General features: G+C 33.2%; 7 protein-coding genes across 10 annotated transcripts in view; 4 read left to right on the forward strand and 3 right to left on the reverse strand.

The window, feature by feature from the left end:
- The first annotated feature begins 2,330 nt into the window (after positions 1-2,330).
- LOC128188127 (ADP-ribosylation factor-like protein 2-binding protein) lies at positions 2,331-6,525 on the forward strand. Of its 2 annotated transcripts, none has more exons than XM_052858981.1 (7): positions 2,331-2,389; positions 3,342-3,396; positions 3,510-3,571; positions 3,747-3,853; positions 4,295-4,380; positions 4,500-4,596; positions 5,167-6,525. In XM_052858981.1, the coding sequence occupies exons 1-7, from the start codon at positions 2,353-2,355 to the stop codon at positions 5,329-5,331; spliced, it is 609 nt and encodes a 202-aa protein (XP_052714941.1). In that variant the 5' UTR covers positions 2,331-2,352; the 3' UTR covers positions 5,332-6,525. The 2 variants fall into 2 exon arrangements, with proteins under 2 accessions (XP_052714941.1, XP_052714942.1); XM_052858982.1 differs by lacking the exon at positions 2,331-2,389 and adding an exon at positions 2,725-2,883.
- A 138-nt stretch (positions 6,526-6,663) lies between these two features.
- Positions 6,664-11,238, reverse strand: LOC128188128 (gamma-glutamylcyclotransferase-like). Its single transcript, XM_052858983.1, has 4 exons — positions 11,161-11,238; positions 9,970-10,083; positions 8,088-8,233; positions 6,664-6,981 (listed from the first exon to the last, which is right to left on the reverse strand). Exons 2-4 carry the CDS (start codon positions 10,075-10,077, stop codon positions 6,705-6,707), a joined length of 531 nt encoding a protein of 176 aa, XP_052714943.1. The 5' UTR covers positions 10,078-10,083; positions 11,161-11,238; the 3' UTR covers positions 6,664-6,704.
- Positions 10,592-22,808, forward strand: LOC128188129 (beta-1-syntrophin-like). The gene is made up of 13 exons (XM_052858984.1): positions 10,592-11,072; positions 12,506-12,888; positions 13,159-13,301; positions 14,153-14,349; positions 14,775-14,983; positions 15,465-15,497; positions 18,648-18,730; positions 20,414-20,552; positions 20,928-21,091; positions 21,246-21,335; positions 21,482-21,594; positions 21,831-21,899; positions 22,339-22,808. Exons 1-13 carry the CDS (start codon positions 10,619-10,621, stop codon positions 22,470-22,472), a joined length of 2,211 nt encoding a protein of 736 aa, XP_052714944.1. The 5' UTR covers positions 10,592-10,618; the 3' UTR covers positions 22,473-22,808.
- Positions 22,809-24,822: 2,014 nt separating this feature from the next.
- Positions 24,823-37,929, reverse strand: LOC128188229 (RCC1 and BTB domain-containing protein 1-like). Of its 2 annotated transcripts, none has more exons than XM_052859156.1 (15): positions 37,834-37,929; positions 33,382-33,585; positions 33,128-33,235; positions 32,716-32,882; positions 32,349-32,439; positions 32,134-32,201; positions 31,605-31,712; positions 31,107-31,249; positions 30,808-30,998; positions 30,326-30,381; positions 28,797-28,867; positions 28,521-28,574; positions 28,000-28,097; positions 27,114-27,244; positions 24,823-25,852 (listed from the first exon to the last, which is right to left on the reverse strand). In XM_052859156.1, exons 2-15 carry the CDS (start codon positions 33,548-33,550, stop codon positions 25,712-25,714), a joined length of 1,596 nt encoding a protein of 531 aa, XP_052715116.1. In that variant the 5' UTR covers positions 33,551-33,585; positions 37,834-37,929; the 3' UTR covers positions 24,823-25,711. The 2 variants fall into 2 exon arrangements, with proteins under 2 accessions (XP_052715116.1, XP_052715115.1); XM_052859155.1 differs by lacking the exon at positions 37,834-37,929 and adding an exon at positions 37,671-37,810.
- Positions 37,930-37,998: 69 nt separating this feature from the next.
- LOC128188232 (uncharacterized) lies at positions 37,999-40,740 on the forward strand. Its single transcript, XM_052859159.1, has 3 exons — positions 37,999-38,108; positions 39,194-39,568; positions 40,315-40,740. Exons 1-3 carry the CDS (start codon positions 38,090-38,092, stop codon positions 40,461-40,463), a joined length of 543 nt encoding a protein of 180 aa, XP_052715119.1. The 5' UTR covers positions 37,999-38,089; the 3' UTR covers positions 40,464-40,740.
- A 4,192-nt stretch (positions 40,741-44,932) lies between these two features.
- On the forward strand, positions 44,933-59,831 carry LOC128188230 (CKLF-like MARVEL transmembrane domain-containing protein 4). Of its 2 annotated transcripts, none has more exons than XM_052859157.1 (5): positions 44,933-45,017; positions 48,078-48,215; positions 49,874-50,041; positions 50,784-50,888; positions 57,904-59,831. In XM_052859157.1, exons 2-5 carry the CDS (start codon positions 48,099-48,101, stop codon positions 58,063-58,065), a joined length of 552 nt encoding a protein of 183 aa, XP_052715117.1. In that variant the 5' UTR covers positions 44,933-45,017; positions 48,078-48,098; the 3' UTR covers positions 58,066-59,831. The 2 variants fall into 2 exon arrangements, with proteins under 2 accessions (XP_052715117.1, XP_052715118.1); XM_052859158.1 differs by lacking the exon at positions 44,933-45,017 and adding an exon at positions 45,322-45,488.
- Positions 59,832-64,800: 4,969 nt separating this feature from the next.
- The window catches only part of LOC128188228 (kelch-like protein 24), a 7,485-nt gene continuing 452 nt past the window's right edge, over positions 64,801-71,833 (reverse strand). The window contains exons 2-3 of the mRNA XM_052859154.1: positions 71,437-71,532; positions 64,801-67,304 (exon numbers count right to left, since the gene is read on the reverse strand). Coding sequence (XP_052715114.1) covers positions 65,445-67,304; positions 71,437-71,463 — 1,887 coding nt within the window. The 5' untranslated portion in view covers positions 71,464-71,532 and the 3' untranslated portion in view covers positions 64,801-65,444. The remainder of the gene's footprint in view (positions 67,305-71,436; positions 71,533-71,833) is intronic.

The raw sequence follows: 71,833 nt of genomic DNA on the forward strand, positions 1-71,833 counted from the left end.
TTATGTAACCAAACGGTTTCCTGTGTAAATAACAGTACAAACAGTAGTAATATCTTTAAAGTATCTTATTCGCGTAGCAAATTCTAACAATAACTATTCAATGGTAGGATAATTTGAGGCGATGTGGGCAAAAATTGACATGTCGGATTTATTTTTCTTTTACATATTTATATATATTTCTTCCAAATAACAAAATATCAATTTTCAGAAAAATTAAACCACAGGAAAATTTTATATTTTTATCTCATTGTTTTGTACTACCTTAATACTAATAAAACTTCAGACTCCTGTTCACGAAAGCACATTACTTTTTGGGAGTTGATTTTAATCAACTATCCTATGCAGTTACTCTGACAAACCGAAAGTGAAACAGTGTTTGGACCAAAGCACAAATCATTGCCGCTGACAAGACTTAGTTCTTGAAAATAATTAATGAATTCGAAATAATGTACGCTAAAGCTTTTTTTTTCAAGGAAACTTATTTATAAATACCTTGAAAATAGCCAGATTTTAAATGGTACGAACAATTTACGGCTGTCTTCGTAAATCTCCGACATGCAGAGAGTCTATCTTGCTTGTCGGAGATAAACGGTTAGTTGAACGAGACGACAGTTCAATATTGCTCGGTTCCCTAAAGGACAATTAAGAGCGTACAAGGCCTGACAACCCCCCCCCCCCCCCGTGTCAAGGATTTTGAAATGGCATATAAACATACATATAAAAAAAACTTTACATTTGAAACTGTGCATCAGTACATGTGCATGTATAATATAGAACTGTATTCTCTGACAAAGAAATAACATACAATAATACATGTACTTGGTACTTATCTCCTTTGTTTTATTTGATGCTTTCTAAGCATTACAGCATGATTTCCTATCTGTGCTAGCGCTATTTTTATCCGACATTGTATGTACAGAACATGAACATTACGTAATTGCTGTCATTATATAAATGGTATTAGATATTTTTCTCATAATCAATAAAAAAGCAAAACACGTTTTACTTAAAGGCAAATGAATTAAAAATAAAACGCCGTCTACACGATTCGAACACCCTCTCCATGGAGAAGGATGGACTACGAGCCTCCTCCTATCACAGTGAGCTACTTTGACACATTAGAGTACGGGTGAAAAAAATTAATTTTTTTGACAATAATTAATAAAGTAAAACGTTTTTGGTGAAAATCACAAATTTGACCCATTATGGGTCAAGACTCCATTTTAATAAATTAATAATAAAAATCAAAATAAACTTATTCTTAAATAAAAGTACTTTAAGATGGAGTCAGGACCCATTCATACCTAATTTTGCAATTAAGAACAGTGAATGACCCAATGTTTAGGCAAAAAACGATGTGCAGCCTATATAATTAATTTGGAAACCATTACCTGTCGTGTTTATAGAATGAAAGCACAATATTGACTTCCATCGTGCAAAATTTATAATGAAAACAATCCATACAAGTAAAAAAATTAATATTCTAACTTGAATTGAAATTCTTATGTCTTCATTGCTCCGAGTGGGGGATACACAACGCCTTGTACGTCTCTGTTCACTTCCAGAAATATATCTATCACTGATACATAGTTTGATTGAATTAAATTAATTCTATCTTTAAATATTTCTTAACATGAATCATATGGGGTTTTATCAACATTCTTGTGTCGAAAAAATCCGAAAATTCATATTATAAAAATGTGCGTAATTCTAATACAGATTAGAAACTACCTGCACTTGTCATGCAAAATAACATATCATTGAATCTTAAATAAATAAAATCAACTCCCGTCAGTTCTTCGGTACTTTGATTTTATACAAGTTTAATAATGAACAAGGCGCCTGGCTTCTCTTTGAAACCATCTTATCAAATTATATAAAGTCTGTTACTATAAATTTACGCCAACACTCATACAGTTTTGATTTGATTAGAACATATTTTATTATATGCAAATATACATTTACATAAAAGGATTAGGCAGCAGGCAATTAATGCCTATGTAAGCCTTCTCCATAAGGTGCAAGGTAATACATATAAAGAATTGTATGATGAAATATGATGAAGCATAAAGATATATGCATAAAAATATATATTCAGATGGACAAAAAAAGGGGGTGGCAAAAACCAGTCATCAATTAAATATCCTATATTAAATGATAAAATATTTTTCTCGAAACAAATACTTTCTTAAAATTTACATATGAAAAATCTAAATCTGAAGTGGTTGTCGCAATTATGCAATTTCACCCACTTTGCACCCACGTACCCACCCCCACCCCACGGGTAATATCCGGATTCGATCGAAACTGAATTGATTATTATTATTTAATCGTATCCGGTGGAATGCCAGCATGGCGTCCAACTCCAATACAGAAGAAGGGAAACCGGGTATGTGTTATGTTTATTTACAGTAAAAATTTAGTTTTAGTTTCACTTGTAAGAAAATGTCCTTAATATATATGATATTCATTTATTTGATAATCCACGGGTGATATAAAAACGCAGATTATATTTAATGATTGAAGAAATAATTAAATATTCTTTGTTTTCGTAAATTTACTAAATTATTTGTTCTTTTCATTTAAAATCCTATTGATGTTATGTAATGTTGTGTAATTAAATTTTAAAAAAATAACGGCATGTTGTGAATTTGACACCAATCTCTACTTATCACGGTTGGGGTTGTAAACACAGCGAGCGCGCGTGAAACACCACCAGGTAAAGGAAAATAATTATAGCATGAACTTGTTCGAACACGAGATCGATCAGAGTTTTAAAAACAAGTTCAGTCGCGAAGGTCAACATTAGGTAGAATTGGTCAAACAGGTTGTCTAGTTTACTTGGATTAATACTTTCAATCATTAAAATGAGTGTCTGTGTTTGTAAGTATATTCAAGTATTTTTATTGAATGTGAAAATATAAATAGTAAATTTTGTCTTTCTGTAAAATATGATAGATATATTCTGTCAATCTGTGTATCAAAGATGAACCCAGAGAGCAAGCTACAATGTAAGAATCTGTGTGTTAAAAAGGTTTAAGCTGTCATGTTCATTCCAATTTAGTTTCAATTGAATTAGGTTATCTGATTTATGTTAGAAGATTATGTCAAGATTTTGTTTTATAAACATTATCTATAGATATTTTTTTGTATTTTTAAATGGAGGGAACTCTTGGGGTGGTTGCATGAGACTTCTGTATTATGTGCTATTCTTAAGATAATAAAATAGGTTTGTTTTGGAAATTGACTGGGAAGGTCAGTTTGCTTTCTGTCCACTTTCATCAGGTATTTAAAAAATTATATACTTACTACTATTTTTGTAAAATTTACTATCATTTTAGATGGAATAGAACCTATGGAGTTTGCCTTCCCAGAAGAAGACTTAGCCATTTCAAGGTATAATGTCATGACATGTAAAACAACCATATCATTAATGTTTGAACAAAAAAAGATATGTTTTATCCAAAATAAACGCTTTTACTATTGTATATAATTTTTTCTTTCCATAGTTCAAATGCCATAGATACAAAATTTGATGAGGCTGTAGGCCATATAGAAGACATTATAATGGGTAGGTATCTTCCATTAACTGTCAATAACTGATGTATTGAATAATTGGATTTTGGAAATGTTCAATGCAGTAAGGTTAAAGGTTAAATTTCTTGTTTTCTTTACCTTACTTTTAACTTAATAAAATGATTTAATTAATTGAGAAAAAAATAAGTTTTGTCATTTTTTCTTTGTAGAGGATGAATTCCAGACTTTACAGAATGATTTTATGGAAAAATATTACCTTGAATTTGAGGACACTGAAGAAAACAAATTCTGTTACACAGATATACACAGGGAATATGTAAGTTTTCCTTGCTACATTTGTATACTGGTATTCAGAACATCTCCTATTTTTCTTTTTTAAAACTCAGTCAAAAGATTAACGCAGCAATAGCAAATGTCATTAAAAAAATTTGATGCTTCCAATTTTTAATGGTGTAGTTTTCTATAGAAAAAGGTCACATTTTAGTTTTTGATATTGTGATATAGCAGAAAAATAATAAATTTGTCACTAAAATAACATATTCTTAATGCTGATTTTACAGTACTATTATTTATTAGACAATTTTCTGACTACAGTTGAATATTAATCTCACTTCAGGCATGTTTCAATTCAATGTGTGAAATGAAATTTCTATGTAGAAAAATTTTAGATGATAATGAAATACATGTACTTGTCATAAAGTCTGTACTAATTTAGGTTAATATTGTTTGTCTAATTATGTCTGTTTTTAATCAACAGATAGAACTTATAGAAAAATACCTTGAAGAAGAATTATCCAAGAGGATAGAAAATTTTTCCATGGGGGAGTTTACCAAAACAATCATGTATGTTTTATATTAAGTTGGCATCTACTTTTATATTTCCATCGCATATCCTATACCACTAAGATCCCGATGTTAAAGACAGAGCATTTGAAATTTCACTGAAACAATTGATTTTTTAGGGAACGCAAAAATGAACTTGAAGGTGAAATCTTCGAGATGCTTCTGACCTTCAGCGACTTTATGTCTTTCAAAGAAATGTTCCTGGATTACAGAGCTGTAAGTCTTGTATTACCTCATATCAGATATATTAAATAATATTTAATAAATATATAAACAGTATATAAACAGCGAGGTTTAAAAAAAAAACAGTATGACATACAAAAAAGCACCGTTTGGCAGTGTTTAATCTTTCTAAATTTAGGAAAAATTCTAAATTATTTTGCAGAATTGATAATGTGTTTGACGGGCTTATAATAATTTTGATGTGAAGAGGTGAATTACCGTACTCATCTGAAGATTATTTCCAGTAGATAATTTTGCCTATTATGAATTTTGAAGCAGACACGTAGCATCAAAAGAAGCTTATTTTTCCCACAGCAAACATTTTTCTTAAATTTATATAGAAAATTGAATTTAGGAGGAGTTGGCCAAGTTACTTTGGACCCCCCCCCTCCCAACTTTTAAAAATGATGCTATGTGCCTATGAAGTGGCTTAATCTGCTCATTTTTCTGGTACAAATTGTCTCCTGCCTTCCCTTATTGAATGTGCTCTGTAGATTGATGTTTACTTACATAACGTAGTACATAGTGTTATAAACAATTGAAAATATTCCTTTGATTTTACAGGAGAAAGAGGGGCGCAATGTTGATTTGAGTATGGGAATCACTGTTACTTCCATGCACGGTGGTCCCGATTTTGAGGATGATGATGACCACGATATGAACGATCATGACATGCACTTTGGTGGAGGATTGTCGTTAACTGGACATTCATTTGGACAACAACACTGATACCTAGAAGCCTTTAGTCCTTTTATTTCAAATCTTTTTTTAGTGAAGTTGCTTTATGTACAAATGTAATATAATGTCAAGTATCTTCAGTTTACCGTCCAAGTACACATTTTTACCTCTACCTCCGTCCCAAATTTTGAATCTTGTACTTTTTAACTCTCTTGCCTTTTTTTTTTTACTACTGGCTTGATAATGAAGTTTTCCTCCAAATGTAATGGACATTTTAACATGAATTTGCATTTGACTTTGCATGTACATATGGTAATGCAGAATGTACTCGGTACATGTACATTTCAGTCAGGTGTTTAGTATGCATAGTATGGTGGAACTGCAGAATATAATCTAAGCACTACATGATTCTGTACACATAGTCAGGTTAATTCAAAATAACATATTTGATTGTGTTCTGAGTATAAATATCATGTTTTTGTATACAAGTTAGTACAATGGTATAGGCACATATGCAACACTAGTAAATGTATCAAGTCAATTCATTATTCATGATTTACCATTACTTTTATTTCTCTATTTATTATAAGTCCATCCACAGGTTTTTGAAGACATTGAAAATGTGTTTAGAAGGAATGTCCTGTGTTATTTCGTGGGCGTAATTGTAATTTACATATATGTAACATTCCTATTGAGGCTATTGTAAAATGTACATGCTGTAAGTGTATTACTGTTTGAAGGATGTGATGTTTCAATGGACTGATTTAAAGTGCTCTGTATCAATTGTTTTTTTTTATATGAAAGTAAAGAAATAAGAATTGAGGTTCTTTCCCCAAAAATACCAAGTTTGCTTCATGATCTGCTATATTAATTTTTTTATGTCAGGCTCAAGTATTTTTACTACAAAGTACATTTCGTAATGATCACAACTTTAATGTTATTCCATAACACGGTAGTAGCTATATATAACACATAATATAAAAGTTTGTTGTCTCTTTCTGTTTAATTTATCAATATTGCTGCTTGTGAAAGAGGATGAGAGAATATATAATGGTTGTCATTTTATGTTATGTTGTGTGAGATGACTTTATATGAGAGGGTGCATTGAATAATATGAGTGGTTTGAAAATGAGTTGGTGAAAATTATTATTTGTCTTGTGTGGTCACTGTTTATCTCTTTTAAGCAAAAAAGATTATTATTTATTGGAACAGTTTTGATATTAAAAACAAAAAATCACAAATGAATGATCTTTCCATCTTCTATTTCATTTTATTTACAACCTGTTCATATAAAAAAGAAATTCTTATACATGTACAATGTTGTATTCATACAACCAAGAGTTAAATTAATTAGATAGTAATCATCCACAAATAAAAATCGTATGTTCTGCTTTTGATTATAAAATAATACATCGCATGTAGTATTAGGAACCAGAGTTGAGAGTGTCCATGACTGAATTATACACGGGGATCTCCCCAGAATACCCGTTGTCTTCCACATTCTGTAGATATTCTATGTAGGTTGGGGGTACGCTGTTCTGTTGGGCACCCTTCACTAGCACGTCCTTGTAGTGGGGGGAGGGGCGGTTGTCATACCTGTCCGTGATGTGCGCCTCCTGCATCATGTAAGTGCGACAATTGTGGTTTTGGTTATCAGGTGTGATGACATCCACAAAAATGGGATCATAAACGCCTTCTTGTCTGTAAATATGATACACAGAAATGTGCTTTGTAAACTCTTCATTAAAGGGGCATGGTCACAATTTTGGTCAAATTCTATTTTTCTGTTTTTAACCGGGTTTTCCAACGGAAAAATCCGGTTATTAAAATGGCGGGCGGGCTGCTGCCAAAGGGGTACCTCATTGTACGGATAACTCCTACAGTTTTCAAGATAGCAAGTTGTTCTTCTGCAGATCAATTGTACATATATCAGAGGTGTGCATATTGCTAGGATTTTGATTTCTTATAATTTTTTTTTACAAATGCCAGCTTTTGAGCTAAGTCAATTTTTTGCAAAATATTGTATATAGGGTACTCCATTTTACTGGATACGGTACAATGTAGGTAGTGTTTATCAATTCAGGGTTGACATGGATTATGGATACAGTTCACATAAGAGAAAAACCGGTTTGCTGTCACATTGACAGCTTTTCTGACACTTGTCATTATTAACAATGTTTTTGAAGTGCATTTCTAATGATCAAGTGACATTTGAGAGTCAGTCGTAGAGTTATTAGCAAGATACAGGGCTCACAATTCTTTGTCATGTAAACAAGGCTCGTGCCCTCTCTTTGTTTACGTAGGTTCAATATAACAGTAAAAAATCTTTTTCGAGCTGACTTGTCTATCTTCTTATTCATTTTAAGCATAAGAAAACAGTTCCTAATGTTAAACACGTTCATTTCAGGTTAAAACTGGAATTTTCACTTCAATATTCAAAATGTAAACAAAAGCTTTAGCAAAGAATTGTAAGCTCTGCATCGTCGGAACCCACGGGTTTTCTGTCCAACCCGTGGGTTCTGACGATGTAAGCTCTGTTACTCGCTTATAACTTAAGGAATGACACTCAAATTTTAGTTGCCTATTAAAAATGCCTCACTGAAGCATTAAAATCGAAAAAAAATTGACCACAATCGTGACCATGTCCCTTTAAGAGTCATGTCAGAATGCCATTGACTTTATGTAGAAAAGCATGTTCAAGGGAGGGCTCTAAACTACATACAAACAAAACAAAAAACGTTCCTTGATTTGCAAAATTTTATTAGTCCCAGCCAATCAGATTGTGAAAGAGAACGATGTATATATACCTATCAAGGCTTTCTTTATCTGTCTCATTCAGCTTCCATACTACTCCCCAGACCACTCCTCCAGAGTGGGGTTCTATGGTAGCGGCGCCACCCCTCCAGCGAGATCTGCTGGGGTCAGACGGCGATTTGAAATTTAGTCTGTAGTTCTGTTCCATTGGGAAGAAAAAAATATAAATAGGAGCAAAGAAAGTATATCAATTATCCAGTAAAATTTTTCTTGGACTTTTTGATCACGTGTGTCGGATTTAACATAATAACGTGCTTGTACCACTATGCATTTAATGACTGAAAGAAAATGTTTCAAGCAACAAAACATAACACGCGCTCCCCCATTTTTTGACAATGCTACACATAATGAATGGCAATGTAAAAAATCATCAGCTAAAATGCAAATCTATTCCTTTTGTCTAGCAACTAAAAATCTTCAGAGTTCAAAAGGGCCTTAATTCCCGAAAATATAATGGAATCGAAATTTCCTGGTAATATGTACATCTACACATTGTGTTCTAAATATCTACACAGTTTTAAAAAATTTCGTGCATCTGTTCAGTAGGACTTGCGTGATTCTGAACATGCAGTGCATACCATGCAGGCCAGTTCAATTGCACAGAATGCTTAACCACTATAGTTCTAAGCGAAATTTTGGTTGATTCATTTATACGCAAGTTTGAAAACAATTAGTACCATTAAAGGGGCATGGTCACGATTTTGGTCAAATTTTATTTTTCTGTTTTTATTATTTACAATGCTTTATGAATGCATTTTTAATGATCAAATGAAATTTGGGTGCCCGTCGATTAGTTTTAAGCAAGATACAGGGCTCACTATTCTTCGTTATGTAAACAAGGCTCGTGCCCTGTTTTTGTTTACATATGTTCAATATACCAATAAAAATCTTTTTCAAGATGATTTGTCTGTATTCTTATTCATTTTAAGCATAAATAAACAGTTCCTAACGATTAACACAATCATTTTAGGTGTAAAACTGGAATTTTCACTTCAACGTTCAAAATGTAAACAAAAGCTTTGTTTACATAGCGAGGAATTGTAAGCCCTGTAGCTCGCTTATAACTCAACAAATGACACTCAAATTTTGGTTGCCCATTAAAAAATGCCTTACTGAAGCATTATAAACATTAAAATCGAAAAAATAATTATTGACCAAAATCGTGACCATGCCCCTTTAAATACCTCATGCAATTTACTACTACTATTCTTCTCAAAAATAAATTACTTTATATGATATGATTATATAAACCATGTAAATATGTCCAACACATTCAATTATGTAGATCAAACATCATCTTCGCTAGCTAAGTGTACGATTCGTTTTTCTCGGACACTTGGCTAGTGAAGATGATCAAACCTCGGGTGAGCATTTTGGCCTATGGGCTTGTTTTGTATTCATCCAAAGCGCTAAAATTTCAAAAAACCTTAATTATATTACAGAGATGCAAGTTGTAGTCTAATTTTTGTGTCGGTGGAACAAGAATTTATAAGACCTTGGCTAGCTCAGACCAGCGGTAGAGTGCTTTGGTGGCTATACAACCATAAAAATCGATATTTAAAATATATGCAAAGCCCCCCCCCCCCTTTTTTTTTTTGCAAAGTTAGACATAACCATTAGACACATAGCATCAGGGAGCGCCCCCCCCCCCCACTTTTTTCTTGCAGCAAGGATAGGTATACCCCCCCCACGGATTAGGATTTTCATAATTTTTAGCTTTTGGAATTATGGAATTAATTTTTTTTGGCTTGTTAAGATTTCTGATGATAAATCTAGCCCCCCCCCCCCCCCCACTTTCAATTTGCTTCCGACTCCACTGCTATGTATGTAGTATTATCAACAGCTTCAGTGAAAGTATTCATTAATGAGCTTTACCTGCAGTTTTCCAATGGCTTGGAATTGAGCAGAAGGGTTTTGCAAAGTCAGTCTTTGGCGTAAAAGGTTGCTTCCATAAGCAAAGTACATAAAGTATCTACCCTCCATATCTGTCTGACAATGTAAATTTAAAAAAAAAGATAAGTATAAAACGTGATAATACATAAGATTACTATTTGTTTTTGCAACATTACGTTTCCGTTATATGTACTTTCGTAGCCAACATGAACAACCAAAGAAAGTATTAGTATCAAATGACACAAAAATGTTTACAAATAAAGAGAGTTTGTCTATTGTCATATATAGTTTATGAACCGTTAACGCTTCATTAGATTAACTATAGTTTTCATCCGTAAAACAATATTCAACGGTTATAAACTATAGTTTACGAATGCTAATCTAAGATCGCTTGCAATAAATAAAATAGATTTTGCTGATAAATATATTATCACTTTTATGAGAAACAAGATTGAAAAAAATAATCAATATTTTAAAACTTAATTCTTTGTTAAGGGACATAGTTTACATATATAGTAAATCAATATTTAAGGCGAAAATGTAATAGTGTCCATATTATTTTTAGAACATTCTAAAGTTCCCGCGCAACTGTCTTGATGTCATGTGATACTTTCATCAGTCACGTGATACGATGGTTGTCAAAATGGCGACATTTTCGCCTAGGTCGGGATCTTTTGAAGTATATATACGCCAACAATGGTGTAAGGTGTTTGTAACTTTGAATGAGGATAATGTAACCTTAGCACTTGATGAAAGTTTGAATAATTCACTCCCCCTTAATATCAGCACGGAAAGCACGACCTCTAAACAAGACCAGCTACCCGAATCCATTGCTGGACAAAAACGACTTGTGAGAGTGATAAAAGAAGAGCAAAATGGACTGGGAATCAGCATTAAAGGGGGGAAAGAAAACAAAATGCCAATACTCATTAGTAAAATATTTAAAGGAATGGCTGCTGATAAAACAGAGAAGTTGTATGTCGGCGATGCCATTTTATCTGTTAATGGAGAAGATCTAAGAGAAGCAACTCATGACGAGGCGGTTAGAGCCCTTAAAAAGGCCAAGAAAATCGTAGAACTAGAGGGTAGGTTTAGCTGACTAGAGTTATCAATAAATCTATACAGTTCTATATAAATGCATGCATATATTATGTGAATGTTTTGAAAACATACCTCTTACGTTCACATGCTAGGCACGGAGGCCGTTATGTCTGGTGTGGATCAAACAATTTTAAGGTGAAAATATAGGACATGTAAATGAATGGTAGCTGCAGCACTGTAGCTCTACTGGAAATTTGGCTTGGCAGACTTTAGAACTACATACAGTTCCAGCCATACAAAAACAATGTTTATTTATTGGGCACAAAAAGTTGTGCAGGGTTTTGGACTTATTAAATTGATTTAGAGAAATTTCATACCAATATATGAGAGATTTTACTTCTGATTACCACTTTACTTGCCTCAAACATTTTCTTAAACAACTGACCCTAGTAAGTGAAGTAATTTTTGTTAAAGAACTATATATGGTTTGAGCCTAAAATGGCCCCCTAAAATGAACATTGTCATTTTACTGTAATTCTTTGTTTTATTTGTACAAATATACATTTGAAGTTTTTTCATAATTTTCATTTTGATTTAAGTGCCCACAATTTAAAAACATGACATCATATAGTTTACCTTTTCCCGCCATTTTCTCATTTTTAGCATAAAACGGCTTGTTTTGAGGCAGTTTTTCTTTAAGGAAACATTGAGCGACTACTTGAACAAACAAAATATTTTCACCAAAGATGTATCTTTCCAATACTTATAAGTGACAAAAAGTTTGTTCTTGTTCAAAGAGTCGCTCTATATTTCCCATTCGAAAAAAGATAAGAAAAATGTCAATTTTTGGTTAATTTTGATTGAATTATGAAAATAGCGTCACTTCTGACGTCATATACTGCCAGTGAGGGCATATAAATCAAATAAATGGGTGAAAAACATATTTCATGTACCGTAAACTCTTTTATTAAATAACACAAGAAGTTATGTACCTGAATCATTTTAAAAATAGCGAATTTTAGGGGCCAAATTTGACTAATATCATATATTAATAGTTCTTTACATCTGGATCAAAAGTCACCATTTTTACCACATCCAGTTACGTAAATTGTTTCAGGAATTTATTGTATTAAAATTTTCACAGAATGAATTCCTAAATTAGGATAATAAGTTGGAAACCCAGCGCAACCTTTTGTGCCCAATAAATATAAAGTTTTTAACTTTTTTTTGTATGGATGGAACTGTAGCTCTATGTTCTATATTAATCCATTAAATTTGCCGTAGAGCTACATGTCTTAAGCTTAATGAGTGGTAGCTTAAGAATATATATTTTTGACATGGCCTTTGGGGGAAGTTTTAAAAGTTCATATTAATTAATCAGGCATTCAGATATTATGATTAAAATCATAATCCAAGAAACAGCATACAAAATAGGTACGTTTTTGTTTTATAAAGATTTACTTTAATTACCTTTCAGTGAAATACATCACAGATTTTAGTCCCTGTTTCCGCAAGATATCAGCATTAAATGAGTTAGGATGGGGAAGCCAGGAGGCCCAAAGGGACGCCGCCAGGGCAAACTGGACAGAGACCAAGACAATACCACTCAAACTGTGCTACCTGTGTAGGAATCTCAGCATGTCAGATCCGGAGAAACGGACCGTAGAGTTACACTCGCCTGACGGAAAATCCACCTGCATCATACGTTTTCCGGATGCAGCTGTAGCTAGTGATTGGTTCAATGCCATCCATTCTAATGTTACATTACTGCTGAGTCAGTGTATTGCAGAAGCTAATCAGGTCATGACCTCAGCTCCAAACTCAAGAGAAATTAAACACATTGGCTGGCTCTCGGAGCAGGTATAGCTAAGCGTTATTGATTATCAACTTTTGATAAACTGAATTTTGTTTTTCATACCCAGTAATGATTTGGTTCAAGTCCTCTAGTAGTTGTTTCAAAAGTAAGGTTTGTTGTTTAATAGTGAAATTAGATAAGTACCTACCATGAATATCATATATACATGTACCATATACTGGCCATTATTAATTAATTAACATTAATTTTAATATTTTAACTTATTTGTAATCAAAACACACTGATTACGAACTGACATTCCCTGATTCTTGTAGTTGATGAATGAACAAGGAAGCCTGACCTGGAAGCCAGTATTCATTGCCCTGACAGACAAGGATGTACTCCTGTATGACACAGCCCCCTGGAGTAAGGAGGAATGGGCCACTCCATTCCAAAGCCACCCTCTTCTTGCCACAAGGTACAGTATACATTGTACATAGTCATACACTGTACAGTACACAACATCCATGATGGGGATAGTAAAACACAATTACAGCCAAGTGCCAGGGATAATAAAATTTTGATTTCTTAATATGAACATATAATTTTTTTTAGCCGGGCTCTGCTGAAAGCAGAGTCCTGGCTATAATGCAGGCAAATCGCCAATGTTTCTATAAATAGCACAACTTCAAAAGTAAACAAAAAACCAAACAGCGTCAAGGTAAAGTTTCCGCTATACCAAATAGTTACACAAAGCGCCACGTTTTGTCAAAAGTGTTGGCATTTTGTTTCTTTTTTTTTTAAATTTCGAATGAATTGTCTATCTTTTTTAGTTTTCTTATTAATAACCTGTTTTTAAAACATTACTATGCATTTTGGACACATACAATGCGCATGAATTTCCATGAACTACTTGGCTGCGCGATGAAGAAATGGGGATTGAATATATAATGCTTGTTGCAAAATTCAAGGCAGCAACTGTTGAACTTTTTAACTTCTACTCACTACTAGACAGACATATTTTTCGTTTTTAGCCGCTTACAAAATTTGGTCGCTCTCTGATGCTTTGCCGACATTAAAAGCATGAGAGAGAGAGAGAGATTTTCAGTCTTTACTACGCAATATGCATAAAGACACACCAAAAGAGCCCGGCTTTCAGTACTTTGATTTTATCTGACATAGTAAGTTTATTATACATTTAAGTTGATAAGATATCAGGGACTGTATACATTTAGCTGAGCTGTCTGTTAACAAAAACTCATGTTTATTTGACAAAAATTTTTCCTATATGTAATAGAAATAATTTTTTTTAATTCCTTTCTCCATTAGATTAGTTCACTCTGGTAGACTCAGTAATCCAGTGTCCGGCTCTGATGTTTTGACCTTTGGTACGAGATGTGGCACTCGTAATGGGGTTGAGACCCATATCTTCAGAGTGGAGACACAGAGGGATCTAGCCTACTGGTCCAGAGCCCTCGTGCAGGGCTCACATGGGGTCGCAGCCATTATCAAAGAGGTCACCTGTCGTAAGTGTTGCACGATTTTATCATGTTTTGACATTGTTACATTGTTAAAGTTTTATTTTCTTGATGACACTTCCAGACATACCAAAATGATTTAGAAAACTAAAAAAAAATCAGCTAGGTTAGAGTCAATAGATTAGAGGTTTGATTGATGATTTATCTGCACTTCATTTCTTTGAATGTTTACAGAGGTGTTTTAGATCTTATCTCTTCTTATTTCTTCCCACACATTAAATTTTCACCTAATAAAAAATGTTATAATTTGGAACCAACATGTTCTACTCTCCTTTAGTTACAAAAACTTTTAATTAGGTGTGTTGCTCCCTCAGAAAAGAATTGGAAGTCTTGTTCTCATTTTGTATTCCAAAGGTTAAGGTAATTCCAAAAACCTATATGCTCTCATATGTTTGAATATGTTTGTCTTCCAGCGGTGAAGTGGCAGGGAGGTGATGCTAGGCTGACCATACACTATGACTCTGGGTTCACTCTCCACACCGTGGTCCCCAGTGAGGGGCCGGAGCCCTCCACCTCCACCCCCACCACAGTGGCCTGGTCCTATCCCTACGAAAAGTTACGCATGACTGGAGATGATGGACACAGGCTTCTGTGGCTGGAATTTTCTGATGGATCAGAACAGGTTTACTTCGATGAATATTTTTTTTTTTTAAATTTGATTACGTACTGCTCACTGCTTAAGGTTTTATTTTCTTTTACATGGAATAAACTCCTACGAGGGTAACATTTTCATGTGTGATATTTCATTTCATAATGTGAATTATTATTATTATGTAAGAAAACAAATGAAAAATCTGCCAATCAAAGCAATGTCTTCTTGGTTTTAAAAAGAATATATTGAGAGAAATGGCATATTCAAAGCTTTATATAGAAGATCACGTTCAGATATGAAGCTTTTGAATAAATAAAAATAATCTGAATCAATTCAATTTAATGAATGTTTGCTGACAAAGAAATGCTTCTGTCTCTACACCAGTATATTTTATGGTTACGGTAATTGTATGGTGGAAAAATGAAACAGAAATTTAATGTATATGACTTTGAATTTTTACCTGTCAGATACCTGTCCGGTGTATAACAAAACTATTTCTTTTTATTTTCAGGAGTTAGATCTTGGTACTTGTCCAAAGCCTATAGTATTTGTACTGCACACATTTCTGTCTGCAAAAGTGAACCGATTAGGTCTGCTTGCCTGAAGAGACTTTGTACAGATATTTCAAAATTAGGTGCCAATCAGCTTGTCCCATGGAAACCAGTGACCTCATCTACTTATTAAATAATATAAACAATGTGAATTAGATGTGTTTTAAAATGAACTTTAAAATTTGGTCTCCTTCACATAGTTTAAGGTTGTTGTGAAAGCACTAGTGCTGTCAAAATCATGAATTTTTTTTAAATTCCTTTAGAGTGGCACTTCAAACAATGTTCTTTCCTGTAAATTTTATTTTTTGTGTACATGTATTTATCTTTTATTTAATTGATATATTTTATTTTACCTTTAAAGTAACAAATGATATTCTTTTTAATACAGATATTTTTTTTTTACCAATAGCAAATTATGCATCATATTTAATTACAAATTTATGATTTTCAATTTAATATGAAAAACAAATAAATTGTTAAAACATAAATATAGAAACAATATCCTTGTAATTTAAGATGAAGGGTAAATTTGATTCAGACAAGAAAAAAAAAGGTAATTCAATTTGTGCCATTATAATGCATGTAAATTAATTTATACAGCTAATTACATGTTTTTTTCTTCAAATAATTGAGATATACTGTTTTTTTTGTGTTGTATGTACTACAATGTACAATATTGATACATTTATGTACTTGTTATTTGTTTCCAATGAGTACAGATTTTTTTTGAGGTTGTGTTGCAGTAGCTCTTTCAATTTTATTTGTGTTCAATTTGTTTTCAAAAGATATTATTTTATAACACATTTTCTCAAGATTTATTATTGATGTATCAAGAGCTTAATATATAATTTTACATTACATTTAACGTATGCAGTAACAAAAGAAAAATACTATTTAATGGATAGCACAATGTATTACTGGTATTCAGTATAGTGTGATATTCAAATTAATATCTAGAGAGTAGTTTGTTACACCTGTAAAACTTTCTTGAAGGGAAATTAGTTCATGATATTATGCTTGTATTTATAATGCAGGTTTCATGATGTGCATGTAGCAGAACAATTTTTTTTTGTGTTGTGTCAAAGGATGGATTTTTGTGGGGTTTACAAACGATTTGGCAATTCTGTTTTTAGCAATATCATGGCACACACTGCATGTTTTAATGGTTTTAAGTTATAATGGTGCTGTTTGGTAATCCTAACTGCAGAAAAATGTTAACGTGCCAAGCGGGTGGGGGGGGGGTGTTGTTGTTGTTACAGGATATGGAATATTTTAAATTGATTAATTCAATTATGATAGAATGATAATGGGGGTTTTTCTTCTATGCATTGAAATCTCAGCATTTATACTCTACAAGTATTTAATATGTGATGTATACAACTATAATCATGTGTTTAAGGACGTAATTGTGTGATATATATCCTTAGCTTTAAGTTAGACTTGCCAACCCTTAAACATAGAGGCCTCTAGAGAGGAGTTGTACTCTTAGAAGTTACAGTACAATGTGTTTCACGTAATATTTCTTCATTGAATTGCAATTGAAAGAGTGAATTGTAACCCGATGGCAATTTTGCCAATAAAAGCCAATGAACAATATTTATTTAATTTTTTGATAAATTTTCTTTTAGAAAATTATTATTCTGAAAACTAAATTTAATATGAATGTTCAGGGGAAATTGCATGTTAAGGGTCAGTGACCCTCAAATAATGCAGATACTGGTATAGATCTTATTTTTTATTAAAAGAGTCCAGTTCAAAGGTGACGTCTGTCAAATTTTAAAAGATATGGTGAATGGTTTACTGTAATTTTGAAATACATTTTTTACTTTCTAGGGGAAAATAAGCAAAATTTAATAATAGTGAACAGATAGGTGAAGAAGCTTTAAAGCCTCTAAGTATAATTAGACATATACATGAAAGTGACTTTTTACATTTTCTTACAGTACTTTTCACATAATATTGTACTGTAGATGCAAGTGAAAAAAACTAACCACTTCATAGTTTTACACAGTACAGTCTAGTAATCAAAGTTTAGATTAGTTTTATTCTTTTTTAATATTTCTAGCTTTTTATATTCATTTACAATACTCTGTACATCTCACTGAACTGTATTTATTAATGAACTTTTGATAGGACTGATGTGAATTACAAGCATACCATTCATTTTATGGGGGGGGGGGGGTAGGTAGGATTAAGGAAGAGCATCTTTTTTTCCTACTTAAGTAATTTAGATTAATTATTTGTAAATTATAACTATGAATAAAAAATGTTTAAGATTTTTCACAGTCTTGATTTCAACCATTTGTGAATTTAAATATTTCTTTTGTGTTTTTTGAAGAGTATGGGAATGTTTTCTGTGTTGCATTACCAGACTGATATGCCTTAGTGGTTGTATGATCAGCATTTGCAGGTTAAAGTTTGAAGCATTGTACTGTGCATGTTTTTTTTAATTATATAATGATAATATTATGTGTTTTGAGAGGCAGTTATAAGCAGTCTGTAGTGTGATAGAAGTTTTTATACATGTACATGTGTTAGGTATTTGTAATTGATGTTGTTGATTCCTTCAAATTGTTGTTGTTATTGTTTTGAGATGAATTTGCATTTAGTTTAATTATAGTTATTTTATAAATGTCAGTGTTGTATGACATAGAAAAAATCAATAATAAAAAAGAAATATTAATTTTCTTTGTATACAATTACTTTGTTGTTTTGATGTTTAGCTCACCAAGATGAAGTCTGAAAGTGAAGCTATATATACCCCATCAAAGCTTGGACTCGGTTAATTACAGTGCTTGGAGCAGGTCCTTTATCAAAGCTATACTTATGGACTTAACAGACTTGGATGCTGAATCTGAGCCATATATATCAGATGCTGAATGAGTTTAATGTTTTTAGAGCAGTTTAAAGTTTTTGGATCAGGGGCTCATAACATAAAGGATACTCTTAAGTCGAAGACAGTGCTTAATTAAGTAGGAATTGCAATGTTAGTACATTCTTAGACTTAAGTCCATAACTACATGTACATTAAGAATAGTGCTTAGCTAGGATAATTTATTCAAAACTTAAGCAGCAGGTAATGGTGACCTAAGTTCATCTAAAGTATTGATTACACACATTTACAAGTCATTTTTACTTTATAGCTCACCGAGAGGGTCAGGGTTTTAGAGCAGGTTCTATTATCTAAGTTTTTAATGGTCCTAACTTCACCAAACTTGCATGGATGGTAAATCAGGGCTTACATTTGGAGTTAAATGACTTGGAATTGCTGAATCTGGGCCATGAATTTCAGATGCTGGAGGAGGTTAATGTTTTTTGAGCAGGTTAAAGTTATTGAAGAAGGTATACCCTTTGATACCGGTATTCATGCATATATCTACATGTAAGTTACTACTTGATTGTACTATCTACAAAGACTTGCATGGGTGGTACTTCTTATGATACTTAACTTAATATGCACTTGATGGCATTCTGAATGTGTATGGGGCACCATTTTATTATTTTTTAGGTATTTGTCAGAAAAAAAAATTTTGATATCAAGAATTTGAATTTCTGATATCAGGAAATGATTTTTGATATCAAAGATTCGAATTCTTGATATCAGAAAATAAGATCCATTTTCTGATATCAAAAAATCATTGTAAGCTATGTGAACCAGAGACAATATATTAAATAACACTGTTATTTATGTCTCTGATGTGAACATTGCATCAATATAAAAAATTAGTTTACATTACATTATATAGCATGTTTATGCACTCAACATTTTATGTTATAACCAAATTATATGCATGCAGCATTTTTAAAAGACATAAATAATATTGATGCATGTAAATTATTTGCATACTAAATATTAAGCAGATATAAAAAAAAAAACACTTAAATTTTGGGGAAATAATTTATTTGTTACGTTTTTTTATCTATATTTTATCACTATTATTGTTTATTTATTTTAATTTTTTTCATCTAATTGTCAACATTAAGGTCAAGATCTAGTAAATGATTCCAGACTGTCTTTTTGGTGCTAGAACCATTATGACGTCATAATTGACTTGATGAATCTTTTCCCGTATTTTACGGCTTTCAAGGAATTATGTAGAAAATAAAACAATATATGTATATTTTATATATTGTCACAAGAAAAGTAATCCCGGTACCTATATTCAATTTGACATCGTTTTAAAGAGGAGGTAAAGAGCTTGTTTAATGCCGTTTTTGGAGAGATTGTAGGCATTCTAGATATATTTCATTTGTCAAAATTGGACAAAACTCTGAGATTTGTTACTTTTATCCATCATATTTCACAGAAAATGGTTGTTTAAAACATGATTTTTCATTGTGTTTACCCAAAATTTAAGCCCCGGTATACCCTATAAAACAAAGATATTATTATGAAGCATCATAAAAAGAATTTATATCTTGAATTTCATGAACCTGTAGGCATTTTTCATTTACTAGATCTTGACCTTAAAAGGAGCAAAACGAGAGAACTTTGATAATATAATATCGGGATCGAAGTTCACATAAGAGAAACAATTTTCGCGGGAACTAGAACTAGAGTTTTAGACTGACCAGAGAGTGAGACAAAATGAGCAACAAGTTGGTGAAAAGTATATCGCAGAAGTTAAAAATAACTTCTCCGACAGTCTTAAGGTAAGTTTTATTGCATGTTCGGTGTATCAATTTTTAACTAGCTGTGTTTATTAGTCCTCTCTAACAATTAACAAACCGCAAGGTGAACTACAAGTATTTCTTAAACAATTATCAATCCAGCAGGTGTTGAACATTGTTGAATTGACAAACGTTTTTCCATAAACAAAAGTAGATCATGTGTGTGTGTGTTTGTTTTCTGTTAATAGATAAATATATTTTACATGTGAGGTGTATTGTTAAATTGTTTTGTATACAGCAAAGCTGAAGAACTGACTCAGATGTTGGATGTTAAAGTAGGGAGTCAGGCTCTAACAGCACTTAACCTGACTGGATCTTGTCCCGTTGTCATGTGCTTAGAACTGGCAGCTAATACAACTGGGAAAACATTCAACAAGGTACTAGAATAAAGAAAAAGATGTGCAAAGACAGTTTATTTACTTAATACAATTTTTGTACATAATTGATCAAAACAATTCAGCTCAATCATAAGTATTAATCTATCACTTTAAGTTGGTTCCAGGTAACTATTGCAAGAGTACAAGCATAGCTCTAGGCCTCCCTGTCTGCCTGATGTTATGACTCTTTATTTCTATTCTTATCCCTTCACACTTTCACCTTTGCAACTTCACACTCTTGCATCTTATCCTAAATGCCAAAGGTGCAAAGGTCGAAGTGGCGCCATCAGAACACCATACAATCTGAAATCTCTACTGAAAATGCCAATTGGAAGGAAAAAACATCCATGATAGCTTTCTATTAATTTTATCCAGGAGGAAGGTTTTAAGTTATCTGGAGTAAACAAGAAAGTGTATGCCAATGGCTTGAAAGCCTTGGAGAGTATGTTGGACCTTTCAACAAACATTACCATCAAAGATCTGGCCATTCAGTTTGGCTGCACACCAGCTACTGAGCTGGCTATGAAAACACTCCAAAGGTATGATACAGTATAATGTCATTTTAAAGTTTCAACTAAAACACTCAAGAGATACAATTAAAGATCTTTGTAATATTGTTGTACATGTGTATTTATCATTGAAAAGTTGGTCTCTCTGTGTAATATACTTAATAAGAACCTACTGTTTTAAAAGCTATGAAGATGAATTCAAATCAAAGTCTGGCACAGTAATGGATTTTACATCCCCCATGTTTCAAGCCACTGCCCTTTGTGCAGCTTGCAGGTGAGGAAAAAAAAGAAGAAGAACGAATTCAATTGCATTTGAAATTTGAAATACATTTTAAGGCAAAGCTTTTTACAAGGTTGATTTTCAAATAGACATTGAAAGGCAATGCCTCTGTCAAAGTTATACCTGTATTATTATAACAGAAAACTCAAATTGAAAATTGACTGGAATAAACTTCGAGAATTATGCAGCATAAAGAGATCTACATATGACAAGCTTGTGGCAGAGATGGAAATTCACACGGTAAAATTACTGGGTAGGCAGTTGAATATGCTCATCCTTCCTATTTAGAATCTGTCCTTTTCTTTAAGTGCCCTTGGTTGCATTATAAGCCAACTGTTACCAGTAAATTTTATTTATTCAACCCAGACTGAGTAACTGAATAAGCTATGTGAACATTACATCAATGTATCTAGATAAGAATAAATCTTGTAAGTTTACATTACATTTTAATTAGGAAAGATAATGCAAGCTCATTTTTGTCTGCAACAGAAACAAAGACAGTTGAGAAACAGAAAAGAACCAGGGGTCTTCTTGATGAAGTTGAAAAACACCTCAAAGGTCAGTACCAAGGAAACAACCATATCTGAATGTTGTTAACATAATGCCATTTTAATACAAGAGATTTGACTTTTGGTTACTAACTAGTTTGCTCATTAAAACAAGCTGTCTGATTTTAACCTTCTCTTTTTTAATTCAAATTCAAGAGAAGCTCATTAATATTCATAGACTGACAAAATTGGAAAGTTTTTTCCCCCAAAGATCTGTTCTGATGTGTGCAGTTGATGCTGTTATAATTGAAGTATACATCCCTGAATGAAGTCAGACAAGTTTCATTGCGTTTAATGCTTTCATATCTACTAGCCAATGACAGGAAAGTTGACCATGAGTAGATCTTAAGTCCATGCCCTTGTTAAAACGACTCATTTATTTTTGGGAACATTTTATTGAATCTAGCATTTATAAATAGCATTTTCATTCTGATATTTTTCCATGTAAGATGAAGACATAGCTAAGAAACAAAAGAAGGAGAATACACAAGAACAAGGTGAAGTGGACGATTATGAGGTGTGGAAGAAAAAGATTCTAGCTGCAGCTGCTAAAGCAAAGGAACAGGAAATGAATTCTACGTAGTATACATTTACCTTATTGTATTGGAAATTGGAGAACTCATCTAGGTGTAAAACACTTTATATTGTTATTTGTGTTGTGAAGGACATGAAAGTATCAAATGTGTCTGAATAGAATAAATTACTCTTTGTATTGAATTTCAATCAGAAGCTAATCATACCGGTAATTACAATTATCAGTGCTAGAAGCACTAGATCACATTTGGCAGTGTATTTCCTGTCAGTGATAGGAATGATGTATAAATTATTATTATATACTTCAGAGAGTGCTTGTGTAATTGTACAATAAATATCTAATGTCTGTAATGATCATTCTTTGTGATAAAATGTGTACATGTAATTCATCAGCATTTTTAACCGGGTTTTCCAACAGAAAAATCCGGTTATTAAAATGGTGAAAATGGCGGGCGGGTGGGCGGGCGGCTGCCAAAAGGGTACCCTCATTGTACGGATAACTCCTCCTACAGTTCTCAAGATAGGAAGTTGTTCTTTTGCAGATCAATTGTACATATATCAGAGGTGTGCATATTGCTAGGATTTTGATTTCCGATAATTTATGAAAAAAATACTAGCTTTTGAACTTAGCCATTTTTTGGCAAAATGTTGCATATACATGTAGGGTACTCCATTTCACTGGATACGGGTTGACATGGATTATTGATACAGTTTACATAAAAGAAAACCCGGTTTGCTGTCACATTGACAGCTTTTCACTTGTTTTTATATACCGGTAACAGCATTTATATGCATTTTATATGGCCTGGGTTCTCTGATTGAAGTATCTGACACACACTTTTACGATAATTCAGCAAGTGGTTGGTAGACACATCACTTGATTGATTTGGACTAAATACAGTTTATCTATTTATAGTCAGTATCAATCCAACTAAAAAGAATTTAAACCTCACTCCTTTTCATAAGCTATATATTACATATAACAATATCTTGTATGGAGTCACCTCAGAGTGACCAATTCATAACTAATGAAATCAATGCTTCAAGCGTTTCACTGGTAGTCAAACAGGTGCCTCATTTTCACAAACCTAAATGCCAGAAGTGTCTAGTGTAGTAAACAAAGTCATGCCAAATTGCATGTCTCATTCTAAATTTTTATTCATCTTGTAAAGCTTGAATTTTACAAGTCTAAATTTAAATAAGATTGAGATAGTGTTAACTGGGTTGACTAGAAAACTGACCAGTCAGGAAGGGCCCCGCTATGACAATTAATATAGAGAAGTGAAAAAAACTTTGAATTCCATCCTCTTTATATTAACAATGATGAAAAATAAATGCCCGGCAGAAGATGTAAAGAACTGGAATATATAGGATCTCGTGATTTGTAGTTGGATATGATTTTCATCCAACAATTAAAGTGTTTTTTTCTTGAGCCTTAGTGAGGGGATAAAACACACAAGTTGGATAAAAATCATATTATACTACAAATCATGAGATTCTATTTATCCCATATTTTATACACCGCAATCAATGTTTACACTGTTTATAAAACTCTACATTATTTTTACTTCATTATGCCTAGGCAAATCCCATTGGAAAGTCACAACTGTGGAATATCAAAAAAATATCCAATGAGTCATATCCACGGGATAAAGTGGGTTAACATGGGATGAAATAAAATTTGTTAAAAAAACAAAGAATTGATACCAATGCAATGATACCTAGGCTTTGCCTCTATTCAATAAAACTATCATAAATCATTGTGTACGGTATTATAACCAAAAAAAATATGAATATTATATTTCAAATCCATATTTCAAAGAATGTACACAATACTACACATCATTCAAAATTGACCTTAACTTCAAAACAAAGTTCATTTGCAGACACAGGCAGTGCAGTTATTAATCTCAATGTGACAGATAAAGATAAAGCTTAGGATTTTCTTCCTGTGGAAGGTTAATTAATCCCAAAGGACAAATATTGCACAGCCTTCCATGTATACAATGGTAACATTCTCAGCAGTTATCTCTCTTTGCCCATTCATTCTCAGCAGTTATCTCTCTTTGCCCATTCTTCTTATGCATAGTTAGGAATCTACCCCACCACCCCAGCTCCAAACCAGAAGACATAGAGAACCAAACTTAGCATCAAAATATGTATTTCTGCCTACTGAACTACCATACCAAATTTGAACTTGATTGGGCAACCATAAAAAAAGTTATTAGAAAAAAAACAGGAAATTTGTGGACGGAAGAGTGACAGACGGACGGACGGACAGAAGGACGGACGGACAGAGTGATTATTATAGGGCACCCGCAAATCCTTGCGGGGCCCTAATCCTTGCGGGGCCCTAATTAAGTAGACAACTGTGATATAAAAAAGATTTTAAAAGTCAAATCAGTAGCTATGCAATTTTTATTTCAATAAACAATAACAAAATCAACAAAATGCAAATACAGGTACAGCTTTTATACATGTACTAAATCTTTACACTCTTGGAGAGCTCTGTACATCCAACAATTACATTTAGATAATCCATAATCCTTTGTATGAACAATGTTTCCTTAAACTAAATATTCACAACAAATACATATGTATGTACATGTAGACATTATTGGAAAATGAGAAATGCATTCCAATGTATGACATTATATGTGTCCATAAATGCTTCTTCAAAATACTGATTGGGCAATGTACCGGAAACTCCAGTGACCTTTGACCTTTAAATAAACATCATTTACTTATCATTGCCAACCTGTATATGTGATGTACTGATAAGCAGAAAAGAAAAGCTAATTACTATCTAGAAAAGCAGAAAAAAAATTGTACACATACATTTTAATATTGCCATAACCTTGAAAAAAACATACCAGTCATACACACATTTTTTTTTTCAATTACATTTATTTCATATTTCATTAAATTGTCATTCTGGCAAATGTTGCACAAAAAATGTTAAAATGCTTAACAACTGAATTCTTATAAATACAGTAGTTGACTTAAAAAAAAACCCACTTGACTTTGTAAAAAAACATTGTGCTTTCCAAATGGTAATGCAATGTATCAAGAATTGCTTTGATTTATATCTAGTAATGTCACCTAATCCTCTTCACCTTACAGACAATTTGAAGTTGCAAATATCTCAAAAATATAGATAAGCATTACTCATATCGTACATATACATGAATGACCTCAGAAATGCTTAGCATCAAAATAGTTGACATCAATAAATAATCTCAACAAAGGGAATATAGCTTTGTGTTTCTGTCATTCTTTTCATGTTGTTCAGTACTTAAAAGCCCCAGCTATGGCTGCTTTGCGGATAAACTCCTTGAGAACCAAATCGTCCAACTGAAAGAAAGCCTGTGTCTGCGCCACTGCCGTCATGTGATTCAGAGCAAAGCGAAAGCAGAAGTCCTCAAGTTCCTGAAACATTTTCAAAGCTTACAGAAGATGTAAATATCAGTCATATATCAAACTTATACAAACATTTACATATCTATTTGACTTGAGCATTAAAGTCTTGATAAGTACAAAAGAAAGCAAAGAGATTTCATGTTATTTACTAAAACCTAAAATTGAAATGTATGGTGTCATCTTACATTTCTTCGAAAATGCAAAAAGAAAAGATATGTGTAATGTTTCTTTTATTTTCAGGTAAAGGATATCATTTTCCAAAATACCTGATTTACCCTTGAATACTTTAGATTCCTTATTTTATTTTAGTGATATTGATTCCACTATTTAGTGTCAAATTGTGAGAATGTAAAATCAAGAGCACTGACCTTCCCCTCTCTCGAAAAATTAAAAGCAAGAATTTAAAATGTGCGAGAGGTGTTTCTTATGATTTGAGACAGGTATTAGTTTTACATATTCAATCTACAGTTACCAGAAAGGGACTTGGTCACAGTTATGGTACTTTATTTATCCATTTCTATTGTTTACAATGCTTTAATAAACCAACATACATGTATACTTAATAAGTAAACAGCATGTTAAAAAGTTCACCAGGATATGAACTTGGTTGGTCACATGATCAAATCCTGTAAAGCCCAAATACCGGTATACCTGATCAAATCTTCTGAGAAGACCTTGTTCGTTCACAGGATTTGATCCCCTGACCATGCAACCAAGTTCATGTGAACTTTTTATCTTTGCTCTTTATTACTTGCATTTACCTTATAGAAAGCAAATCATTCGGAATTGTTTTTATATTTACGATAGTGGAACCATCAAACGATAAGGGCGTGCAGTAACCATTGTGAAATCAATTGTGTGGCAACATTGTGTTTCATCGAAAAGCTCGCACAGAAATGAACATTTTCACTATTTTTTTGGTACTTATGAGAAAACATATTTGCAGATATAATAATATGGCAATATCAGTAGTCAAGTTTGTCAGCCGTCTTTACCGTATATCTAAAATTTTTCGCATGTCGCAAAATTTGCGAAAATGGGGAAAATTTTTAATTTGTGACGTGTCAGTCATTTTTTGCGATTTTAAGAGTGTCTTATAGAAAATATAGGATATAATTTCTGCGTATTCAATATTTTGCGATTTGAAAGAGGTGGCGAAAATAAGATCATCACAAAAATTACTGGATATACGGTAGATTCTCAAAATCTATTATTATTTCTGTTATTCAAACATCACAAGTTTTGATATTCCACAATTCCAGCAACAAACCTTGGCTTCAAATTTGACAGCCGCAGCATAGAGCATGGCAACATTTTCTGTAGTTATGCCTTTCTTGATAATTTGTTCACACATGCGCTTCAACGAAGCCTCACAATAAGCATTAGCAAGGTCCAACAAACCTGTAACAAAACAATTTGAAAGTCATAAATTATCGGTACACAAAATTATTACAGTGGTTCACATAATAGTTTTTGGTAGCTCTCTGCTAGCAAATTTTCTAAATACCTCATATATATATATGTAAACTGACATTCTAACAAATTGTTACATGTACTACATACTGTAGAATCATTTATTTTCGTGGGGGCCAATTTTCGTGGATTGTGAGTTTTTTGCTTATTCATGGGGATGTAATTTCGTGGATGAGTCGGATTTCAGTTTCAGTTGGTAAACTAAACCTTTTATAATTAGTTTTCGTTGAGGATGTAAATTTGTGGGCGAGGGTTACCCACGAATACCACGAAAATTGAGCCACCACGAATTGTACTGTAATGATTCCACAGTATTCATGTATTGGTATTTGTATACACATGAAGAGGTTTGTAATAGTCACTAATAAAACTGCATTCCAACTATGCAACATGTTTTTTGACTGACAACAAACATTAAAATGATTCCACATGTAATGCAGACAGTTGCATACTACATCTTTCCTAGCTGAGGGTGACGATCTCTGGTGTTTCTCTATTTACAATTACTTTATAGTATTGAATAGTGAATAGAGAAACACACTGGATTGTCACCCTTGGCTAGCGAAGATGGCATAACATGACAGTTGCTGAACACCTTACCACTAAATTAATGTGTAGTAGATTCATTGGAGATCTTTAAAAGAGAAAAATTTTAATGCATGTAGTAATATTAATACATGTACCTATGGCCTCTTCTGGTTTTAAGTTGACTTGGTCTGTGTACAGATATTGAAGGAATGCTTTGTACACGGCATATGAAAACTGACTGACTTCTATGGAGCTGTAAAAAAATTGAAAGTGTATCATTTTACATGTAAAATTACAGTACATTATTCTCTGAACATCCTGGAACAGTGTAAAAAATTGTACAATAGACAAAAATTACCAGTATAGATGTAATGTAAAACTTGTACCTGATAGATATTAATAAACAAAGTGAGGGCACTCTTTCAGGATTAATTACCATTGTAATATGTACATGTACCAGAATTACATTTCCTCAGTTTCCACTTAAATTTACCTGTACTTTTTTACAGCCATATATATTTAGTGTGTTTCATTATATTCGTGTTATTGATCACCACATGATTTTTATAATAAAATCATTAGCTTAAAGCATAGTTTCACTGACAATATACAGAATTCTTTCACTCAGACTAACTCAATGTTAGGTAGGATCAGTCTAAACAATAGGTGTACTTACTTTCTTCCGTCTTCATCCCAGCAAGACTGAAACATCGAAGAAAAATGTTCACATCTACAAAGCAAAGCCAAGTATACTATTATAATGTACATGTATAAATATTCATTTAATATCTGCAAAAAAAAAAAAATGCAAGCAATCATTTATCATCCCAAACAAGTGGTACATATAAAACACTGAAAATAAATACACTAAATACTGATAATAGTTTGTTAACATTTATCATTAAGTGTTTAGTCATCATTGACTAATAGGGTTTTCCCTGAAATGGTTTACCTGATTTTGAGCACAGATTTGTGAACATGTATATCTCTCCCTTCCACTATAAACTTGATATCTGATGTTATCTAAAACAGATGTGAAAATGCAAGAAAAACATTGTAGATATTACACAGAATGTACATGTGATGAAGCACAGCAAATAATCCTTGTACAAACAATTAATTGGATAAGCCTCTCTCATTTCTGGCTAGCAGAACAAATGTATTCAGTATAACTATATGGAGAGAAAAACTGCATATACATGCATGTACATTGTACATATATTGTACTCTAGCTATGTACAGGTGTTGGTGCAGTGGACTGATTTAAATACAGTTGCCCCGAGTTTGAGCCCGGTCTGACGCTATCATGTTATCCTTGTAACCTTGGGCAAGTTACTTTACTTGTACCCTCTCTTCACTCAGGAAATAAATGGGTCCTACACATGATACGAGATTGCTATCTGAATGGCAGAGCATTATAAGCGCTATAATTTGGCAGTTCTGCTTGTATGCTCCCTAGTGAGTTGACAATGCTATGAATCATACAGGTCTTAACAGGGAATAATTTGTGGATGTTGTGTGAAGCAGCTTAAGGTGGAATGACACATCATCACAAAATGGCTGACCGCTGATCGAAACGACATTTTGTTCTATTAAAAGGATTTTATGGACTGAAAAATGTAACTTACTCCATGGCCAAGTGGATAAAGTGTCAGACTTGTGATCCATATCCCAAGTTCGAATCCCCCAGGGGCTTTTGTTGTTACTTAGTGGAATACTGTAATTATTTTAAATATTCATTTTTTATCCCCAAACTGCAAATTTTTCGCTCATTTGACATTTGTGCAGTGTGTTTATCATTATATCTTTCATTATAAAAAAATTTCCTGTTAATTTGAGTGACTTTTTCCAGGTGTGTTATTCCACCTTATTTTTCGACCCCTACAGTACCCATCAGATCCAACCTAATACCAGAGTAAACCCCAACTAAATCCCAGGTTTACTTTGCTTTTGGGGTCCTCTTTAAACAATGAAATGTGAAGCAGACCTGTCTTTTATCTTATTATCAGTATATTTATTGTATATTTCAAATCTTATCGGTACACATGTAGCATCTGCCTCAGGGTCTACTTCTGATCAGGGTTTACTCTCTGGGTTCACTTTGTGTTTACTCTGGGTTTATTTGCGGTTTACTCTGCGTCTGCTCTTGTAAATTCAGAATAAACCCTGGAAATAAACCCCGGGTTTAGTTGGGGTTTACTTTCTGTTAGGTTGGTACTGTACCTTTACCCTTATATTTATTGTTGTTAACCTTAAGCCAGATATCCACTCATTTCTCTAATCCTGCATGTGCTCACTAATTTAACTTTTCTCTGTTTCATGAATAATTCATGCCTTGTTATGATTGGTTTCTTCAAACTTTCTTAATAAGCATGCCAATACATAATCATAAATCATGTTTTTTAAAATGTGTAAGTGAGAATAACTGACCATGGGTATAAATTCACTTTGACCAATATTATGGGTATAAACATAACTTACTGGGTCATCAAAGGCCTTGGATAGACTCTCAATAATGCTGAATCCTTTTACATGATCTATTAGAAAAAACAGTGAACATTATTAAAATGTATACTTTAACACATTCAAAATTTTGCATAATCTTCAACTGATTTAACATAATTGCAAATTGGTGTATTTAGAGCTACCCTTCTATAATATGTGTGTTCTAATCATAAACTTTAACAATTGATTTAACAAACAAGAAGCAGCAAAAAGGGCTGCTAAGATATTATTATATCATAAATGGCCTGGCTACATACTATACGTATGTTCCAACTGATTATGCATTTAAGCTTTATGAATTTTTCAGATCGAGCTTCCCATGATAGTGCAAATCTACAGGTATGGACACATATTTATCGTAAATCCATGTAAATGTATACCTGTAAGAGCTAAATATTTGTAGCTACAGGTGTACAGTCACATACTTGAACATGTAATACGCCTGGAAATGCACTCACCAATAGTATATGTTCTCCAGGTGACTAAAGGGGATGAGAATGCAGAGAACACATCATCAGTGCAAGTGAACTTGGTGAGCATTGGAGAGGTCAACGACTGACCCCGACATTGACCCCACATAAAAACTTTCCCTGTTTCCGACATGGCTGCAGAGATGTGAGCATAATGACTGGCTGCTATCTCTACCATTCTAAAGTAAGAAAAATATTACAAACAATCAAATCATATTGGTAAATGATTTTGTTTGTGATTTCAAGTACAAGAATAGCAATACATAAACATCCTCCTCGTCGCTGACCTTTCACCATTCATCGGGACCTTGGAAGGTGACACCTGATTGGCCTTGTTCCCGGTGCCCAGCTGACCGTAAGAGTTTGCCCCCCAGGAAAAGAGAGAACCTTCATCTGAGAGTGCCAAAGTGTGGGCATAGCCACACACCAACTGAAATAAGTAAATAATTCATTATATAATTAAATAATATATTATTTAATAATAATTTAATTATTATTATTTAATTAATAATATTATTAGTTATTAATATTTTATCAATTGATAATAATAATTAATTAATATAATTTAATAAACTAAAGGAGGTTGTACTGGTACACGTGTATCCTAAGGTACAAAATATTTTAACTCAAATGTGATTAATATTCACATGTAAATGAGATAACTTGTACCCGATTCAGCAGATTTTTTTAAAACTAATTTTATGATCTTTCTTCTTTTTTTGCATATAAGAAGAGGGTCCTTTACATGTTATAAAACTCCTAAAACAGTAGCAGTATTTCAGTACCTGAGAGATAATGACCCCCTGGAGTTGCTGAACACGACAAGGATTTGGTTGATTGACATTGTTCCCAAGACCAAGTTGTCCGTTACCATTGTAACCCCATCCATACACCTACAAAATTAAATTCAATATGCCAATCATTAAAACAAATTTGCAAAATATTTGCGAATATTTATCATAACAAATGTAAAAAATGGGAAACTTCTTAAATTAAGTAAAATCGATCTTTCTGTGTGCCATGAAGGCGCAAAAGGCCAGTGCTTATCCCTTTAGTTTCCATTGTGCTAAGCCGATGAGAGTGATTGACTTCCCCTGGATGGGACACCAGTCCATTGCAGGTTAACTGGGTTGACTGAGACAATGTAGATACAGTGCCTTGTCTACGTGCACAACACATAACAAGAAATGACCACAGTGGGGTTTGAACCATTGACCGTTTGGTTACTGGCCTAATGCATATAACCACTGAGCCATGTGCTCCAACTTGTTCATATACTTGGCATTAAAAAAATATCATCATTAAATGAATTACTTCTCCATTCTCTAACAATGCCATTGATGAAGTCTGGCCACAAGCAATGGACAGTGCCATTTTGTTTCCTACAAGACAACAAAAAATCTGTTACAATGAATATCCATTTGAATAAAAATTCTGCCAAGATAGACTATTAATGGTTTAACTAAGAGGTTGAGAAATATGTTTCAAATGATAGATTTTCAATGAATATACATGTATATGCAACAAACCTATAACTGCCACAACTTTTCTCGGAGTTGGCTGGTTTGTTGTAGAACCAGAGCCAACTTGTCCACAGTTGTTTTGTCCCCAAGCAAATATCTAAAGCACAATATTCGCTTACATAAATGAAGGTAACTTATCTCTATGGATCTATTTTTCACTCCCTATTCTTTCCTTGAGTAATCTTTGTTATACAAAAATACCATGCATGTGTCCTTTCAAATTGGTAGAGACATGGGACAATGATAATTTAGTTAAAATCTTAAAATTGAACCTTTTGTTGGATTGGCCACGTAAATAAGAATACTGAGCATACAGAATCCATCTTTTATAGAGCCACTTAACAAAGTCTCTTATCATCAAAGACAGCATTACCTCTCCTTCTTGTGAAAGAGCCATAGAGTGATGGCTGCCACAGGCCACTCTTAAAATCTTTTTACCCTGTAGGTTTGTATTGATTAGAGTGGGAGTTAGCCCCTGTCCTGAACCCCCATTACCAAGCTGACAGTATCCATTGTGACCCCAACTGTACATTTCTCCATCTGAAGAAAAAATTTATTTTAATCTACATACATTGACATAATGCTTGACACAATCATGATTCTGACCCTCCTTACATGTACTCTTTTAAGCAGTGTATCCTATAAAAGTCTCAATAGTAGCGATATCAAAATATATCTGATAGGTATATTTTAAAATGTGATAGAAGGAGAAAAAACTTGAATTTGAGGGCCTCTGCTCTACTCTGCAGGCATATTTAATTATGATTAAAAATAACAGTAATTACTTTTGGACACTGCAAGAACATGAGGCCCACTTCCGAAAGCTATATCAACAATATTTTTCTTGCACAATACATCCACTTTTCTTGGTTCAAAGCTGCTGTGAGCATCACCTTAATTAAGAATAGAATAAAAAGAAAATTATGCAAAGTTTATTCTAGTAATCAAAATATCAAAATTGCATATAAATAACTTTCACTTCCTTTTTTTAATTTACCAGATACATGCATGGTTCATTAATAAATATTTGGTAGCTTACCCAACCCTAAGCAGCTGCTGCAGTTCGATCCGATGGCATACACTTCATCATCATTTGTTATGTATATTGCTTCATTTCCAGAACTTCCAAACACACATATCTTCTTTATTTTCTCCAAATCCCCTTGCTCAAGTATACTAAAGATTGGCCACTTGCTGGCATCAAGCATCTTTGCAGAAAAGACTACTTCCACATTGTATTAACCTTCAAACAACAAAAAATATCATTTGTACTTCTAGTGTAAGAAGCAGACCAAAAGTGGGTAACATATATCCTGGATAAGGGGTTGTTAATAAGCTTGAAATTAAAAAAAAAAATAGATTCAATCATATTTTCTAAAATTCTGATTGTTCAGGAATGCATATACTGCATAGTGTAGTAATGGCTACACCAAGGATAAAAGACTGGGGTTGCTCAGAGACTACTATCAGTAATAAAGTAAATATCAATGATTTTAGGCTATATACTGTTATCTGCAACGCGTTGCAAATAAGTTTTGGGGTGCTAATCCTTCTTGAAAACTTGAAATTAATGATATGGATCACGGGGTAATAAATCATTGGGTTAGCCAAGCATAAATATTGTACGTATTATTTAAGATTTTATAAGTCTTCATCATCGAGGAATATTTTTAAAAAATAACCAATAAAGTCACGAAGAAAGCCGGTGAATGTTAGGCATTTACGGAATAAGTCGCAAAAGAGCTTTATATGGTAAGTTAATTTACCGGTATCATCTCTATGTATGCAGATTCTACCCGAATATTTATAGATAGATCATTTCCATGGAATGACACAGTCATGTATAATGACAATTTTCAACCTTTGAAAATGAGCTGTTTAAACGAAAACTTTTACTGAATATGGCGCTTCTATTTTTGATCTACAATAAAACAGGTATACTAGTAGTATTTTTAAATAGCAGATCAATTATAAATTTAACTTACTTTTTAACTTATGTGATTTACGCCTACGGAATAAGCCATATTTAGCACAAGTTATTAAAAAAAACATACAGTTTCTTCTATGAATTGTATGCTAAATGACAAATTAACTAAGAAGAATTGCATGCACTTTAGAGAAGCGCTTACCTCCGTATATAAATATACACTGTACATATATAATTTAATTCTGGTTGTAACGCGCTTTCTGATTGGCTAAAAAATTATTTTATATCGTATAAAGAATGTTGCCTACGTCATAGTAAGACTTACGTCAAAAACGTATCAATAAGCCTGACGTTACGTTTGAATTTTGTATAATTTTACGTCATTTTAAAGGTCAAATGACCGTTTTTATCTACAACGAAGAGAAAAAAATTAAATTATAAGCAATGAATTAAATATTTATTAGTTTTATACGATATAAAATGGTTTGAAACAGTTGACGCTTTTTTATAAACCGATTCGCAGTTTATAAAGCGTAAACTGCCTCAAACCATTTTATATCGTATAAAACTAATAAATATTGAATTCATTCCTTAAATAAAACAGGAATTTACGGAATAAAGAGCTTCAGTCAAGTGAATGTGTTGCACGCATCGCTCCATTGTAAAATCAGCGATTTTTCCGTAGAGCAGTGCAAATAACAGTATATATAGAGCGACGAATCATATTATAAAGTGATTTAACAAGATAAAATATGTACGTAAGGGGAAGTTCCCCTGAGAGGAGGGTTTTCTTGAGGGAGTTCCATATCAGAGAAATAGGGCTTGGCTTCTTTTGGAGAAATCAACCTAAAATAAGGCCTTTTGACGGATTAAAGCGCTTCTTTAAAGTGCATGTACTGCACGCTCCGTAGTAAAATCAGCAAGTTTCCCGTAGAGTGTTGCAAATAACAGGAGTATATATAGAGCGAAACTCTTATTAACAAGATACAATCAACAAAGGGAGAAGAGCTTTATTCCGTTAAAAATTCCTGTTATATATTGATTTATCCCCAAGGAACTGAAACCCGGATTTTGCTTACATGTTACCTCTCAAGAAAACCCTCATCCGGGTGGAAACATTCCCTTAAATAGGCTTAATCTTGCATGACGAAGTAAAAACATTCCTTATAAGGAATGACCACGCCTTACAAATATTTAAAAATTCCCACGATGTTGTTTTGCTGACTGAGCTACGTGTATTTTGCTGACGTTGCGAAATGAAAAACGAAAATCTCGTGAAATTTGAGAAAGGAATGTATGTGCTGTCGGCAAATTTGTTTTTACGACGAAAGTGAAAACATTTTAGCAGTCACTCATTTATTTAAATTGATCGAACAACAATCTTCATAAAATTTACAAATTATTGTACATTTGTAATGTGAATATATAGTAAACAAATCATACATATACATGTACATACACAAAAAACGTGTGCATGTGTGTGTGTGTTTTTATATATATATATATATATATATATATATATATATATATATATATATATATATATATATATATATATATATATATATATATTATTTTTATTCATTTATGATTTTTATTACTACATCATATATCATTTAAAAGCATAATTTTCTGAGACCCGTTGCGTGCAACGCCTATGATCTTTATTACGTCTTAATTTGTCGCGTTGCAGTATACTCCTGTTATTTGCAACGCTCTATGGAAAAATCGGTAATTTTATAATGGAGCGATGCGTGCAACGCTTCCAATATCTAAAAGTGCTTTATTCCGTCAAAATACCATATTTTAGCTTGTTTCTCCCAAAAGAAACCAAGCCCCGTTTTCTCTGATATAGTACCCCCCAAGAAAACCCTCTTCCCGGGGAAACTTTCCTTATGTGGAGATTTTATCTTGTTGAACTCTTTCAAAATAAAATTCGTCTCTCTATATATACTCCTGTTATTTGCAACGCTCTATGGAAAAATCGGTAAGTTTATAATGGAGCGATGCATGCAACGCTTCCAATATTTAAATGTGCTTTATTCCGTCAAAATACCATATTTTAGCTTGTTTCCCCCAAAAGAAACCAAGCCCCGTTTTCTCTGATATGGTACCCCCCAAGAAAACCCTCTTCCCAAGGAAACTTCCCCTTATGTGGAGATTTTATCTTGTTGAACTATCACAAAATAAGATTCGTCGCTCTATATATACTCCTGTTATTTGCAACGCTCTATGGAAAAATTGGTAAGTTTATAATGGAGCGATGCGTGCAACGCTTCCGATATCTAAATGTGCTTTATTCCGTCAAAATACCATAGTTTAGCTTGTTTCCCCCAAAAGAAACCAAGCCCCGTTTTCTCTGATATGGTACTCCCCAAGAAAACCCTCTTCCCAGGGAAACTTCCCCTTATGTGGAGATTTTATCTTGTTGAACTATCACAAAATAAGATTCGTCGCTCTATATATACTCCTGTTATTTGCAACGCTCTATGGAAAATTCGGTAAGTTTATAATGGAGCGATGCGTGCAACGCTTCCAATATCTAAAAGTGCTTATTCCGTCAAAATACCATATTTTAGCTTGTATCCCCCAAAAGAAACCAAGCCCGTTTTCTCTGATATGGTACCCCCCAAGAAAACCCTCTTCCCGGGGAAACTTCCCCTTATGTGGATATTTTATCTTGTTGAACTCTTTCAAAATAAAATTCGTCGCTCTATATATACTCCTGTTATTTGCAACGCTCTATGGAAAATTCGGTAAGTTTATAATGGAGCGATGCGTGCAACGCTTCCAATATCTAAAAGTGCTTTATTCCGTCAAAATACCATATTTTAGCTTGTTTCCCCCAAAAGAAACCAAGCCCCGTTTTCTCTGATATAGTACCCCCCAAGAAAACCCTCTTCCAGGGGAAACTTCCCCTTATGTGGAGATTTTATCTTGTTGAACTATCACAAAATAAGATTCGTCGCTCTATATATACTCCTGTTATTTGCAACGTTCTATGGAAAAATCGGTAATTTTATAATGGAGCGATGCATGCAACGGTTTGATGGATATGAAAGTCAATGAATGATATGAATATAGAAGTAAATGAAAATTAATGTAAGATATGTGATTTTAAATATTTTCTTTATGATTCGGACAAAACAAACAAATTAGAATTTTTTAACCATGCCGGTATTTGATGAACAATTTTTTTTTGGGGTTCATCATGTCTACCTCAAGGACAATAAAATAATCATGTCCTTTTCATATAAAAAAAATTCGGGTTCGTTATTCCAAATATTTTCGAACCCAAAACTTATTCGCAACGCGTTGCAGATAACAGTATATAGCCTGATTTTATTATTCTAAACTTAAGTAATAAGTATTGTAGGCATTATGAACTCCCATCCCGTTACCTGAAGGCGATGGCAAATGATTATGACGGAAATAAATTACACAAACTACGCAGCACAAAAACCGTCCATATGTCCTCAGAGAAATGACAATGAAAAAAATGGATACATCCTATACGGGCATTCTGATACAATTTGATATGTGGTATCTATAAACTATACTCACAGTCTCACTTTAGAAAAAGCTGTTTTTTGATAATAGAGAAATTCGTGTAGGATATATCAATTGCATTGTAATATACAAAATCCTACTGAAGCATTTTTATATCCGAAATATTTCCAAATTTTTAACCAATCGAAATAACTGTAACATAAAAAATGACCAATTACAGAGTCCTATGCAAACAAGATTCGGTTGATTGTAAGTGCCCGTATTGTAAACAAATATGCAAATGCTTCATGTTGGCACCAAATTGTGATCGATGGACAATTCAAAAGAACGTATGATAATTATGATGATACCCTGAAGACCTAAGTTTTGCACAAATTTGTCTCCTTACTTTTATCTAATTTAACTGGTTTTTTGAAGTTTATGGGGGTTTTTTAATTGACAAATCTGCATACTATAATGTCAATATTCATTTTTTAGATCACCTGAGCCATCGCTCACTCACCTAAGCTAAACGTTAGATTTTCTGATCAAAATTTGTATGTTGTCTGTTGTCGTTGTTGTTGTCGTCGTTGTCAATTGTGCCGACAGCATCATTTTTTTTTTTTTTTTTACAAAACTTGGCGCATAGCATCCTTGGGAGACTTTGTTATCTCAAACTAAATGGGACTATTTAAAAACCTCAAGGTATCCGAGTATTCAAGATATCAAGGGTAAAATACTTAAAAAAATAAGTGGTTGGGAATTGCATGTAAATCACTTCGACATATCCATTGTATTCAAGATATCAGTGTTGGAGATATCAAGGTTCAACTGTAATTTTTCTGAAGAATCAAAGGCAATTGTTTGGGGAAAATAGATTAAAATGAAACTACAGTGTTTAATACCAAATTCCAAGTTTATGAGTATTACTTTCACCCCAGTGGGTCAGAATGAGATTGTTTGGGGGGAGGGGGTTGTGTAGGATTATATATGGAAGAACTTCTTCTGAAGCAAACATCAGCTAGTACTAGCTGGGGCTGGCGGATGAAGTAACAATGCTAAAGAAGTTTGTAATGATTTTTATCATATTTTAAAAAACTCTTGATTGAAGTAAAATTAATGTTGGAATCAAATTATTAAGCATAAACAATCAATAGATAACCGATAGTTGGTTCGCTGTAATTGTTTTGAGTGCAAGTGCCCTGTAATTAATGACAAGCAGCTTGCCCATCATAGTCCTTATAATGATTTGGCTACTATTGTGGTAAACACCTTTTCGTAGCAGTTATTTCACCTACATAAATGAATATCAATTTTAGATATCAATTTTGCTTTTGGGAACAATTGATTATAAAGACTACATTATCTGCCAAATGAGCCCCCTGTGTTTTAGATTTCAACTTGTATTAAAAGTTTTTGATCCTGAATTTTGCAGAAGATGAGAGTTTAGAGGATCTAATGAGAAAATTTGCAAATCGACTGGACCAGGACTTGGAGAAAATAGATCAAGATTCAGCTTGTCAGTCCAGTGACCAGAGCAACAACCATCCTGGTTCCATGGAAACACATACAGCGTCTGGGAATGTGATCACAGAAAATGACACCGATAATTCTCTCTTGTCTGTAATGACTGAATTTGCTGAACAACTAGATAAAGACTCTGTGAAACTCTCCAATCATACAGACCAACAAAGTGCAGCAATTGAAACAAACTCTTCACTTGCCTCTTTCCTTAGTAAAGTGGCTGACAAGATGGACAGGGATGGTCAGTCGGAAGACCCAGCATTTTCCAAAGATCATGAATCTCAAGGTTATTTAGAGTTTGCATAAATTAATTTTGTGGATCTCATATCTCATTTACTGTATACAGGGAAATATAGATTCCCATTGTATTTTTGCCCCGTTCACCCCCATTGTCAATGGGCAAATTTAGGACTAAGCTAATTCAAACACTTGACATATTCATATGTTTGGGTGAATTCAAAATGGGGTGAAACCATTTGCAAGTGTTGAACTGTGAAAGAAAAAACATGGGGTGAAAATAACCCTGTATTCAGTATTCATTTAATATTGCTTTCATTACCTGTAACTGCATCAGACATAGATGTATCATGGGGTTTTTTTTTTGGTTCGAGCATTTAGAGTAGTGTATGATTGTATGATCAGTAGCTTGAGAAGTGTTAAATCAATATCTTTTCTATGCAATAGAGATTATTGATTTCAATATTCATTGATGATGTTGCAAGATTGTTATGTAGGATCAAGGAATTTCATTTGAATTATGATTTTATGGTCAGTTGATCTGAATCCGATATAAACATGAATCTAATATAAACATGCTCGAGTTTTATCTCCTGTACCATATGTTGTTTTATCGACAGGACAGTGAACTAAGTGTATATTTTATCTTATAACTCATACAAATTCACTTTGCAAGGCTAGAAAACCCTGTACAGGCACGTAGCATCAACTTAAACTTGCCATAAATTAATGTAGTGAATGATTCAAAGTAGAGGGTATTATTTGTGTAAATTTATTTTTGCGTAATTGTTGTAGAATTGCTACAAGATATGATGAGAAACTTACACAGGGGAATAAAACACAGCGATTGGTTAAAGGAGAATACTGCAGAAAAATGGACGTCAGATAATCCTGACTTGGCCAAAGAATTCATGGAAGCTGCATCTAAAGGAAATCCATCTTGATGAAGGGAAACGTGGGAATTGAATACGTTAATAAATTTTGATGAATTTAAATAAAATTTGAGTAGTATGATTATCAGTAATCATGCATGTATATAATAACACTAAAGTTTTATTTATGAACTTCAGTAATCAAAATTTTAATATACCGGTACATGTATTAAAAGATCCATACAATTTCACTGAAGTTAACATTCAATACATGTATGTTTTTCACAGGCATTTAACTGACATGTTTAATTTAATATTGTAATAAAAGAATAAACTCCTTAGATTACCAGGTATATGTAATAGCTAATTGAGCATTTATTGGTTGATAAGGTTTGGCACATTTAAGTAGCAAACCTTTTAGAATTTAACTTAAACTTAAATCATATCATAATTTCATACACAGGGCCATCTGTAATAGGTTATAAGATCCCCACTCTGAGGGCGCTCTATAGTGATCAGTCTGTCCATATGTCTGTCTGTCAAAGATCACTTGTCTGGAGCATATTTTCTCTCCCTTTGACCCAATCTGGCTCATACACCACCCACAGACTTGCATTTTGAGTAAAGGATGTGCATGCCGTGACCTTGAATCAAGTATTTTGATTTAATGTTAAGGTCATAACAGAATTATAGGAAAAATCCATGTCCGGATCGTGTACTCTTTTCCTTTTGTTCATACTCCACCTATGAAGTGTCTGATTAAATAGTGTGTAGTAACCTTAATGACGTTTATAGGCTATGGGTCAAGGTCATATCAGAACATGTTAGAAATCCTTTTCAAGATCATAAATCCTCTCTCTAAGCCCTATCTGACTCATACTTCAAATAAAGAGTACTTTAGGGTAAAGGTTGTGCAGTGACCTTGAACCATGTTTCTTTTTTTTTGGGACCTTTTAATTTCTCTCCCTATTGGCCCATTCATTTACCGGGTATGTTAAGACTAAACCAGAAGAATGTATGAAGGTTAGAGGTTAGCAGTGACCTTGAATAAAAAAAACTTTCATCATATATGTCCTTTATTTACATGGGGTCCTTTGACACGTTCACCATCTCAGCTATGTCTAGTTTACGTATGTTGCAAAATTCACAAAATAACGAGCAAAACATAGTACTAAGCTTCACAGTTGATATACTACATGAATAATGCTTAGACCGTAATCTATAGACAGCCCAGAAACTATAGTTCCTGTAACGATGTCCCTTTATATATTTCTTATCAATAAAACATATTTACTCTGTAGCCTATATTTTACTGATGTAAACTAAACTTAACACAGAAAACAAACGCTGGATTTTACGACTGCAACAACAAATGTAAATAGTGAATTTTTGTTTTAAAAATTTTTTAAAGTATTAAAATTTATATCGATCCGTTTCCCAAGTTAAATAAAACACTAAATAAAACTGAGCAGCAACATTCTAAAACTACTTCTGAATTTACAATACAGTTACACCGCCCACCCCCACCTCCTAAACGATTAGTATTTCGAGGGTTGGCGAAAGATTTTGGGTAAAGTCTAACCCCCCCCCCCAAACTCAATTTGCTTCTGACGCCTATGCATTTATTTAAACAATAAAATGTTTTCTTTGGTGATTCATTCGGGATATGAAGGTAGCGACATCGCAGAAAAAATATATAAGCGGGTTATGTAATTATACCCCCCGCAAACAAAGTTTGAGGGGTATATAGGAATCACCTTGTCCGTCTGTCCGTCCGTCTGTGCAATCGTGTCCGGTCCATATCTTTCTTATGGAGAAACCTTGTAAGTTCTTACTTCACACAAAGATTGCTTATGACCTAAGGGTGTGTCATGACCTTGACCCAAGGTCATTCGGTCAAGGTCACTGGCAGAAAAAATACAAAATTTGTGTCGGGTCCATATCTTTAATAGGAGAAACATTGGAAGTTCTTAATTCACACAAAAATTGCTTATGACCTAAGGGTGTGTCATGACCTTGACCCAAGGTCATTTGGGAAAGGTCAAGGTCACTGGCAGAAAAAATGCAAAATTTGTGTCCGGTCCATATCTTTCTTATGGGGAAACATTGGAAGTTTTTACTTCAAACAAAGATTGCTTATGACCTAAGGGTGTGTCATGACCTTGACCCAAGGTCAATTGAGGAAGTTCAAGGTCATTGTTTCAAAAATGCTAAATTCTGTCTGTGTCATGTCTTGTATTAATGGAAATATTAGAAGCTAAAATTTGACACAAAGCTTGCCTGTCTCAGGCCACATAAAACTATTTTTAGACTCTCATCCCCGTCTCTCTGAATATGGCCTGCCCCGATGAATTTTTTTTGTGGAAAAAAAATATGTGGGAAAAAAATTTCGGAAAAAATCCGGCTCAGTTTACCAATAATTCAAAAGGTTTAAATATTAAATTTTCTTAGCGGGGGGTATCAATTGTGAGCTTGCACACAGTACCTCTAGTTTTTTCTGCAATGATCGCTACCTTCACAACCGAATGAATCATCAAAGAAAGCATTTTATTTTTCATACTAACATCTTTATTTCAGCTAATTGATGATGAAAAGTAAGTAAAATTTACTAAATTACTGTTAATGTACGTAAGTACGTTAGCTAAAAGAAACAGCCAAATCGTCTCATGTGAGACTGAGGCTGACATCGTCATGATTATTTCGTGCAGTCCGTGATTTTTCCTAGGTCGCTGTAGGTTTGGACCAATCGATAAACGGCGTGTCGATATCTGTCCTGTCATTTTTTTGTCAGTTTCAGCCGCTATAGATTTCGACCAATCGGAAAACGGGGTGTGTAGATTTCAGTCTGGCTGTTTCTATAGAGCTATGAATTAACTGTAAGTTATCGTTAGAAATAGATGGAATCATACTTGGTAGATGTAAATATATATTTATATTTATATTATGTCTATTTATCAGCGAGATCTATATCGCGAACGTCTTTTTACATACCGATAAACATGGATTATATAGATATGGGATTATATGGTGTTTTAGACATGCAAACTAATAGTATTGTTATTAACAAAAACAATGTATGTACAGTATTCAGTATGCCCAATATATCTTTGAATACGTATTCATGAAAACCATAAATCATCACAAAATACACCTCCATGATTCTCTCGAACTGCAATCTGTTTACCACAGATAACCATATATTTTCAAAGCCTCTTATAAAGCACAAAAAATATATTGATGCATAAATGGATCAGTCTAATTAGTTTTAGTTTGATATGTTATAAATTGCCTGTTCTTATACTGCCCCCCCCCCCAATATTTCGTATCCCCTGTCACTTTCCCGTTCATTGCATGTATAGGGTACCAATGACTTGAAGGGGCTTTTTGAGTACATTTGCAGATCCAATGTTGGCTTCTATATTATATGTTTCAAAACAAAAAATATAGATATGGAACCTTGGAAACGAACTCGAATCAGAAGTCTACGTGCATAATCAATAATTTTTAAAAGGTCACAAAGGTTTACTGGCATATACATTCCTTAATCCTTTATATCAAGAAGACTTATTATTATTTATATCGAATTGTTGCAACGCAGTTTGGAATTAAATAGCTTAACAACAACGCACTTTTTGATTTTTTTTTTACCGTGTGTTATATATGAGTGTACATCAAGTTTAGTTTATTATCGAAACATTTAACGCACTTTGAAAAAAAAATGTATAAATCACAAACCATGAACTTTGTGTTTAACCAGAGGACAGTGTTATTATTTGTGCGTTGGTATTCCTTTGTAAATTCAGATGAAAGTGATCTATCGTCATCGGGAACGGGAGAGGACAATCAGAAGCACTGTGCTAGTATACCATTTAAATTGATTACATGACCCCCACCCCTCATCTTTTCTTCTCAAATATATCATAATAATTTCCATGAACTTTTAGCAAATTTGTGCTAAATTTAAAAAAAAATGAAAGAAAAAAATGAATAAAAGTACACCCACTTTGAATTAAAAAAAAAACGTAGCTGACAATCAATAGTTTCTCCCATGGTTTGGTGAAAAATCTGTAATGTAGTTGTCAAAGCATCAACCCAATTACCAATTTCAAACCTAATAAATATTTTGATTGAATAAAAAGTAAGAAGACTACATGAATCGACATTAGAACATGATCATAAGCTTAGAAATAAGATTTAGGGCATATTCAAGCACTTTAAATTCTTTTAAAAAATACATCACACAGTTATCAAATCATCAATAATTAATAAATGACTTTTGAACGTGTTGAATATTTAGAACCTACGGCTTTTATTGCTTCTTGTAGAAATTAAAAACGTCGATTTATTTCAAAGCGCGTCTTTTTGACAAAATCGATGCATTATGAAAATAAAATCAAAGCAAAACTCATATTGTATTTGACATAACTTAATATGTTATTTGCCATTGTATTTGTTCACAATGAAATTTAAGCAAATTATTGATCTCCGTTAACTATAATAAAAATGTATATACCATGAAAATTCCTAAAGTATCATCCGGATTTGCGTATCCGATATTGCTCCAATCATTACTCTAAGTTCCGGTTGTAAACACTTCGAGGGAGTATTTTCATAATATTGATCAAGGTATTGAAATTGCAAAATTTAGCATGCATGAAATATAATTCATTTATTTTTTTATGATTGCTTCTCGTATGTGATTGTACCAAATGATTTTCATCTTTTTCTCGTGTTTTACTAAATAGCGTGTTGTTGATTTCAGCGAAACTGAGTCACAGCTATATCTGTATATTACTAGCAAAAGATTTCCGTATCTTTTTTTTTTCAAAATTGATTCTAGGTACCACGTCTAAGATATGTTAAAAACATGAGCTTTATGCAGTCTAACAAACAATCTGCTTACATTTATTTGGTTACATGAAATAATCACTTAAGAGTGTAGAGAGGAAGAAGTGCTTTTAAATACGCAACTTGAACCCATGTGAAATTAAATTGATAGTAGAGATGAATCAGTATGAGTCCATGATATCACAGGGTACAACGTAAACCAATTAACATGTAAATAATGAAAGGATGATAGTGGCAGTGCACAGTGAGGTATTTTTATATAGTCTATGTTCATAGCTTTATACAGGACAATCACGACATCTATTGATCAAGCTTGGATTGGCTATATAGAGCCTTATTAGGCTATTTAGAATAGCTTAATCTAAAGCTCCTTATACATTGTATAGCAGTTTCCACATTATTTTATAAGAGTCAGTCAAAAGTCATGAGTTTGTTGATATATTTCACATTTCAAAATGCAACTTAAATGAAATGTTTTAAATGCCTTATATTATCAAAAAAACATTAATTACAAATTCTCTGAAGGAGACATGTATTGATAAACAGTATTTACATAAAAGCTCAAAATGAAAAACTATCACTGAACTACAGTTCAACTTTCACTTTCAATACCTACTGAAAAATCACTTATTTTAAGTAAAAGGCTGGATAAAATAGCTTATTAAAGCTAGATTGCATGTGCAGGAACCTGTTGAATCAGTGATAGAAGGTAAACCAACATATTTTACACTAAACAGCAATTACTGGGTAGTTTCACAGAATTTTTACCATAATTTCAATGATGATGATATTGATATGCTTCTATATCTCATGGCATTTATTTTAATGAATGAATTAGATATTTCCTAAAACTTTAAGTGTTTTTAAATGGAGGTGGTAGTATGATGCTTGAATTTAAAAAGAGAGAAGTGTGTACTTAATACTATGCTGGCAAATAAAACTGGCTATTTTTCCCTTTCCAATTGAATTATTGAATAATTGAATTATGAATTTAAAAACTAATAAAAGGAAGGAAAATTAGCATATTTGATATTTATGACCTGGGGACATTGTTCCAAAGGAAATAGTTTTTAAAAAATCAATTGTGGTGCAATAATACAGTGCAGTATTTTGTAATTTAAAATGAGATTTTTATTTGTATAGAAAATTTTAAAAACTTTACACACACTTCCTTCAAAATTCTTTAAAAGATGAGTATAAGGCAGTAGCTGAGACATTTGAGCAGTGGCTTGTTAAATTGTATAACAATAGAGGAAACGTTCTGTGAAAGTTGCCCTGTAGTGTGGATACCTTACATTCCTGACCATTAGTAACATTTACAATGCAGCAAGTACCGTATATATTCACTTCTGTAGCCTATGGACACACCAGTGTTTGGTTATTACCTCGGGTGTAATGGTGTCGTATTACCAGAGTCAAAGTTTTACCTGTGTATCACCTTGCAAGCCTTTAAAGTGACAATTTATAAATGGAACTCCAGGGGCATGAATCTGAACTTTATCATGATACATATAGTGAAGTAGTTTCTTGAACATGTTAAATTAGACTTTACTTCCACTAGATATATTATTTCAAATTCATCCTAGTTATTAAAGTTGTTTCAGATACAGTTATTTTATTTATTTTGTTTGTGGGTTTTTTTTTGGCCATTTTGGATTGGGTTGGGTGTAAATACATGCAGAAACGAAAAGGAAATCCTATTATCCTTACAGTATAAAGGTTTTAATAGACCTGCATACATAGTACATACATCAAAGTATCTGCAGAACTATTACTTTACAGGAAAATTCAGATTGATCTGTCAATCTGAATTACTTGTACTGAGCCACCTGTACAGTTCTGCAGCTAAGTGTTGTGGGATCACTATGACAGAAATGTCTGTTACTTCTGTGCTTCAGATCAGCCTACATGTAGTTATAACTGACATACAACTTGGGTTTGGGGGTTACACTTGTGTACCTGCATATACTAAGTTACTTCTGTTACTTATAACAAGTGTGCATGCAGACAAATTTAGTAATGCATGCATGCTTGCTTCAGAGTGATAAATTAATGTGTCTACTTTATATTAGCAGTATGAGATGTATAAACATATATATATATATATATATATATACTCATTTGTACAGAGGGCATGTACATTTGTATATGCATCAGTATTTTCTAATGTTGTGGTTTTATCTTTAGTCATGAATTTCATTGTTGAGTCAATCCATGAATTCATCAGGACTTCAAAACTTGTTAATTTACAGAATTTACGTAAGAAAATATGTGGTCTATTTCATCGTCATGTAAAATTAACAGAGGTTAATTTTCACTTTTCAAATTTTGACAAAACTGCATCATTATTAAGTTTTTTGGAAAATAATCATGAATCGTGATCTGTGAAAAATATGCAGTGTTTTACTCTGGGTGGTATGGAAGCACAGAAACAGGAAGAGAATACATGTATCTTATGATAATCTCTTAAGTTGATTAAAACTTTCGATAAGAAATGTAAGGGTATGGAAAAAATAGTATGCAGACTGTTTAGTTAGTTGGTCTAATGAATAATTTCACGGCTGCAGGCCTTAATAATGGATTCTTTTATGAATTTGATGCAATTGGTATTTTTGAGTATTTATGATGCACATTAATTTGTCAAAAAATTTGTGGATAGATTATAAACTAATGTCATTTAGTAATTGATCAAATCTATACACAGAGTGTATGGTCTTTTATCTGTGACTCATTGAGTTCCATCCAATGTAGTTCATCAGTCACTAACACATTAGCAGTGGAGCAGAGAAAAGTTATTCTTGACTGAAATGTTTTGTTTCCTTCTGATGATCCCTACAGGCTGACGAGTAGAGAATCAAGATGAGTACAGAATATGTGGAGAGAACTGAGACCACTACGACCTCCACTGGTGATGGGATATCTCTACAGTCTGGCTATCTACGCACTCTCAAGGCCTATCTAAAGATAGGAGAAATGGTAGGATCATTGAATTATGTGTACATGTTCTATTCAACAGGAGTGATGGCATTGATGTAGATATGTTGAGAAACCAAAATGCTTCCTGGTTTGTTATAAAAGAAATATAATAAGAATGTTGAAAATTTTCAAACATTTTCAGAAGTAATTTGTAAATGTCCCAAAATGGTGAAGTCAATTTGCAAATCATTTTGTCTTGTAAAGGTTAACTCTGAAAGTTTTAATCATCAAAATTATTAACTGTGGTTAAGGTTTATTCTTCTGATGCTTTGGCTGTTTCTAATTATTTGCATATAGTAATATGGTTGTATAGACACTGCATGCATGAAGCAGGCCCTTAGGATAAACCCCCACCAGAGCCGAGGAACATACTGCGTATTGATCAGCATTTTATTGATGTGTGTCATTTGCATTGCTGTGTGCAAGCAGGAGGGAAAAAAGACAAACTGTTGTTCTGTACATCTGTTTGAAGTCACTGTAGACAGGGAGATTCTAGGAAATCTGCCTTGACAGTGGCAGGCTCTAGAGAAAAAAGAAAACCGGTGTCAATCACTTGGGGATGTTCTTAAGCTGTGATCGCATGATTAATCGGCCAACACATTAGGATTAGGCTGTAGGGACATCTTGTTATATCATGAATGATCAAGTCAACTCATGCATGAGTCAAGTTTGTTGTGACGAGTTATGTACTCAATATGCCGCAACTGTAATGTGTCATTTTAAGAACAAGATCCACTTGATGTCTAATTTGGCCCTCATTTTGATTTCAGAAATAAAATTTAAAAAATGTAGACTTGTTGAAAAAAATAGGTACTACAAGACAAAGTTTTAGATATAAAAAAAATGCAATTGGTTTGTATAATGTCACTAATAATTGCAATCCACCTTTTTCACTTTAAAGGGACACAGTTTAGCTTTTCCTTAATGGTCTCTTTAACTGAAAGAAGTGCATTTGTAAGCCTACATGAAATGTAATGTATATACTCAAAAGTTGTGGTCATTGCATGCCAGTGACCAACCTTTACCAGACAAAAATCTGGATTGAATTTGTTTCTCTAGATGTCACATCATACACATAGCAAATCAATTTAATTCCTGATTTTTTTAAAACACTTCATATTATTTTTAAAAATTTCCTGCAAATTATGTTTTTCAAGAAGTACACAATAACAGTTTATCAATCACAGATGTATAATTTACATGTACCAGGTAGCGTAGAAGGGGATGCTTTGAAATGAACATTGGTATTACTGTGTCTACACTTCTTTTCGATAAAATGAGATGACAGAACATTTGATAAAATAGGATATTTATGATAAAAAATTGATTAGCAAGAGTTGATTTTGAAATGAAAAACATTTATCACTTTGTTAATTAACAGCTATTTTTGATCTTAAATAATGATGAATGTTATGTTATATTACCAGTTTTTGGCCTAGAAAGGACAAGTTAAATTGACATTGGAAAAACTAGTTTGACAATAAACTATTGCTTTTAAAACTAGAACTCCTGATTTTTCTTATTCAAGTAAGCTTTCTATTGAGCAAAATTGACATCCATTAAAAATCTTTTTGTGTTGTATCAATACCCAAATATGTTTATATTGTCTTTTTTATCAGACAATGTCAGATACAAGGTATATGTTTGCTTTGTTGCAGGTGCTGTGTCTGATTGCGTTCATCTGTAGCTCCGTGGACTGGTGGGTACCCCTGGGACAAGGCTGGGCCCAGTTTGTCTTCATCTCCGCACTGATAACCACGCTCATCTTCTTCATATTTCATCTATTCAACGTTTTCTCCAAGCTCCCTGGACCCTGGGTATTCATTGTAAGTGTGCGAATCCACTTTTCATTTTTGATGTTGATATTTTTCCACAATTCTTTGAGAAATAGTCATCTACATGAGTATTGATATTTGATTTTCATAATATATAGTGCATGCATATTTATACTTTGTGAAACAATTACTGTGCTACTGAGAAGGTTCTGCTTGCAAACATTGACAAAGCTCTCAATGACTGAACTTTATACTGATCAGTTTTCAAATTGGCACTTTTAAATTGTCAATTTTATATCATGAAATATTAACATGGATGAAAATGTATCATATTCAGAATATAATCATTGTTTTAAAAATGTCCTTTTGTACAATTAACAGGAATATGCAGTTTAAAAAAAATTATATAAATGCAAAAATGTGTAAGCTTTATGACTTGCAGACCAATACCAGTATGCTGATGCACTATGCTGCAAGACATCTAGATAGTGAAAAAAAAAATAAGTTCATTTAAATTATAGAATGATAATGTAATTTTTATAAGAAAAAAACCCATTAAAAATCACAACATAGAGCTGGCCAATACCTCCTTATCTACAAAAAAGCATTATAGGTACCTGTATAGGACTCTGAATGCATTTAGTTTTAAATCAATTTGTGCATAAATCTCAAATTCTTCCTAGAAAGATCTTTTATAGTATAATTATTATATAAGCTGCATATACCTGTATGACAGTTACAAATAAAGCAGAACTGACTCCCTTTCATGGATGTTTTAACTTTTATTTTACAGGAGTTTGTATACTACGCCGTGTACTGTGTCCTCATCTTTATTGCAGTCATAGTCTGTCTGGCTCGGGGAGCCCAGTATAATCACGGTGGAATTATTGCTGCCACGGTGAGTCCAATTTCCAGTAGTCAGCCTTTGAACTAGGTTTGCTTAAAAAGACTGCATGATAAACAAATTACCCACCAGATTTGCCTTAATTAGAATTTTAAACATATCAGACATTATTAGCGCCCCTGATCTGTGGGCACCCTATAGTGATCAGTCTGTTCGTCCGTCTCTCTGGCCAAGATCTCTTGTCAGGAGCATATCTTCTCTCCCCTTTGCCCAATCTGGCTCATACTTCACCCACAAAGTGCCTTTAGGTAAAAGTGACCTTGAACCATGTTTCTAGGTCAAAGCTGAAGGTCATAGCAGAATTATATGAAAAATCCTTGTTCAGATCATATCTTCTCCCTCCTTGGTCAAATCTGGCTCAAACTTCACTCACAGAGTGCCTATGGCCAAAGGGTGTGCAGTGAATGAAGTTTTTAAGTAAAGGGTGTGCAGTGACCTTGAACCAAGTTTTAAGCTCAAATGTGTAGGTCATAACAGATTTGAATGAAAAATCCTTGCTGGAGCATATCTTTTCTCCCTTTGATCCAATCTGTCTCAAACTTCACTCACAGAGTGCATACAATCAAAGGGTGTGTAGTGTCATTGAATGATGTTTGTAGGTCAAGTGTCAAGATCATATTAGATCTTGCAAAATTCTTTTTTCAGAGCATATATATACTCTCCACTTGGCCCTATTTGGTCCTACTTCACACTAACAGAGCTTTCGGGTTAATGGTGTGCAGTGAATTTATAATTTGAACCAAGTCAATATGAAGGTCATACCAGATCTCTTTATAATCAGTTTTAGACCATAGATTATCTCCCATTTGCTTAATCTTGCTCAGGTTGAACAAAAATGCTTGCATGTAAGGGGTAATGAGATTGAATTCAAAGTTTTATGCCAGCTAGAAAAATTTTAGGTTGTAGGTCAAGGTCAAAGCAAAATTCTCTGAAATGCTATTCATCCTATTGTCCATTATTTAAGTGGGCCCTTTGAGATGGTCACCATCTCAATGTTGTCTAGTTTGGTAAGCATTTTGTGATAATAAAGAAAAATCCAAATATTTTAGGGTTAAAATTTGAATTTGTCCTCCGTATTAATCTTTATACAGAGCTCTTCATTTCAAGGAGATCATTTTAGTCTAAAAATGGCCGTGACCACCCAGCCCTCTAATGTCTAATGTCACATGATTGGTTCATTGATTTATTTCACTCCTATCTAGACATGGTTTCTGTCAGGTAGTGAAAAGATTTTTAGCTTTAGATAAAAACATTTCTTCATGTTCTGATCCTAGTAACTATGAGGAGATTTTGTTGTGTCAATATTAGAAAATGCTGGTTTAAGCTTTGATAAGAGAACACAGTGGAAGGATTGAAGACATTTTTTATCTTGTTTAACATGAATTATTTTATCCATTGATCCCAAGAAACACTATACGAGTATATTGTTTTCTTTTCTTTTTTCTTTTTTGGCATTATGTGTAGCAATTTGAATTTTCATTACATGATGCTAATGGGATAACAAGTTAACAACGTTTAACCACATTAAAGCATTAAGATGACTCCCAAAAAACTTGAACATCTGAATTTCTGGGGTTTTATTTACATGACTATTTAATCTTTGATGCAGATAATCTCATGAATGCCGCTTTAATTAATCTAAAAGGTGACCACAGAAAAGATATACATCTTCCTTTGTAATAGGAATACATTGTAATACATGTACTCACATTGTTTTAGAATTACTTTAGCTGGACATCATATTTATAGCTCTTTATTATACCCAAGAGCAACTGGATACATGTTCTCCTCTGATGTATTTCATTAAAATCTGAATGCACTGGTAATTAAGTCTCCCAAACAAAGTTTGGAGACTTATTGTACGGTTTCCTCTTCTTCTTTTTCTTCTTTCCCGCTCTGAACTTGTCCGTCGCGTTTCTCAGAGATGGCTGAACAGAATTGTGCAAATCTCTAGGATACGATAGGCCTGCATATTTAAATGTGCACGCTGGTTTGATTTTTCTCATTTGGGGTTGGCCAACCACTTTTCTGGGGGGTCAAAAGGTCGTGGGGTCTAACATTGAACCTTATAGGAAAAATCTTAGACTCTATTGTAAATGGTTATAACTTGAAAACAGACAAAGATATTAATAAAGGGTTTTCAGAATCATATATTGACTGTTACAGGCATTATATAGGGTTTATTAGATCTGACCCTTGGGGTCATCCCCACCCCCCAGGAATTGGAAATGACCATAAATCTCAGAAACTGTTAGAATCCTGACCCCTAAACCATAAAATCTTGTTCCATGTGTTAAGGGGCATCAAATGATATGTAGGTCATGGGCCCCAGGGTGGTCCTGACCCCCCTCAAACAGGAAGTGCACAAATAACTTGAAAATGGTTAAATTTCCCACCCCTAAACCATATATATTTTTGTTCCTTGTGTCAAGGGGCATCAAATGGTACCGGTATGTAGGTCCCTTGGGGTGGTCCTGACCCCTCTCAAACAGGAAGTGCTCGAATATCTTGAAAACGGTTAAGATCCCCACCCCTTAACCAAATATATTCTTGTTCATTGGGTCATGTTGGTTCACATGATGTATAGTAAAGGACCCCTGGGGAACATCATGAAACTTCAGAAATAAAAATAATCAAGTTCTTAATCTTTTTGTCTGTAAAGTTTGACCCATGTGGGTCATCCCTACTCCCAATGATGGCCTCGTTTGTTTGGGAGACTTTATAATCGCCACGATTATAATTACATCTTGTTTTTTTTTTAAGAGAAGAAAGTCCTATTGGATTCTCCTTTATAAACATGAAGAGCCGTGTTAACTTGCTAGATCTTTCATATTCTTACTCATCAGTACCAGGCTGTCACAAGATTTACAGTTTGTAAACAGATTCAAACTGTACATACCATATGCCTTCATTATCTGCAAAGACATTTTTCATGATTTCAAAGTTCCATCTTTTATTCCTAATGGCTGATTTTTTTCTTGACAAGATAGACATTTTCATTTGATATGCTAATAAATTTCATCACATCCATATACTGGGTAGTCTATTGTCATGAGGTTCACCTAATCTATATATACTTAAAGTGACGTATTTACCTGGCTATTTTTGCATTTTAAACACAATCTAGCTATTAGCTAGACCCCCAGACCCCCCATCTTAGTACTTTTTTATTTCTTCCTTCTACTTCAATTTTTAGAGACAACCCTGATATATTCACCAAAAAAAAACCACAGTGTTACACTTCTGAACAAATTTTCCTTTTATACAGGCTAAAAATCCTCATAGATTAAAAATATATTTGAACTCTATCCAGGAAGTGCTTTTGTATTGAATTTAGATTAGCATATTTTTTTGAAGTGGGTTTATAAATCCCCATAAAGATGATGTAAAAAAAAAACAAATCAAAACGGCCCTTTAATTTTCCTAAATAGAAAGTTATGAACTTGTTTTATAATTAAGTTGCAGAAATGGATTTATAATGTAAAAAGGGGATGCAAGAGCAAAAGGATGCTTTGCTATAAAGGTTCGATTTATTCAATGTATCATTTGAGATAGAAATATAGGTTTGGTAAACAGGGAAGGCTTAGCTTTGTCCTTCCTAGTCAAAACAAAAGGATGAAATCTGTAACAGGAAAATAAAAGACAAAATGACAAAACAAAATTTAATTGATACTTGATATCTTTAGATATATCTTTTATACTAGATTAAAATTGTTGTTCATTTCTTATGCAATACATGTAAAATAATGGAAAGGATACAGGAATACCCGTATGAAAGAGACAATATATAATATCATGAAATTACTAGAGTATACATTTTTGGTATTTATAGGCTACTTTAATTTGCTCTGCCAATTGACAGAAATATGGTTGAAATTTGATAAATCTCACTTGAATACTGATTATGAGAGAGAGAGAGAGAGAGAGAGAGAGAGACTGAATGTAGTTATGAACAGTTTTGATACTTCTTTCTATATTTTCTCAGTTGTAGCATGTAGGGAATGTTTCATGAACTGTTAATCTTTTGTGTGGGATATATTAGCATCAGATTTTAAAATCTATTACGAGGAAATTTCACATTTATGTTGCTTTTTATCTATTTTTCCCTATTCAAAACAATAGATATATGCTGTCAGCCTGTGTATTATAATTTTGAGTATGTGTCTTTAAAAAGATAAATTCATGAGTTGTTTCAACTTGATCGTATCATAAAAAGGAAGGAAACTCTTAAAAGTATTCAGTATGAGAATTTGCATCTATATAATCGTGTCATCAATTCATGCTTAGCCAATATATACACTGCACCAAAGTTTTAAGTGTTCACCCTTGCAATGTATTGTTTTTTTCTATATGAAATAAATAAATTTGTTTGTCTTGCCATTGGGGGGACTGATATCCATCTAAATTTCAAGTGTGAAAGAACAATGTAGCAGTCTTGACCTCTTGTTGTGACCATAGACCTTGTCCTTTGCTAACAACAATGCTCATGATGTCATCCTCTTGTAGCTGCATGTCTGTAGCTCCTGGTCTGAAAAAAATTGCACTAGTTTTCTGACTTTGAGCTACAGGCCTGTCGCTAATTTTCTTGATGAAGTTTGGATTAATATTACCCAGAGCTTTGGGATTGTTTTAGGTCGCCGATGGAAATGATGATACACTTATAGAAGGAAAAAAATCATGTTAAAATAACATTTGATTTAGATTGCCTATTACTAAAAGCAATGTCAAGGACAAAATGAAGAGCATATTTTAGAATGAGTACAGCTAGCCTGTCTGAGGAACAATCCAGACTCCCACATTTCAAATTCTTTGGCTCTTTCCTCAATGATCATTCTGCCCATTTTAAGTGTTTTACCTACTTTTACTGTTACCAAAGACTAATCTTAATTGCAGACTGTTGTTATTTATATGCTGTGCTGTTGATGAGAAAACATATCAATTACGAAATGTTGAAAAATTCACATTATTTTTGTTTTTTCTTCAAATAATTCGAATTATCAGGGTGAACATATATAAACGTTTTGTTTGAGCTATACACGCTATAATTTGCGTCAATTTTTAATGACAGTGAAAATGAATGTGTTTGTTTACTTATAAAAGTTCACTATATTCTGTAAATTACAGTGGTTAATTCTTTCTAGATACAAAGATATAGAATTTTAACTGTTTATTTTCCTAATGCCTCTTAATGAATATAATTGATGAAGAAGGAGCGAAACAGACCTCATTGCGCTTGTCCGCGGGATATCAGGTAGCCGTTATTGTTTTCCAAAATACATATCTGTCTCAATTTTTTTTTACAGTTTTAACAGTTGTTACTTTGAAATATATACATGTATTTTGAGTGTAATGTTTTTCTCTCACAGTACCATTAATTTTAATGTTTAAAAAGGATAACACCCACATGAACTAAAAATAGCACTATGGGAAAAACACATAAGCCTATGTCATTGTTCAAGGGAAGTAAATGTATGAACATGAACATCCTCACACGCGTATGTTTTTGCTTTATTTAACTCGTAATCATACATGTAGGACAAATTAATGCTTTACTGAAAAAATTATATCTTTTCCTTTATGAAACTACAACCATTACGAAGGTGGAAACCCCTCCTCCACCAAGTTTGGTGTAATAGTCTAAAATTAGCTGTCAACATCACGTGATAGATTGATTTGCATGAGAAGGCATTACTTATGTAGCAGGAAAACAAATATTAATTTATTGTTTAAAATTAGATATTTTTTTTATTATATGATCAAATTGGGTATTATAATTAACAGCATAAAGGTAACTTTTGCAAGGAATTACACACATGTACATGTATTTTCCCCATCATTTAAAAACGATGCAATTTATAGCATGTATAGCTTTTATGTTAGAAGTTTTATTATTTTTTCATGCATTTGAATAAGTGATTTGTTGATATGATTAAAAACATGAATATAAATACTATATACAGGGTTATTTTCGTCCTATTTAATTTTTGTTCTTTTACACTTGCAAGCGATTTCGCCCTGTCTTGAATTCGCCCAGATGCAGTCGTGTTAACAAGGATATTATTTGCAGCATGGAATTAGCACAGTCTTAAATTCGCCCTCTGACATCCAGGGCGAAAAGGGGCAAATATAAAACGGCCCCCATCCCAATTTAACATCATAATAAAAAGATTTCTTTGTCTTTAATTTGAAATTATTTTTTATTGCATATCCCTTAAGTTGATACATATGATCTGTGTGAAATGTTTACATCCTAGCTCGCCAAGGAAAGGAAAGAGATATCATTAACTAGATTGATAACTTTTCGATGTTCTTCTGTCTTTCATTAAAGGAAACAGAGGATCAGCATGGTACTTCTGTGTAAAGAGAACGGTAAATTAGTGCCCTAATCCTATCCAGTTTGGCACTCAACCGTGATACAGATGATACAGTTGGTTTGATAAATTGGGCAGTGCTTGTCTCCACATTATTTTGTGTGATTGTCATGATTTTGCTCACATGTACGAATAAGGCAGTTTGCTGCAGTGTCAGAAAATACATATATGGATAGTGAACTAAGATTTTAAGCTTCAAACCATGATTAGTGTCATTTATATTTGCACAGCATTGAGATGCAGAGATGAATAACCTCACTTACCTCTGTCATTTTTATCTCCATCTTGCAAAACATACTGATACAGTCATTACAGTGGAGACAAAAGAAAGATACTGTAAACCAATTTTTATTCGCGGCAACCTTATTTCGGGATTGACTGCCAATAAACTGGTTCGCGACGACTAATGTTCGCAACCAAGCCTTATACAGACCTGTATTGTTATAAAAACTATAGACAAAGGATTGGTTTGCGGCGAGAATTATTCGCGACGACAAGGCTCTCGCTAACCTCGCGAAAATTTATCGCATGCGAATAAAATTTGGTTTACAGTATTACATCATGCAAAGTACTGGGTAATTTGTACCATGCAATTTTTTTCCATATTTAAATACCAGCATTGATTGAATCTTCTGCAGGTTTTCGGAATGGCAGCCCTGGCTCTGTACTGTGTGGACACCTTCTTCATGTACAGGGAATGGCAGGCCTCCAAGTACCATGCCGGATCCAGTGCTGGTGGTACCGCCACTACCACTACAACCACCACCCAGTCTAGTTATGAAACCAGGACCCAGTACTAACAAGATTTGACCCCACTTCCACATTCCTTAACATGAAATCTATGAAAGGATGGAGTGCTAGATCTGAGGACGTTATATAGTTTTTGAAATTCCTATATTATATTGTACAACTCTTATTGATTTATTTTTTCTCAATTTTATTCTATGCTAGTTTGGGTGGTTTATTTTTATAATTTTTTTCTTTTAATAGTAGACAAGAGATTAGGTGGAAATTAATCTTGGATTAGATTTTCAATGTATGATTGCTTTGTAAAATTGCACCATTTCACATCTTGCAGCATTTTTTTTATGTTGTGATTTGGTTGTCATATTGGTTGGATAATGGATTATTTATTTCCAATGGGAAAATATGAAATTGCTTCAGACAAAAAGTTTGTACTATCATAAAAAAAAATTGATAAAAATTGAAATTAAAGAAAACTTGCTAAACATGTATTTATAAACACTCAAAAATACAATTTTTGAAAGAGTGAAAACCATTTACCAGACATTAATGTTTGGTAAAATGTTTAAGAAAATTGACAAGAAAATTGTGCCATGAAATTTTCTTATAATCTTTTCCAAAATTAAGAAAAAAAACCTTTTGCTTAGTTTTTGAGAAAATACTTGATATCTGTTATATTGTGTATAAAAATGTATCAGGTTATTGTATGTAGTATACTAATATCTTACACATGTACATGTATGTAAAAAATGTACTAGGCATATATTATGCAAATGAAAATCCATGCACTTGTGTAAAGGGGTAAAGAAAAAAATCCTAAAATCCCATTATTGATGCTTCAATTTATACAAGAGTTTTAATTTTGAAGACGTGATTTTTTTAAGCCGAGATATCAACTATTAAAAAAGTTACTTTTCACAGTAAGTGTCAAAGAAATATATGCAAATCTATGTAGCATGTACATGTAGTACACATAACATTCAAGAGAAGTATATATAAAGAAAAACACAATTTATCCCCTTTGCACTGAAGTGTACATGTATTTAGATATATACTTGTTGTCAAGAGTCCTTTTATCCAATATTTATATGAATGAGTGTTTTATCTCTGTCATGGCAGTGAAAATAAGAATGTGTAGTGTTTATTTAATCTCAGAGAAAATAAGAATGTGTAGTGTTTGTTTATAATCTCAAGAGAAAACACAAATATGTTTATTTAATCTAAAAAAAAAAAAAGAATTACAAATGTGTGCATATCTGATTGTTATAAAATCTCTAACTGTTGCATAATGATTTATTTTTTAGAAAGTTTGGAATTTTTTAAAAATTTTGTTTACACACTTTTTTTTATACAGATTTGGATATAGCTGTAAGTGTATTAGAAATATGGTATAGAAATTACACTGAAATCTATTGTTATAAAACACTTTACTTTTGGGGGGGGGTTACAAATAAAGCAAATTTTTCACACTTTGGTCATATATTTCCTAATTCAGAAATTGGTTAAAAAAAACCCAAAAAACCATGATTGTAAATTTTGTTAATGAGCATGTTTTGTAAATTGTAACTGTTACCAGTTAAATTATTTTTAATTCAAAAATGTCTATGTCCATTGCACAAATTTGGAAGAAAAAAAAATTAACTCAGAATCAATTATTTTTGTTTTTTGAATACCAAAGCTGTATGCCATTGATATACTTATGTTATTGATTATTAATGATATGAATTGCATAGAGGAGCTGTTAGTTTTGTACAATTAGCAGGCTTTGGTGTGTATCCATACAATGTGTTTATAAATTAGAGTGTTAATGACTTGAATTAAACCAGTACTAGTTTATCATCAAGAACTTCAAAAAATTTTGTTTCTTCTTTATTTTCAAAATCAGCCCATGACCTTGCACCCTAAGCAATCATTATTGTGTTTACAGAAGAAGGGTTGGGGCAGAAGACATACCTGTAATTACAAATTAAGATATAAACGTACATGTACCTGGTATGTGAGGTTTTGAAGTGGGCTGTAGTTTCAACATTATTTTTAATTTATCCAAGTCAGAGGCACCTGATTTTAAAAATATTTTAATTCAAATCTTTTTGTAGTAAGATCATTTCTTATACATGTAGTATATTAATAACAAGATGTTTCCTTAAATCATAATGATATAATAATTATATCATTATAATATAAGGAAATATCTTGTTATAAAATAAGAAATATTTTAACGTCAGGTGCACGTGTCCATAGATAGAGACATTAAAGTCTATACTACATTCACTTTTGAACCGAGACTGGAGAAGACTTTTTAAAATACTCTGTACATACTGAATTCCTTAGACAATGGTCAGTTCCATTGGGGCCTTGCCTGGGGAACACACTAACGTTTCCTGTCTAATAATTTGCCGCAAAATCATCTCTTGCAGCTATCTAATACATAACCCAAAAAGTGGTGTTTTGTAATGGCCTTCAGATGTCGGTCATGATCATGGCAGATCTCTGTGTAAAATCCTAGTTGCACCCGTGCCTTTAAACTTATAACTAGCTCACTTTTGATCTCGGACTCACTGTTCCTGTATGCATTCCTTTTTATATCGCTCACCTGAGCAGAAGGTCCGTTGTCAGGGTCGGCATTGGCATTGTTGTTTTCGTTGTTGTAAACTTTTCACACTTTCATCTTCTCCGGAACCATGGTGCCAATTTTGTTCAAATAAAGGGCCTGGTCCCATTAAAATGGGAGATCATTGTAAGAAATATTGAAAATTTGTTAGAACCAATTTGCCAGAAGTTGTTACTTATGTGGAAGCATCATGATACACAAATTTGGTGTTTTAAAGAATTGATAAGTTTTCACCAAGTGTTAAATTAGGCCCTGTCCCAGACCTAGAGTTGAAGACAGTGTCCATGAATTAAACCTACCGTTGAAGAGTCGCCAGCTTTTTAAAAATGCAGTTTTTCTACCAGATACACAGGAAGGAGAACTTGAAATCGTAACCCAAAAATGATTTGTTAGTAGAAGGGGATTGTTGTATGGACACAGGAAAATGAACAAATACATATGCTAATTGTTACTTCTTAGATTCGTTCGTCCGAGTGTGTATCGTACATGTACATGTACTTTTTAAAGGTAACATAAGCGGTATGTATGAATTGTACTCGCTAAAACATTTTAATACAAGTTTACACAAATAAACTTTTTTCTAATTTACCAGTAAACCTGATTATATTCACTCTGTCCTAGCAACCCGTATTTTATAAATATTTTTTATTATGCAAATAAGTACGTAATAGGATTGGACATCAGGCTATTTAGTTCCCTCCCCAAGAATCAAGGGCTACAATTGATATTTCAATTACATTTGAATTATATAAGCATGATATGTATAGAATATAATAAGTTTATAATATAATATGAAAAATGTTATTGCAACATTAAATGAGTTGGAATTCATGTAGGATTAAGAACAGAGAACGAAAATAAGAAACGAATAAATTGGTAAAAAATACAATGTAATAACAAAATTAAAGGTCATATAAACAACTGAAAATTATAATGATAATAAATATGATATATGAAGTATATAATGAAAGGAAACTGTACATGTATAAGATATTGAGTGCATGTATTGATATACTCAGGTAAAGTTTGTGATGCTATTATGCAAAACTATTAACAGATATCTTTTTGTTGACTTAATATATTGTTGAACTGCTTGAAAAGTTGAGCAGTTGGTTTTATAGGAAAGTTGTCTATCACCTAAAAGTAAAACATGTAATACTTGCTCATGATTGAGATTATTTAAGTTTATTTAGATAATAAAATGCTTTCTTTGGTGATTCATTCGGGATATGAAGGTGGCGACATTGCAGAAAAAATGCATAAGCGGGTTATGTAATTTTTTTCTGCAATGATCGCTACCTTCATAACCCGCATGAATCATCAAAGACATCATTTTATTGTTTATATTTACATCTTTTTCTAACTAATTAATAAATTGATTATAAAAAGTAAGTAAAATTCACTAGATTACTGTTAATGTACAAAAGTACGTTAGCTTAATGAAACAGCCAAATCGTCTCCTGTGAGACTTTCAGTCTGACATCATCACGATAATTTCGTGCAGTCCGTGATTTTTCTTACGTCGCTGTAGGTTACGACCAATCGATAAACAGGGCGTGTCGATTTCAATCCTGTCAGTTTCAGCCGCTGTGGATTTCGACCAATCGATAAACGGGGCGTGTATATTTCAGTTTGGCTATTTCTATAGAATTATGAATTGGCTCCAAGTTTCCGTAAGAAGAGGGAATCATAATTGGTAGATGTAAATATATTATTTTGAATACTTTTAATGAGCAATATTCTGTGATTAAGTAAGGAATTGAAATGAAGGTTGTCTTCACTCGTGTGACCACAATTATTACAACTTGAAGTGCCACTTAAATATTGGTTTAAAATGTGAGCTTGTAAGTTACTGGATTTATTTCTAAGTTGACAGTGAGCAATATTTTCTTTGCGATTTCCATTATTGTAAACTTTGGCATTTTTCTAATTCTAGTACAATTTTGAAAGATTAGAAGGACTCAATACATTTTGTTTCCAATGGTAAATAATTTTATATACTAGTAGCGAAATACCTCGGTAGTTGATAGCAAAGAGGTGTTATAATATGAAACTGTCCTAGACTGTAGTATAACGAAATTAAATTTACCAACGTTACGAAGATTATAACTTTGCTGTGGTGGTTTGAAAGGTAGGATCATACAGGGGCTACTGGTATACCATAAACAATCGTATAGAAAAAATAAAGTTTTTGTCTTTCCCTTCTTTTATATAATGGTCCCCCCCCCCCAACTCTGTCCTAGATGAGTTTTCCGTAGACCTGCAGCTATTCTTCTACCTGCTTCTATCTGGACATTTTCTAAGAGATTTGAATTTTCTTCTGAGCAATTATTCCATACAAGCATACACCAGAATTGGCCGAATAAAAGCAAAATAAATTTGAACTCCTGTCTAGAAAAATGTTTCAGCATTCATAAATTTTTAACCTGGAACAAGCTTTTTCATATGCTAGCGACCCGTATGATGTCCCTAACTGCGCGCACTTGCATGCTGTTTATACTACCCCAAACAGTGTGTTCCAATTTTGCCTTAAGGATGCTTGGTGGTCAACAGATTTATAACCATGAGATCTAACTCAAATTTAATTTGCTTCGCTATAAACTATTATGTAAACCAAAAAAAAAAAAACCCATGTTTTAATTTTTAAATATGAGTATTTTCCTCTACTTTATATAGAGCTCTTCTCCTAAAGGAGATCATTACAGTATGAAAATGGCCATCGAGTCATCTTAATCGTGAAATACAGAAAAAAAAGTATAAAAGTAGTAAGGCGAAATGGGAATTTTTTATATAATACTACTGTTCAAACAAACTTAGGTAATTGACAAATGTTTTCATGGTGATTACTTATAATTACACAGTTAAAAAGCATCATTTGAGGTTTAAAATGAAGTGATGAAATTAAATACAATATGTTTTTATATTATCAAATATTCTATACAAAATGGAATAAGATAGCATTGTGTGTTTTGTCATTGTGTTTTTGCAACAGTAAAAGATCTTAATAATATTTTCTAATCCACAAAAATGGGTTAAAAAGATGCATTTTGAACATTTTCCACCTCAATTTACTTCATCTAGTACGTGGAGTTGTTTTTTATTTTAGCAAGTCTGTATAAATTGATAATTAAAAAAAATCAGTTTGATTTTTCGTGCTGTGATTTTTCATGTCCCTTATTGCTTCATCGTATCTTAATTATACATGTAGCATCGGCTACACTCTTCACTTCGACAGAGTGTAGGTTAGTGGTGTTGTCATTTAAAATTTTATAATTGAAGACTCGCATGCAGTTACATGTATATGTTGCTTCACATAAATTATAATCTTGACCACCAAGGGGTCATAAATCTGAAATACTTGCAAATTGAAATTTGTGTTTATAGAACTTTTGAACATCAAAAACATTCAATGTTAAATAAATCTCACTGACATGACACCGAGTAAATGACAGATTTTTATCTTGATGGAGACATTAGCAGAAATCGTGCACGTGATGTATACATTTATGTGTGTGTGAGAGAGAGAGAGAGAGAGAGAGAGAGAGAGAGAGAGAGAGAGAGAGAGAGATGCGTTGGTTTACTTTTAATTAAGAACTTGAAGTTGATTTTCTTATCCCTTTTCAAATTTGGTTAAAAAATTTGTCCTCTTAAAATCTATAAAGGTCAATATCATTACACATAAGGTTTACAAACCTGTTAAGGTAGTGCATTGATCATATGCGTTTGAATCTTGTAGACGAACAGTATTATTATATTTCAATAATTTTGTAATAAAAAAATAGTTTCCGCTATATCTGTCGTTTCTGCTGCCTGTTTAATTTTTTTCTTTATTTTTTAAAGACTGTGTTAATTAATATAAGAATATTGTTATTTTACTTAATAGTTGGCCGATGGTCACGCAAAAGTTAATTTCACACGTTACTTGGTAATTTATATCCATTAAACTACATCAAATAAAATTAATATCGATATTACAATTATATTCATACTGAATATACATGTATATGGTAAAATAGATTACAATGTTTATTTGTTTTTGGACTCTTTGAACCTGCATGGAACAAACTAAACCCTCTTTGATAACTCCGGCAAGATCGAAAGCAGTTCTTATAACAATGACTCAAATTCATTCTATTTCCTTTACCATCTATTGTAATCAAAAGGAAAGCAATTTACAAAATAAAATTTTATTTTCTTTTATTATACAAAACTGATAACACTACACATACTTTTTCCTGTCCGAATACATTTTTCATTAGTCAATACACTACACGGCATAATGTACATGTATACAATTTAAAAAAAAAAATGGTTACTAAATCAAATGATGCAAATGATATGGCAACATCCAAACAACAGAGAAACGGGAAGCGTGGAATGACAGGTGACGCCATTGGGAAATATACAAAATATAACGGTTTTAAAAACGATGAAACAAAAAGAGTGAGGAGTGACTGCATCCTATTAAAATGAACAGAATATTCATAAGAAAATTCCATCGTATTTAAAAACAGTAAAAAGCCCAAAGTGATTGGTTTAAATACAGGCTTTGAAACAGCAGAACAACAAACACTGCATTGGGGGGGGGGGTACAAAACATAAAACAAAAATAAACAACAGCAGAAAAAAACAACAACAAATGCATTGCACTAAATGTGAAAGACACTGTCATTTGAAAGCGCTTCTTGTCAAAAAGCTATTATACACTACTTGTCGAATAGAAGGAGTTCCAAATTAAAACATCTTGAAATCTGTCTGATTGCATCTCTCTCTCTCTCTCTCTCTCTCTCTCTCTCTCTCTCTCTCTCTCTCTCTCTCTCTCTCTCAATTTCTAATCTCATTGTTTAGATAGTCACGTGGAACAACGGTTTTCACACAACCGAAACACCAGCGCGCAGACGGCATCTCCAGCGATGTCTGGTCCGAGATTTTGTCGTCACCTTTATTGTGGACGTTGATTTGAATAATATTCTTCAAAATGGTGTTGTCCGGAGTTTTACCACCAACCAGCAATACATCACCACGATGTTGGATCACCTCAAAATGATGCTGGCTGAAATTGGGTATGCGGCAGAGCAATTTCCCAAGCACAGGGGCTAACGACGTGGTTACCGTGTAAGGTTCCGTTGACGTCACGGTCACGTCGGTCGAATCAGACGAATCACAGCGTGATCTTGGCCTCGAAACATTGTGGGAAATGATACTTAGTGTAGGATCACAGAATTCTAGTACCCTGCCGTCCGGAGCTAGAACGTAAACACACATATCTAAACTGACCGTACGTGTTAGTCGACACGTGAACGGGAGATCGCCTATAACGCTGGTACAATGGAGCCTAGTGTCAAAGCACTGCACTGACATCGTATCTTTATCTGATTCAGTAATCCCGCCAAATATAAATATTTTTTCTCCAATGGTTGAAGCGGACGTCGATCTTACTCCTATATGGAGATCTCCAGCCATAGACCATTTTTCAGTCTGCAGATTAAATTCTTCTATATTTGTCATGGCAGGTGCCCGTCCGTCTCTTCCACCCAGGACAAAGATGGAGTGTGCCACGGAAACCATAACATGACCGCATCTTCCGTTTGTCATGGTTTCGCAGATCTTCCATTCATTTTTGTGGGTTTTGAATTCCGCAAGGCCTTGGAGTTTCAACCATCCACCGGAGACAAATATACTGTCGCCATGGGTACAGGCGGCGAATTCGTAGCCAGGATCGTACGGTAGAGAAGGGAGATAAAACCATTTCTGTTGCTGGAAGCTAAAGCAAAGAACCTCTTTCGTGGTTTGGTATCGAGGAGTTGTCGACAACAGTCCTCCTATGACGATCAGGACGTCGTCGCTTTTACTGGTCAACCTCCGCGTGCATCGAATCGACGTAAAGTCCTGGCGCTTTGAATGACAGGATTGGTAGCGCAGTGCCTCCCCCATCACTGACCGACACTCAGGGCTGTTCTGGACTTCCTCGTTAGCGTAGAACACGTGGAATAAGTAATCGGAGGATACCAGCGGAAGTCGCAGTGCCGGCATGATCTCGCACACGTTCTGACGCCGTCGCTGCTTATCGTAGTCAATCCATTCAAAAGCAACGTCACATATAAACTCTTCTGTCGGAGATTTCAAATTGTCGTCCTGCAAAATGCAAACAAGTTCGTCTATATCAAGTCGTAGGAAGTCTTCCGTGGTACACACGGTCTGGAAATTCTCCAGAATCGTGTCCCAGGCCTTTTCGCTGAGTTTCTGACAAGCGTGAGCTTTCGCTATTTTCCATATTCCGATGCAGTTTTCGTGCGAGATTTGAGAGAGTAAAAAATCTTCGCAGCGTTGTTGCAAGCAGGGGATCTGCATTAGAGATGAGGCGCGGAAAATTTTCTCGGCATTTTCCTCATTGACATTGGCTTTTCCCGTGTACATGAACGTGCGCAAATTTTCGAAGATTCCTGGCTCTATGTCGTGTAGTCTCACGACACTTTCTCGATTTTCCTTCATGTCGTGGGTGAACATGGCCTCGAAATATGGGGACATGGCCGACAGTATCACTTTGTGGCATGGGTATTCGCGCTCGTCAACCTGAATGGTGACGTCAGCGTGCTGAGTACTGTTCAGAATTTCCTCTAGACCAGAAGACAAATGCGTTAGGAACTGCAGTTGTGGAAAGGTGGCATTCCCCCCATCTATCTCCTGAAAAAAGCAACGATTCTTTAAAAAAGAGAACGTTTTATTACAAATACTTTTTTTCAATTACCCGATCCCTGATTGCTACTGTAAAATGTGCAGAGGTTATAGAATTGAAATCTTGCCATGTATGCACCCTATAATTTTACAGTATCTTCTTTATGTAAATCAAAATGTACACATGTACATATGTTTTAAGTGACTATGCTTTTGTACAAAATGACTGGCACCTACATGTATTTAAAGAACGTAAAACGACTCTGTCATATCAAAGCTACCATACTCATGTCTTCGCTGTTAACTTATTTCATATCGTTTGGTTTATCTCTAATATTTACAGTAACAAAGCCTTGTTTTGCAGAAAATGAAAATTGCAGCTTTTTACAAAATAACTTACGACGCAAGATGAACTAATTTTAAAGGTGTTGTTTACTCAGAGTTTGAGTTCTCAAATTAAGTTCAATGCAATGAGTAAAATTTGTTCTAAACAAAAAAAGTATTTATGAAATGAATTATTATTGACATGACATTCGATATTTTTACTTTATTGTTGAATAAGGCTCAAACAAAATTAGACTTTTAACCAGAATAAGGTCAATATAAGTAGTTCAAAATTATTACTGTAATTGTATTAACATTAAATGGGTAGGGATTTGAAAACTGATAGAGGAAATTCGGACTGTTTTTTTTAAACAAAATTGTTGCTGTAATTTTAATACCTTGTATCTATTTAATGCCACTACCATTCATAAACTGTATTTCATTTTAAAGTGTTTTTAAAATTATTAATAATATGTTTACAATTAAGAAAATCTCAATCGTAGTGTAAAATTTTATAGGATATTTCTTGATTTTTCAAAAAATATCCAATGGCCATTAACTCAAAAAGTAGGTCATTGACCTACTTTTTTGAAAGTGAAAAACAACGCTACAATCAAAGGTCTATAACATACAATAGATGATTTTTCATTATGATCCTTAAGTTAAAACATATGGTAACTTGTAAACAACTACCATGTATAAATTTGGTCGCAAGCTATTTTGCAAATCGCAGAATTTTATTGTCTATAAATACATGATAAAGTAACTACAAATTCCGGAGATATATTTGGTTTTTTAAAATGTCCTTACGAAATACCGGTATAACAGCTTATCTATAGTCTGAAACTTTTTCAACGAAAAATTCATTTAAATAACTTCTTTGGGGGGTTTTTCACACACCTTACCTGTTATAATGTTCTGAAAAGATAATTACTTTGAAGTGAACAGATTTTTCCACGAATTCAATAATTAAAGTATTTTCATAAAACCTTCCAAAAATAAGAAATATGTTGATTTCTTTCTATATGATTACAGGGTGTTTTCAACATTTCGGAAAATATATTGGAGGAATAAAGGAGGAAGGAATTCATTAATGAGAATGATAGCAATACTATTATATATTTTAGGCACATACCGGTATAGCATGAAAAAGACAGGAAGTAAATCAAAGTTTCCGCTATATGTTTCCATGTTAAGTACGCATTAACTTTTTGTGTGCTTTTGCTATCATATGTAGTAGACTTTTTATTCATGTATATTTATTTGTATTCATATATATTACCAGTTTTGGCAATATTTATAAAATTCATTATTAGAGAAGACTACCCATAGGCGTCGGAACCGTGGGGGGCTAGGGGGGGGGGGGCTTAGCCCCCCCCCCCCACTTTTTTTGCAAAGTTATACCTAACCATGATAAACATAGCATGATAGAGGGTTCAGCCCCCCACTTTTTCTAGCAGGAAAGATTATTGTTCCTAAATTTACCTTGAAAGATTGAGAAGTTGGATTCGGAAGCATACTAGCCCCCCCCCCCCCCCACACACGGATTAGGAATTTCATGATTTTGAAATAAAAATTAGGGTAAGTTTTTTATATTTTGGAAGTATAGGTATACCCCCCCACGGATTAGGATTTCCATGATTTTGGGAATTACTTTTTTCTCAATATTTCTGAGGATTATTCTAGCCCCCCCACTTTCAAATTGCTTCCGACGCCAGTGCTACTTAAGTTATTCGATCAGAACTTGTGTCTAATCCATATGATTAAATCAATAAAATACAATGTATGTTCAGTTCAATTCATCTATTTCAAGTATGTCGTCCATTTTAAGTTTTCAGAAAAAGTTAATCCTAAGTGTTTGTGGCTTGACACAAATTCAGCGGGGCAATTTTGAAAACTCAGAGAAATATGTCCATCTATTTCTATATGATTATAGTGTACATGACTTGTGTTTATACACTAATTAAGAGTCTCATTATGTTTGATGTGTTTATAAATCATTACACTCTAGAAAATGTCTAATTTGATCAGGCCTGAAGCCCTTTCATACCCAAGATCAAATGTTTTTAATAAAAATTTAATATAAAAAAAAATCTTGTTCAGACCCAAACATGAACCCAATGACACTGGATTTAGTACCCTTTATAATGTTTATATATTATTTTAAAATATAAATTTCAAAGAAAAATCTATAAATATTGATTGAAATGAACGCAAACCTTTAAAGACACTACCATCAAATGTTTTGTGGGTCTCAATGCTGTTTATAAGATATCAAAAGTAACTGAAATGTATTTAATTACATTTGACAAAGTAATTGAAAGTAATTGAAAGTAATTGAAAGTAATTAATTACATTTGAAAAAATCAATGTAATTGTAATTGCAGGTAATTGACAAAACTATTGATGTATTTGAAAGTAATTAATTACATTTCAAAGTAATTGACCTCAACCCTGGTACCTTTTTTTTTTTTAAATTCCGGGAAATATATCAGAAGAATGAAGTAGGAAGGAGTTCATTGATGGAAATGATAGCAATACTACTATTTTAAGCACATATAGCATGAAAAAGACAGGAAGTAAATCGAAGTTTCTGCTATATGTTTCCATGTAAATTACACATTTAACTACAAATGGTCATGAACATCAGAGATTTCCTATAAGCTGCAATACTCTATGTTTACAGGAAACACTCAAATCAATAAAACCATAAAGCCATGCAGAAGGCCAACATACATTTCTGCAGCATCATGTAAAGATTTGATTTACGTACATTTTTATTTTTTATTGCATATTTATTGCAAAATATATATATACACAATTCGGATTTGGTATAAGCAAGACCAAATAAAAAAAAAATTCATGGGGGGGGGGGGGGGGTTAACATAACATGTCTGATTGTCAGCTGAATTGCATCCTTTTGGGGGGAAGATTGGTAGGTAAAACCATTACATTCATAAGTTAGGGGGAATATTTATGATCAACAAACAAATATTTATTATTATAGAGTAAAAATACTTATCAAATGCAACAAATAAAAGACTGGCTTTACATTGAAAGAAATTACATGTACTTTTGAATAATTGAACTGTTTTGTCTAGAAAGAATGACTTCAGGATCTATTTTTACAATTACCATCTTAGCTCATTTATGCTTAATTTGTCTTTAAAAACTTTTTAGACATCCAATGAGTGCACCTAGGTGTATTCCATTACAGTAAGAAGTTACATAATTTTCATAATTGTAAATATGTAGGCTTTGGTGGTTTAATTAATATGGTGTTCTTTGTTGAGCCTGCTAAATGTAGTTTAATCCATAATTTTCAAAGTAGACTAACATCTGACCTCTGACCATACACCATATGTACAATACATGTATTTGTAGTCGACATTTACTCAAAAACCATTGTTCAAACAACTGTCTAGACGTTACGTAATTTATTGCGTGAATGGTTCCCAGTGATTGGGAACAAAACTGATTAAATGATCAAGTATCCTAAAAAGCAGAATCAATGGACCGTGAAAATAAAATCAGAGTCCTGATAAATACATATAATAGACTTCTATATAACATACATTTCAAAACCCCATGCATATCAAAATATGAATGCATTTTGATATCTATGGAGTTCATACTAATATGGTAGCTCTATCGATATGTGTTATGTATCTTGCGTCATATGTGGTAATTCAATAAAAACAGCTGATTGTGGCACTTACGATTAAAGTCATAAACGATCGAAAAATGAGGAAGTCTCTCTATATTTATGAACATTGATTAAAATATAATTAAACCTAGATCGTATAAATATACTAACCTCAATACAATTCATCTGCTCCGTCATGTTTTGTAAAGCACCATTAACAAATGTTTTCTTTGTGTGTCGATTTCTTCTTCGTGATCCGTCTCGTACCTGTTGTCAAAACATAATCTCTGTAGTGAAAACGCTTCTCTACAAATTCCTTCCACCTAAGCGCTTAGATGAATAATCTTATTTCGATTGATAACACATCCATTAACTGATTCGTTTACAATTGACAAGTCTTTGTTTTATAGCATCTTTCGGGAAAAATGAAAGAAAATGTAGGCAAGTAGTACCGTTTTTGAAAGGGTGAGGGGGGGGGGGAGACTTATCCATAATATTGACGAGCGAAAATATCCCGATAAACTCGTTTGAGTAAGGTTGGGGGATTGTGCAAAGTAGGTTTTTTAAA

This window comes from Crassostrea angulata, chromosome 6 (genome assembly GCF_025612915.1).
Source record: "Crassostrea angulata isolate pt1a10 chromosome 6, ASM2561291v2, whole genome shotgun sequence".
Lineage (NCBI taxonomy): Eukaryota > Metazoa > Mollusca > Bivalvia > Ostreida > Ostreidae > Magallana > Magallana angulata.

Excerpts from the sequence above, each read along its gene's own strand:
- LOC128188229 (XM_052859156.1), bottom strand. The coding sequence starts at position 33,550 with ATGCTTGATGCCAGCAAGTGGCCAATCTTTAGTATACTTGAGCAAGGG. Across the intron at positions 28,575-28,796 it reads AAATCTGTGCTCAAAATCAG|ATGTGAACATTTTTCTTCGA; the intron begins GTAAACCATTTC and ends TTTGCTTTGTAG. Across the intron at positions 27,245-27,999 it reads AAAACCAGAAGAGGCCATAG|GTTTGTTGGACCTTGCTAAT; the intron begins GTACATGTATTA and ends GTTTTGTTACAG.
- LOC128188128 (XM_052858983.1), bottom strand. The coding sequence starts at position 10,077 with ATGGAGGGTAGATACTTTATGTACTTTGCTTATGGAAGCAACCTTTTA. Across the intron at positions 8,234-9,969 it reads AAGCCATTGGAAAACTGCAG|AACTACAGACTAAATTTCAA; the intron begins GTAAAGCTCATT and ends CCAATGGAACAG. Across the intron at positions 6,982-8,087 it reads GATAAAGAAAGCCTTGATAG|ACAAGAAGGCGTTTATGATC; the intron begins GTATATATACAT and ends TCATATTTACAG.
- LOC128188230 (XM_052859157.1), top strand. The coding sequence starts at position 48,099 with ATGAGTACAGAATATGTGGAGAGAACTGAGACCACTACGACCTCCACT. Across the intron at positions 50,042-50,783 it reads CTGGACCCTGGGTATTCATT|GAGTTTGTATACTACGCCGT; the intron begins GTAAGTGTGCGA and ends TTTATTTTACAG. Across the intron at positions 50,889-57,903 it reads GTGGAATTATTGCTGCCACG|GTTTTCGGAATGGCAGCCCT; the intron begins GTGAGTCCAATT and ends AATCTTCTGCAG.
- LOC128188232 (XM_052859159.1), top strand. Across the intron at positions 39,569-40,314 it reads CAAAGATCATGAATCTCAAG|AATTGCTACAAGATATGATG; the intron begins GTTATTTAGAGT and ends TAATTGTTGTAG.
- LOC128188129 (XM_052858984.1), top strand. The coding sequence starts at position 10,619 with ATGGTTGTCAAAATGGCGACATTTTCGCCTAGGTCGGGATCTTTTGAA. Across the intron at positions 13,302-14,152 it reads CACCCTCTTCTTGCCACAAG|ATTAGTTCACTCTGGTAGAC; the intron begins GTACAGTATACA and ends TTTCTCCATTAG. Across the intron at positions 15,498-18,647 it reads GTACTTGTCCAAAGCCTATA|CTCACCGAGAGGGTCAGGGT; the intron begins GTATTTGTACTG and ends TTTACTTTATAG.
- LOC128188127 (XM_052858981.1), top strand. The coding sequence starts at position 2,353 with ATGGCGTCCAACTCCAATACAGAAGAAGGGAAACCGG. Across the intron at positions 2,390-3,341 it reads TACAGAAGAAGGGAAACCGG|ATGGAATAGAACCTATGGAG; the intron begins GTATGTGTTATG and ends CTATCATTTTAG. Across the intron at positions 4,597-5,166 it reads TGTTCCTGGATTACAGAGCT|GAGAAAGAGGGGCGCAATGT; the intron begins GTAAGTCTTGTA and ends TTGATTTTACAG.